Below are 72,089 nucleotides of genomic sequence, written 5' to 3' on the forward strand. Positions count from 1 at the left end.
AATCAGACTTGGTTCGTACCAAAAAAAAAATTCTGATACTCCATTCTTGTTCCTATCGTGAACTCAAATTTTTTTATACTAAATTCCAATTTCTGACTCCAACCAATTAACAATGTCGATAGAAACTTCCTCACCAACAGGTTCCAAAGAGAACTCTTCATCAGAGGTTATGGGTAACTCCTGATTTTCTCAATCACAAACTATCAGTTTAACACACAATCTGTCAGTCAACCTCACCCCCTCCAATTTTCTGTAATGGAAAAGTCACCTGACCAATATTCTGAAAGGGATCCATTTATTCTCTCATATTTCGGCTAGTGCTCTTCCAACAGGTATGAACATTGATGATTGAGAAGCTCAGAATTCCTAAGTCCTGGCAATTATCTATGGATCTGTCTCTGACAATATGCTCCCACAATTAGTGGGATCTGAAACTGCCAAAGAACCTTGGGACAAGCTTCATACAACCTTTGCTGCAGGTACTCGTCCTCAAATTTGATAGATACGGAATCAACTCCTCGCCCTTCAGAAAAATAATGATTCTGTCTCTGCCTATATGCAAAAGGCTAAACTTTTGTTTGATCAGTTGGCAGCTTTACAACATCTTATGGGTATGGATGACTTTGTTGACTACATAATGGCATGCCTTGGATCTACGTATTGACCATTTTTTCGTTCACTAGAAGCTCGACTTGAACCTATTTCTTATGATAATTTGCTTGGATTGTTGATCAGTGAAGAAATCCAACTTGGTCGTGATACGATAATGGATTTAAATAAATCACCATCTGCTAACTATGTTTCTCGTAGGGGATCTTACAATCATGGAGGAGGGCGTGGACGTGGATGGTAGTCCCGGGGTGGACGGTCCAAAGACTGAGGCGTCTCATATGGCAATAGACAATAATTTTAGCCCGGACGGGGAACTTTTAATTCAACAAACACTGATTATTCTACAATGATATGCTATAATTGTAATAGAAAGGGACACTATTCTCGTTATTGTTCTTCACCAAATTTTAGTCAGAGTCAGCAACAAAACAATCACCCTTTTGGTTATCTTGCAAACATATATCGAAATCAACCTTATTGGGTCATGGATACCAGTGGTACTCATCATCTCACATATGATTTGGAGAATATTGTTCTGCACTCTGAATATCACGGTCCTGAAGAAGTCACTGTAGGTAATGGTTTTAAACTCCCTATTCACTCTGTTGGTGCTTTCGATTGCCATAAAAATCTTAACTTCAAAGATGTGTTATTTGTTCCCTCCGCATCTCAGAACTTAATCTTTGTCCGATCTCTTACTTCTTGTAACAATATTTCTGTTGAATTTTTTGATAACTCTTTTTTGCCAAAGGATTTGGCAACGAAGCAAATCATCCTCAAGGGACATAGTAAAGATGCCTTATATTACCTTCATGTTAAAACATCAGCTCCAATAATCAACTTTGCTGCTTTATCCACATGGCATGCTCGTCTCGGCCATGCAGCAATTCCAATTATTAGAAAACTAGTTTCCTCCAATGTTATTTTTGCTTCAGATAATAAAACGCATTCCTTTTGTGAAACATATTCTCTAAGAAAAATTCATAAACTTCCGTTTGTTCAATCTACTTATGTTGCTAAACAACCATTAGAGTTAATTTGTTCAAATGTTTGGGATCCTGCCCGTATTAAATCTCATGATGGTTATTCATATTATGTTCTATTTTTTATCATTACACAAAATATTCATGGATTTATTTTCTCAAAAAGAAATCAGATGTGTATGACACCTTTGTTAAATTCCGCCTACTAGTGGAAAAATATTTTGGACTTCCCATCAAAACACTCCAGTCAGATGGGAGGGGAGGAGAGTTTCAAGCTCTCATAAACTATTTTTCTTCTAATGTGATAGTTCAGCGATCTTCATATCCTTACACTCTTGAAGAAAATGGTTGTGCTGAAAGAAAACATCATATCGTTGAAACTGGTTTAGCACTGTTAAATCATGCTCGATTACCACCTACTTTCTAGTCTTATGCCTTTGATACTACTGTTTACATTATTAATAGATTACCTTATTCATCCGTTAATTTCGCCATTCCATATGAATTATTGTTTGGAAATTGCCCTGATTATACTCAGATTCGTATTTTTGGATGTCTTTACCCTTGGCTAAGAACATATAGTCCTCATAAATTGGCTACTCGCTCCACTAAATGTTTTTTCTTGGGATATAGTCGTCTTCATAAAGGTTATCATTGCTATGTCTCACGCCATGTACTTTTTGATGAACATGATTTTCCATATGAGATTATCACAAAACAAGCTATTGATATCCATGACTCTTGGCCTCCCATCCTCAATAGCCATGTTGTTACAATTCAACTATTATTAAACAAATTACCAGGTAACAATCAGCAAGATCAATCCAGTCCAGCATCTCGGGCTGCTAGTCCAGCCTCGGATTGGCAAACCTCATCACGTGACAAGTCCAGTCCAAAAACAGGAACTGCCAGTCCATCTCCATCCATAATCCACATTACTCCTGAGTTATCTCCTAATACACAAAATAATGCCTCTTCTTCACCAATAATTCAAGCTCTTCAAGAACCACCTTATTGCATTAATAGGATGGTCACTAGAACTCAAATCGGGACTTTAAAACCAAGGATTCCCACTACCACAGTACAGAAAGAACCTACTACCTTCTTGTAAGCTTCAAAATCACCTGAATGGCGGGAGGCTATGGGTTCCGAATACAATGCATTGATGATGAATGGCACATGGAGCTTAGTCCTATTACATTCAAATGCTAATCAAATTGGTTGTCGATGGATTTTTAAAATTAAAACAAAGGCTGGTGGCGAGGTTGAGAGATACAAAGCATGGTTAGTGGCTAAAGGCTATCATCATTGCCTAGGAATAGACTACTCCGACACCTTCAGCCCTGTGGTTAAACCTACTACTATTTGTCTCATCCTTACACTGGTTATCTCATTTGGTTGGAAAATCACTAAGCTAGACGTTTCAAATGCTTTCTTACACGGTGATTTACGGGTAAATTACATATGTGGTGTACAACCTTTACCTGTTTTCACACTTTGGTGTACAACCTTTAATTTTGCACGCTAAAATGTACAAAATTTAGCCTTTGTTTGGGAGTTTGGAGGTTAATAGAGGTGAGACTTAAAGGAGGTAATGGAAAGGGAAGGGAAGTGATGGAAAGGAAAGTTAAAAATTAACCTTGTTTGGGAGTTTATATGATGTAAATGAGGTTAAATGTTTAACCTTGTTTGGGAGTTTAAATATGGAGGGGAAGGAATGTTAAATTTACTCTACAGAGACAAGAAATTTTTAAAAAGTTTACGTTACTCCCATTAACCCCCAATTTGGAGGTTAGAGTTTGGAGGTTAGAGGAAGTAAACATTTAACCCCATTAACCTCCATTTACTCTCAAAAAATAACTCCCAAACAAGGTTAACTTAATACTTAACCTTCCATTACTCCCATTTACTCTCATTAACCTCCTCCCAAACAAGGGCTTAGGTGACCTCCCACTAAAGTGTACAAACTTCAGGTGACCTCCCACTAAAGTGTATAGCCGGTAATTGTGACTGGTTAACCCAAAGTCAACGTGCCACATCATCATTTTCATCCTACCCATTATAAAAAGTGGGCCCCACTCCTTATGAAATTATAAAAATACCCTTTACCCTTATATAATTACTAAAATGCCATTGTCTTCTTCCTTCCTCCAATTTTTCTCAATCTTTCTCTTTCTCTAAATCTCTCTCTCACTCCTCTCTCCAAGTCTCTCACTGTCACCCCTCTCTCTCTCTAACTTTCTGCTTCTACATACTCCTCTTGATTAAGATACACCCGATAATAAATATTTGGATAAATAATAATTTACTAGATATTGTGTTTTTATTAGGTTCCGGCAAGTCAAAGCAGGAAAAGTCGAAAATGGCGATAATGAGAGGAGAGCCGTTGCTGGCGAAAGTGGTTGCGCTTGCTATGTATGTGGTTTTTTCGGGAGCAATGGTGGCGACTCTGATATATTCTCCGCCTCGATATAGTTCGTCTAAGGAAAACAAACCGCCCAAATAAGATCCAATTAGGTTTTGTTCTTCCTGGTTCGTGTTTCTTTATATGTATTCTTTTCATGCTTATGAGTTAGGCTTTCAATTTTTGATCATATATCGTTTGTGAGTTTCGATGATGATTTCGATACTTGCTTGAATAGATTCAGCTCTACATTTTATTGAATCGCAAACGTTATAGATTGGATTTATGCCTGTTTAAATTCCTAATTATAAAACTGTACCTTCATCAGGAGGAGTATGCAGAAGCAGAAAGTTAGAGAGAGAGAGAGGAGGAGTGAGAGTGAGAGACTTAGAGAGAGAGAGGAGTGAGAGAGAGAGGGAAAGAGAAAGATGGAGAAAAATTGGAGGAAGGAAGAAGACAATGGCATTTTGATAATTATACAAGGGTAAAGGGTATTTTTATAATTTTATAAGGAGTGGGCCCCACTTTTTACAATGGGTATGATGAAAATGATGATGTGGCACGTTGACTTTGGGTTGACCGGTCACAATTATCGGCTATACACTTTAGTGGGAGGTCACCTGAAGTTTATACACTTCAGTGTGCAAAATTAAAAGTTGTACACTAAAGTGTGAAAACAGGTAAAGGTTGTACACCACGTATGTAATTTACCCGGTGATTTACAAGAGGAGGTTTATATGACACAACCACTTGGGTTTGTGGATCCTATATGCCCCACACATGTTTGTAAGTTGCACAAATCTTTGTATGGTCTCAAGCTGTCACCACACATATGGCATGAAAAATTAACATCTAAACTTCTTCTATTTGGCTTTGAGGGGTCTAAAACAGACAGTTCCTTGTATTATTTTCACCGTGGTACTGTTCGGCTATTTTGTTTGATCTATGTCGATGATTTACTAGTCACTGGAAATGATCCAAATATGATTGCCAAACTCGTTCAGTTTTTGGAATCCCAATTTTCCATTCGGAACTTGGGACGTTTACATTACTTTTTGGGTGTGGAGGTTGACTTGAGCCCCAAAGGACTCTTTCTTCATCAGACCAAGTATTGTAAAGCCATTCTTGAGAAATCGAAGATGCAAAACAGCAAAGCTATCTCGAGCCCGGTAAATCCAACCAAAAAATTTAGCATCAAGAATGGTGTTTTGTTATCCGATCCAAGCATGTATAGAAGTATAGTGGGAAGTCTTCAATACCTCGCCTTCACCCAACCCGAAATTTCTTATGCAGTAGTATATGCATGCACCTCGTGAATCACACTAGTTAGCTATCAAACGCATCTTGCGCTATCTAAATGGAACTAGGTCGTTTGGTTTGACACTACATCGAGGTGGCCGGCTTGGCCAATTGCACTGTTTTTCGGATTTTGGGGTGGCGATCAAGATGATCGAAAATCCACTAGCGGATATGCAGTTTTTCTAGACAGATGCCTTCTCTCATGGTCATCACGTAAGCAACGGACAATTTCATGTTCCTCCACTGAGGCAGAATATCGTTCGATTGCATCTGCAACGTCAGAGCTTAGTTGGATACAAATGCTACTCCGAAAAGTCGGGTTTCCAGTAACCTCTCCTCCTATCTTATGGTGTGATAATATGAGTGCAGTTTATCTAATTGTGAATCATGTGTTCCATAACAACCGCAAACATTTGGAAATTGATTTTCATTTTTTTCAGGATAAAGTTTGTTCCAAAGCTCTCATCGTCCGGTACATTTCTACTGTTGATCAGACAGCAGATGTTTTTACCAAACCATTACATCGTGGAAGATTTCAAGTGCTTCGAGACAAGCTTACAGTGCAGTCCCGTCCAGTACAGCTTGAGGGAGAGTGATAAAGATGTCTTGTATAACTATCGGTTCTCTGAGATAGAGTTAGAATAGGTCTCTTTATATCTATCGATTCTCTGAGATAGAGTTATAATAAGTCTCTGTTATCCTAATTTGTATTAATCTAGAATCAAAAGTGGTCTAGGAATAGGTCTCTATTTGTATATATATATAGGACATCCCAACTGAGAAATATAAGAGAAAATTAATAGTTTTCAATACGTACTATTGTTGTTTGCATTGACGTTAGGCATACGCATATAGCGCTCGTTTCACTCCAATACTTTTGTTGTTTGCATTGCCATCCTACAACTAAAGACTTCCAAAAAGAACACAACAAAACTAAAACCTTATCGTATAATTCAAGCAATTAACTAGTCAAATGCTAGATTTGCATGATTATTTTTTGTTTGGGAGACATGATTTATTATTAATTGGTACCTAGAAGATCTAAAAATAAGAAAGTAAGAACAGGTGGTTGTGCTTATTTTGAAAGTAAGACATGATTCATTATTAATTGCTACATGATTTTTCATTAGATAGGTTAAATTATTTTTGTCCCTTATTCCAATATGTCAATTACAGATAATATTTATTCTACTAATTTTTTAATAATTTTGAAATAATTTTGTATTATTTCTGCTACAATTACATAATTCTTCTTTTTTTTTTTATTATCAAAAAAAGCATCACACCTTCCTATACCTAGCTGGAATTTAATTGAGTGGAGGTACATATACCTCATTTATATAGGACAAGACATCACTGTTATTTTTAAAATCTTAAAAATATATATAACTATTTATGTAAAAGTTTGAATTGAAATTCTTTTTATTTGTTAAAATTGAGGAAACAGGATTTAATATGTGTTTAACAAATTCATCTCTATAAACCTCTCTTGTTTTGTATGTTTTGATATTTCTTAATGATTTTCTGGCCTATAAACTATGACTTTAATTATTTCATAAAATAGAGTAATAACTTTGTTGTTTTTATGTTTCAAAAAAAAAAAAAAAAAAACTTTGTTGTCTTTATTTTTACCTAAACACTATTTCCTTGTATTTTAATAAATATATTATAAAGTGATTAACTTTTATTCTAATAAAAGTAAGAAAATAAACCCTATGGTTGAGATTATTTTTAAATATAAACTACGTGGTTTAAAAGTTTGTAAACTGGTAATTTGTGGTTCATTCCGTTAGCAAAGTCAAATGGTAAAGTTTGCTAATAGAATGAACCACAAGGTACCCGTTTGCAAACTTTTAAAACACATAGTTTATATTTGAAAACGAACTAAACCACAGAGTTTGTTTCTGTACTTTTCCTTTTATTATATTCAACAATTTAATCACTCAAATATTTGAATTATTGAACAGTTTATTCGCTCTATAAAGGACTAGACTGTTGAATAAATCAAAACTTAAGGATTTTATAATGTATTATTAAAATATAAAAACTAAACTACGTATTAGTTAAAATATAAAAACCAATAAATTATTTACCCATAAAAATAATTGAAATTACAAAAGAAAAAAATTTATCCTCCAACAAGTTTAATCCTAATAGAAAGAACTTCTAATCATATAAAAGGGCGGCCCGGTGCATTACGCGTCGCCGCTAAGCGAGGGTCCGGGGAGGGGTCCCACCACAAGGGTGTACTGGGGGTAAGCCTTGCCTTGCCAATTTTTTTGACAAGAGGCTGCTCCTAAGACTCGAACCCGTGGTCACACGACAACAACGTTTTACCGTTGCGCCAAGGCTCGCCCTCAACTTCTAATCACATGCAATAAAAAATATATATTTTTTAAAACAAACGAAAACAAAGAACAAAAGCAGAACAACAAAATAGACAACTATTGTAAAATCATTCGAGGAAACGAGGCTCCAAAGAAATTGTCCATCATGAGATGATGAATCTGATCTCGAAGAGAAGCTAAGCGAGTAACAAAGAAGGAACTATGAGTGAATTCGTTAAACCATATGCAACTCTATTTTATTTCAATATAATGCTATTGTCAAAAATTTATATTCAGACTTTGGAGGTGTATTTCAAAAATTAACCTCATTTCTTCAAAATAATAGCATCATACACAAACGTGCATGTGTCCAATCACATGAACAAAATGGTGAACAACAGATTCATCGCATTATTGATACTTCTCCCACGTTACAGTATCTTTACCTTTAAAATTTTAGAACTTTGAATAACTCATAGTGTAAAATTGATAAATATGCTTCCCACAAAAACTATGGCAAATGACTCCCCCTTCCAACGCCTACTTAAATCTTCCTCCAACTATAAATCACTTCGCGTTTTTTGTTGTGGTATCTCTCCCTACCTACGTCCAGACAACTGAAAAAATACACGTTGTGGGTTTCAGTCCCTTCAATCTCACCTCATCGTACATTCTCGCCATCGACTTTTTTAAAAGTGGTGCGCAATGCATTAACATTAAACAAATGAAAATTACATTAAAGACAAAGAAAAACCCTCAATCCACTCCATATGATTCGAACTTATGACCTCTACAGTCATAGATAAACTCTCATTATACATTCTTACCATCGTCGGCTTGAAGGAGCGTTAAAGATAATTAATTTCAAAATTATCTTGCTTATATTTTCCTTTATTTTCTCTACATCTTTTACTTATTTGACTTAGTAAGTCATTCTAAATCTTTTGGTTATACTTTCTCTCAACTTCTCTACATCCTAAGTGTATTTAATAAGTTCATCATACTTCGCAATATACAGAGAAATCATACAACTTCAATCTCAAAGCTTATTCACTCCCTTATTATCTCCAAATTTATCTTCAACGCCTTTAATAATAGGAATAACCCGAATTTGATGTGAATAGTGCGGGCTGGCTGGACTGAATTTAGGTAAAACTATTAAATATCAAACCCGGTTAGATTTAGTCTACCCCGAAAACAAAGTCTACCAGAATTCAATCACCTTATTCTCCTAATTATATAGATATTAAGTTAAAGGGAAAATTATAAAACTAGGTCAAATGGGAAGCCCATTTACATATTTAACCTATTTACTCAACCTACTACATATCTAGACTGTTTTTGTGTGACTTTCCCATAATACCCTCAATATTTATGCGCGTCTCGCCCCCTCCCGTCAGACTTCGCAGATTCCATATTATGCGTAGCCTGCGAAGCTAATGTTTGGGTTATATGCGAAGCATGCGAATCTGGATATGTTGTGAAGCTAATTCGCGAAGTGGTATATAACAAAAAATGGCAAACAACAACGGATTCTAACATTAAAATCATAACATTATCAAAATTTACAACAAGATTGCCACAATAACAACATTAAAATCACAACAACATCAAAATTTACAACAAGATTGCCACAATAAACTCCTAACAAAGCACATTCTCTCCTAAAGTGGTTGGTTAGTAGAGATTGTGCCAATAATCCGGTACCAATTTTGAAGCAGATGAGTAATCTTGGTGTGCGCCGTGAGAGACGTCCATCCCAAAAGATCTGGACTTCCATTTCTCATCCCAAAAGGTCTGGACTTCCATTTCTGTTTAGGATGAGAAATGGAAGTCCAGCCCTTTTGGGATGGACGTGTCCCATTGTGCACACCAAGATTAATCATCCGCTTCGAAATTGGTACCGGATTATTGGCACAATCTCTCCTAACTAACCATTTCAGGAGTGAATGTGTCAATCTTGAGGGAAGTCCATCCCTATACAGGAAGGAAAGTTATCTCCCCTGCAGCCTAGTACGCCGCCTTCCAGAAAGGGATGTTACGTCACTACAAGAATTCAAGCTTGTTGCGACAATTTAATTTGTCAAAATAAGTTATATTTTTGTCATAAGAAACTTCTTGTTACAAAGTGTGTTGTCACCATCCTAGTCACAATAAGCAACACAGACCCAACCCGCCATGTGTTTTTAATTCTACAAATTTATGAGGTTGCTAGGACTCGAACCCTCGACCGTTTGGTCCAAGCAACTCTAATACCATGTCATGGAACCGTTTGAACTAAAAGCTCAAGATGATTAAGGCTTAATCGTATATCTTATATTAATCTCTGACACATTCTAATCCCCAAATAAATATGAAAATTTGTAAATTGATTTTCGAAACAATATATTAGTCTAATTTGATAAATATTACTGTCATAATTTGGTTTTGTTTTTTCATTTTTTTACTAATTGTAATTTTGTCATAATAAGTATATTAATTGCGAAAACAGTTATTTTATCGTATGAATGTTTCGTTACATCTTTATATATTTATGAAAAAAATGATGTGGCAATTTGTTTTTATCATAATACGTATTAAGTTCTACTTTCTTGTGATAAATATTTCGACAAAATATTTTTTCTCACGATTTCTTTTGCTTTTTTTACCTTTTCTTACTAATTATTATTTGATCACAATAAATACATTAGTTGTGATAAAAAATTATTTTTACGTATGAATTTTTGTCACAACCTTATGTATTTATGACAAAAATGTGTGATAATTTTTTTTGTCATAATATCGATTGACTGGTGATTTATTGTGATAAATATTTGGACGAAATATTATTTTGTCATAATTTTGTTTGGAATTTTCACATGTTTTTACTAATTATTTTTTGTCACAATAAGTACATTAATTGTAACAAAATTTATTTTGTCAGACGAATTTTCGTCACAATATTAGATATTTGTTGTAGTGCGTATTCAACCACGTTCAGAAAAAATTAATCGTGTTAGGCATCGAAAATACGATTTTGGCTTCGCGAAATGAGGATTAGCGAAGCATGCAAATGTAAATGTGCAAGGAAATAGGTGATTTTACTTCGCTAATCGATGTTTTCGCGAGGTATGCGAGGTCTGAAACGTGACGATCTACGTCGCATATCGATGCTTTCGCGAAGTTTGCGAGGTCTGAAACGTGACGATCTATTCGCAAACTTCGCGAACTAATCGATTCGCGAAGTAGATCCACACGTTTCAGACTCTTTCTCTTCGCAGATCTTCGCGAAATCATCGATTCACGAAGTAGATTGTCACTTTCCAGGTTCTTTCTATTCGCAAATCTTCGCGAAACCATCGATTCACGAAGTGTATTCATGAAAAAACTCAGAAAAAACAACAGATACTTACATTTTTCGCCCCTTTCACCCTTAAAAGCGACAATAACAATATGATAACATGGGAAAAACGAAGGAAATAACGTAGAATAACCATTTCTAACATGGTAACAAGAAGAAAGAAACCAAGTAACGAACAGGAAGATGAAGAACCATGGCTTCGTTTTCTAGGGTTAGGAAGTTGCAGAATCAAGAGATGAAGAGAGAAAATAGAGAAATTCATTGTGATTTGGCGAAATGGTGCAGATTTCGTGCAATTTAAAAGAAGAAAGGAAGATAAAAAGTCTTGAAATCATTAATGGAGGAGCCAACTTTTTGCGTAACCAAGGAGATAGGGGGAGCGGCCGTTCGCGATGTGGTGGGAAGTGGGAAGGTTATGGGTATTATGGGAAAGTCACACAAAATCAGTCTAGATATGTAGTATGTTGAGTAAATGAGTTAAATATGTAAATGAGCTTCCCATTTCAAAATTTTTTTTTTTTTTTTTTTTTTGTAATTTTCCCTAAGTTAAATATTGAAGAGTCCCTAATGATGCAATTTTCTTATTTCGCATGTTAAAACCAGCTAAAATGTCAGCTTCATTGGGTTATATACAAAATTAAATAGAGTAAATCTTGAGTATGTAGTTTGTGATGGTATATTAGTTTAGTTAGGTTGTTTTCATTTTATTTGTTACCTTGCAAAAGATTCTAAATATTTTAATCTCCACAAGAACGTTGGGATTGGAATTCAATTAATTTCTAATCTGAATTACTAAATTATACTTTGGCTTTTGAAACCTCAAGAGTAATGCTTTTGTGGGTAATCATCTAATAATTTGTTTGATCTATATCTCTTAGTAGTTTGCGCTAATTGCAGGACATTTAATTAAAACAATGAAGTTGAGATGGGTGATTTGATTTCCAAGATAAGCACTACAAAAGTTGTATGCTACTTTTAATATTTTAATACTTCAGATTTAGATGTAGTTATAGATTGCTTTCTTGACATGCAAAATCAGAATCATTCAGGGTCACCTGCTAGTAAACTAAGTTACAAACTTGTCCATATTTTTAATTTAATATATTAAAACTCTTTTTATTTATTTATTTTTACCATATTAAACTCATGTTTACTAATTAGTTAGTTATGAAAGTTTAATTAACAAAATGTCTTTATCAAAAAAAAAATAACAAAATGTGACTTAGAAATTGTTTTTTTTTTACAGTTAAAAATGAAAATTTTAAATTTTCACTATATCACATAGGACACACACAAAAAAAAAAATATATATATATATATATATATATATATATATATATATATATATATGGGGTTGGTTTTAATGGTGAACACTAAATTATCTCCATCCATAAGTACTATTTAATAGCCATTAGATCAAAATTTAATGGTCTAAATTTAAAGTTATTAATTAATGTTAAATTTGACTTTTTTAAATTGTAGAATGACTACCTGATGACATGGCAGTCACATAATAGTTTAATTAAATAATAAAAAAACTAACATTAACTCCAACTTAATCCATCTCTCCAAACTACCGCCTAAACTAACGAGCAAAGCAATTAACTAGTATTTTTTTTTTTATGAAAACCAAAGCAATAACACCTTGTTTGTTGTGTCTTTTTTTTTCTTAAAGTACCCAATAACTAAGCTTTTTAAATGCATTAAATTTCCAATAAAATACAAACAATTAATATTTATTATTATGAAAGTAGTTTATTTAAATTTCATATGTAACTAAAGGTTCCATAATTTATTTTTTTATTCAAATTTCTTCCTACCGGAAGTCTTTTATCATTAAATTTATGATAGATTAATAAAATTATAATTAATATAACAAAAATATATCATAACTTATAGAAATCGTACATTTTAGATTAGAGATGTAAAATTTTAGGTATATGAATTAGGTTTAAATGTGTTAGTATTTTGTTAGAATTACACTTAATCCATTGATTCATTATTTTTTACTGGGATAAGGTGTAAAATTATCTCTTTCGTTTATAGGGGTAATTAGCGTCGATGGTCATAAAAATTTGAACAATGTCTTCAAAAGGTCACAAAAGTTTAATTTATCTCAATAAAATCACTTTAAACGTTTTTCATTCGTTTTTTCATTGAAATTGCTGACCTGGCCGGAATCCTCTTTTTGTATCGGAGAAAAATTCAAACTCACGAAGAAGACGAAGAAAAAGGATCAGAAAAAGAAGAACAATAATACATAGACCAGATGGAATATTTTCAGCAAATCTTCTCAATGCGTATTTTCAGTGGCGGAACCAGGCCGAGACTGGAGCCCCGGATGGCCGCCGAAAAATGGTGGTAGAAATTTGTTGAAGCCCTGTATTTATTCTGGCGTGGGAGCAAGAATCTGCTCTGTATGTACAATACAATTAGGTCAAGGTTGAAGAAGGGTGACTTCGTAATTTTGTTTTCTAAAAGCTAAGATAAAAACAGCGTCGTTTTGGTTTAATGAAGCAAAATGAAACTAAACGGTGCTGTTTGAAATTATAAGAACTTTTAAATGGTAAACTACACCCATGATAATTGAACTTTGTTTTTTTAACAGTATAGCTATTAAACATTAAAATTTAACATAAAATTCATTCAACTTTACACTTTTTAAAAACCTGTGTCCAGTGAACTTTAACTAACTCCTCAAAATGACTATTAACGATCTCAAAATGAAAATATTAAAGTTGTTCAGAATGACATTAACCGTGAAACCACATTATTTATTTTTCAAAATCATCATTTTTTATAGCTTTCTCTCTCTAAAATTTCACTATTTCTCCTAACTAAACAACACTTAAATGATCTCAAAATGAAAAATTTCAAAAACCAAAGTTTCTTTGAGTATCATTAACTCTTGTAATGTTTTAATTTGAGGCCGTTAACAGTCGTTTTGAGACGTTGAGTTGCTATAAGTGTTAAAAATTGAAAATTAAGTGTCGTTTATGTTCAGTGGTTAAGCATAACATAACGTAACGTAACTTAGATTAATGTAACATTATCTAATGTGACGTAAAGTAAGCATTAGGATTGTAAGCTCAATATGTAAATCCTTATGTTTTTTATATTTCTTTAAACTTTCATTTATTTATAAACAATCGTTGAGCTTACAATCCCTAATGTAATGTAAGGTAACATAACGTAACATAATGTAACATAATAAATATAAGCTCAATTTATAAATCTTTAGAATTCTAACCTTAATTTGTAAATCCTTTGGGTTTTTTTATTTCTTTAATCTTTCATTCATTTATAACCAATCATTAAGCTTATAATCGCTAACGTAACATTAGTGAACTGAAACATCATTGAACTGAAATATTACTAAACTGAAACATTAATGAACTGAAACATCACCGAACTGAAATATTACTAAACTGAAAATCACTCAACCGAAACACCACTGAATCGAATCATCACTGAACTGAAACATCACTCAACTGAAACATTATTGAACTGGAACATTACTAAACTGAAACATCAATGAACTGAAATATCACTAAACTGAAACATCAATGAACTGAAAATCATTCAACTAAAACATTACTAAACTGAAACATTACTAAACTAAAACATCACTAAACTGAAATCTTACTGAACTGAAACATACTAAACTAAAACATCATTAGACTTAAACATTATGAACTGATAATCACTAAACTGAAACATTACTACACTAAAACATCACTGAACTGAAACATTACTACACTAAAACATCACTGAACTGAAACATTATTGAACAAAAACGTTACGTTACGTTACGTTACGTTACGTTACGTTACGTTACGTTACGTTACGTTACGTTACGTTACGTTACGTTACGTTACATGATGTTATGTTACATTGCATTGTGTTATGTTACATGATGTTATGTCACGTCATATTATGTTATATTATGTTATGTCCGGTTGGGGATCGTAAGATCAATAATTGTTTATAAATAAAAAAAGCTTAGTAATGTTTTGGTTTAATATTGTTTTAGTTTAGTAATGTTCTTAAGATCAGTGATGTTTCGGTTTAGTAATGTTTTAGTTTAGTAATGTTTCAGTTTAGTAATGTTTCAATTTAGCAATGTTTCAGTTTATTAATGTTTCAGTTCATTAATATTTCAGTTCAGTGATGTTTCAGTTCAGTAATATTTCGGTTGAGTGATTTTTAGTTTTTTAGGTATTTTAATTCAGTGATGTTTTAGTTCAGTAATGTTTCAGTTTAGCAATATTTCAGCTCAATGATGTTTCAGTTCAGTAATTTTCAAGTTTAGTAATGTTTCAGTTGAGTGATGTTTCAGCTCAGTGATGTTTCGGTTTAGTGACTTTTCAGTTCAGTAATGTTTAAGTTTATTGATGTTTCAGTTTAGTATGATTCAGTTCAGTAATGTTTCAGTTTAGTAATATTTCAGTTCAGTAATGTTTCAGTATAGTAATGTTTTGGTTTAGTAATGTTTCAGTTCAGGGATGTTTCAGTTCAGTGATTTTTCGGTTCAGTGATATTTTAGTTCACTGATGTTTCAGTTCAGTGATGTTTCAATTTAATAATGTTTCAGTTTAGTGATGTTTCAGTTCAGTAATGTTTTAGTTTAATAATGTTTCGGTTTAGTAATATTTTAGTTCAGTGATGTTTCAATTCAGTGATGTTTCAGTTTATCGATGTTTCAGTTGAATACTGTTTTAGGTCAGTGATGTTTTAGTTTAGTAATGTTTCAATTCAGTTTCAGTCATATTTTAGTTTAGTAATGTTTCAGTTTAGTGATGTTTCAGTTTAGTGATGTTTCAGTTCAGTAATGTTTCAGTTCAGCGATGTTTCGGTTGAGTGATTTTCATTTTTTTAATATTTCAGTTCAATGATGTTTCAATTTAGTAATGTTCAAGTTTAGTAATGTTTCAGTTGATTGATGTTTTAGTTTAGTAATGTTTCAGTTCAGTGATATTTCGATTGAGTGATTTTCAGTTTTTTAATATTTCAGTTCAATGATGTTTCAGTTCAGTAATGTTTCAGTTCAATGATATTTTAGTTCAGTGATGTTTTAGTTCAGTAATAGTTCAGTTTAGTCATGTTTCAGTTGAGCGATGTTTCAGTTTAGTAATATTTCAGAACAGTGATATTTCAGTTCAGTAATATTTTAGTTTAGTAATATTTCAGTTAAGTAATGTTTCAGTTCAGTAATGTTTCAGTTCAGTGATGTTTCAGGTTAGTAATATTTCAGTTTAGTAATGTTTCAGTTGAGTGATGTTTCAGTTTAGTAATATTTCAGTTTAGTGATATTTTAGTTCAGTGATATTTCAGTTCGCTGATGTTTCAGATGTTTCAGTTCAGTGTTGTTTCAGTTTAGTGATGTTGCAGTTAAATGATGTTTAAGTTCAGTAATATTTTAGTTTAGTGATGTTTCAGTTGAGTGTTGTTTCAGTTTTGTAATATTTCAGTTTAATTATGTTTCAATTAAGTGATGTTTCAGTTTAATGATGTTTCAGTTTAGTAATATTTCAGTTGATTGATGTTTCAGTTTATTAATGTTTCAGTTTAGTAATGTTTGAGTTCAGTGATGTTTCAGTTCAGTGATGTTTCAATTGAGTGTTGTTTCAGTTTAGTGATGTTGCAGTTCAGTGATGTTTAAGTTCAGTAATATTTTAGTTTAGTGATGTTTCAGTTTAGTAATATTTAAGTTCAGTTGTGTTTCAGTTAAGTGATGTTTCAGTTTAGTAATGTTTTAGTTCAATGATGTTTCAGTTCAATAATGTTTCAGTTGATTGATGTTTCAGTTAAATAATTTTGCAGTTTAGTAATGTTTAAGTTCGGTAATGTCTCAGTTCAGTGATGTTTCAGTTCAGTGATGTTTTTGTTCAATGATGTTTTTGTTCAGTGATGTTTCGTTTTAGTAATGTTCCAGTTTAGTGATATTTCAGTTGAGTGATGTTTTCAGTTGAGTGATTTTTTCAATTGAGTGATGTTTCAGTTCAATAATATTTCAGTTTATTGATGTTTCAGTTCAGTAATGTTTCAGTTCAACAATGTTTTAATTCAGTAATGTTTCATTTCAGTGATGCTTCAATGCAGTAATATTTCAGTTTAGTGATGTTTCAATTTAGTGATATTTCAGTTCAGTAATGTTTCAGCTCAACGACTGTTTATAAATAAATGAATGCTTAAAGAAATAGAAAAAGCCGAAGGATTCTTAAATTGAGCTTACAATCCTAAGAATTTATAGATTGAGCTTAAATTTATTATGTTACATTAGGGGTTGTAAGCTAAATGATTGTTTGTAAATAAATAAAAACTTAAAGAAAAAAAAAACTAAAGATTTACAAATTGAGCTTACAATCCTAAGAATTTATAAATTGAGCTTATAATTCTAAAGATTTATAGATTGAGCTTACAAGAACTGAAACATTACTTAACTGAAATATCACTAAACTGAAAAATCACTGAATCGAAACATTACCGAACTAAAATATCAATAACTGAAATATTGCTAAACTGAAACATTATTAAACTGAAACATTACTGAATTGAAATATTGCTGAACTGAAACCTCACTAAACTGAAAATATTACTCAATTGAATAATCACTGAACTGAAACATTGCTGAAACGAAACATCACTGAACTGAAACATTACTAAATTTAAACATTACTGAACTAAACATTACTGAATGCAAATATCACTGAACTAAAACATCACTGAACTGAAACATCATTGAATTAAAACATTACTGAACTAAACATTACCAAACTGAGACATTACTGAACTGAAATATCACTAAGCTAAAACATCACTGAACTGAAATATCACTGAACTGAAATATTACTGAACTAAAACATTGATGAACTGAAAGATTACCAAACTGAAATATTACTGAATGGAAACATCACTGACCTGAAACATCACTCAACTGAAATATCACTGAACCAAAACATTACTAAATCGAAACATTACTCAACTAAAACATCAATGAACTGAAACATCATTGAACTGAAATATCACTGAACTGAATCATCACTGAACTGAAACATTACTCAACTGAAAGATCACTGAACTGAAATATTACTAAAATGAAATATTATTGAACTGAAATATGACAGAAATGAAACATTACTCAACTGAAACATCACTGAACTAGAATATTACTGAACTGAAACATCACTGAACTGTAATATTGTCGAATTGAAAGATTACCAAACTGAAACATTACTGAACGAAAAAACCACTGACCTGACACATCACTCAACTGAAATATCACTGAACCAAAACATTACTGAATCGAAACATTACTCAACCGAAACATCACTGAACTGAAACATCATCGAACTGAAATATCACTGAACTGAAACATCACTAAACTGAAACATCACCGAACTGAAATATTACTAAACTAAAATATCACTAAACTGAAACATTACTCAACTGAAACCTCACTGAACTGAAATATTACTAAACTAAGATATTATTGAACTGAAATATCACAGAACTGAAACATTACTCAACTGAAACATCAATGAACTAGAATATTACTAAACTGAAACATCACTGAATTGTAATATTACTGAACTGAAATATCACTAAACTAAAACATCAATGAACTGAATAAAGCTGAAATATTACTAAACTGAAACATAACTGAACTGAAACATTACTGAACTGAAACATCATTAAACCAAATTTATATAATTAAAGAAAAAGTGACAATGTTTTAGTATTACTAGGGAGATTTATGTATTCAATAAACCTTAAAACAACTTTATAAATTTGCGGGCACATCACAATAATCTATTTCAAATATTTAACCCAACTCTAATTAATAGTTAACAATTCATTCACCACTTTCTCAATTTTTTTTTTGAAAAGACCACTTTCTCATTTAATTGTGCTTTTTCCAGCCTAATTTAAACATTTTAATAATTTATGGTTTTCCAGCCTAATTCTTTTTTCCAGCTTAATTGGATTATAAACAGTATACAATTTGGCCCACATTTAATAATACTCCAATATATAAGTGTTTATTAGAATTAAAAAAAGAATTATTTATACTTCAAAAAAAAAAAGAATTATTTATAACTATTAAAAAAAACCAATTAAATTTCTAATGTATGAAAAAAAATCTTAATTGAAAAATGAACTATATACTTATAAAGACATAACGTATATATTTAAGCATAAAATTATTGTTGGAGAATAGATTTAGCTTTTACGTATAAAACAAATCATTTAAACCTTAATATTTATCAAACGATACAATTTCAAATCTTGTTAACGAAAGATGAACAAATTTCACGTGTTATTTCATGTTCTAATCTATTGCATTCTAGCCATCTAATAAAACTTGAATTTACATATATTTTTGTCACTGAAAAAAACTCATAATATAATTCGTTAATAACAAACATTCATGTAAATATTGAGTTTAAAATTATATTATTTTATTACGGGATAAGTTGCAAAAATACCCCTAATATTTATGGCCAGGAGCAATTTTACCCTTGACGTCTAAAATGGTGCAATTTTACCCCCAACTCGTAAACTAGACAGTATATTTTTTAATTTTATTTTCACGTCTAATCATAGGTTTATGACCTGTCACTAATGAGTGATAAAATGACTCACATGTGAAGTGTAGATGGCAAGATTCATAACCGACAAAACAGTTTGATGAATTATTTCTAAAATTGATCCAACTTGACAACGTTAGAAGTAAAATTGTTCTTAATTGCCAATGGTAGGAATAAAATTACACCATTTTAAACGTTAAAGGTAAAATTGATTCTAACTCTAAATGGTAGAGGTATTTTTACACCTAATCCCACCTATAAAAGTTATCAAACTTCATCCAATAAAAAAATAGTTAGGAACAACTATTTAGATTGAAAAGTCAATCGTTAAAAAAAATTAAAAAGTCAATCGGTAGAGGTATTTTTACACCTAATCCCACCGTCGCCGATTTATAACGGTTTTGATATATGCAGCCCTTAGGGCTGCATATAAGCATTAAATACAAACAGAATATTCTTTTGTATTTTCAAGATGTTTATTTATTATGCATTGAACTTTTAAATACACCAAAATTCATTTAATGCAATCATAAATTCTTTTATATTTTCTATATTTGCATTAATTTTTTATTTTTTAAAAATATGTCTGCATTTATTATTTCAACAGGTTATTTGTAACTGTGTTATTTCGACAGATTATTTGTAATTTCGACAGGTTATTTGTAATAGTAACAGAATAAAAGTTACAAATAACCTGTCGAAATAACACAGTTATAAATAACCTGTCAAAATGATAATGTTTGTATCTGCATACAGTTAATTGTATTTTGACGGGTTATATACAGTTTTTTGTGTGTAACTTTTATCTGTCAGACTTAAACATTATCATTTCGACAGATTATTTGTAACTGTGTTATTTCGACAGGTTATTTGTAACTTTTATTCTGTTAATAACACAGTTACAAATAACCTGTTGAAATAATAAATGCAGACATCTTTTTAAAAAATAAAAAATTAATACAAATATAGAAAACATAAAAGAATTTATGATTGCATTAAATGAATTTTGGTGTATTTAAAAGTTCAATGCATAATAAATAAACATCTTGAAAATACAAAAGAATATTCTATTTTGATGTATTTAATGCTTAATGCTGCATATATCAAAACCGTATTTATAATTAGAGTTGTTAAACAAGAGAATGATTTTCCATATATCAAACAAAAACCCAACCGACCCACCACATAAACTAAAAATAAAAAAAAAATTAGAAATACTAGTACTTATAATAATAATTAATGACTTACCAAAAAAAAAAAAAAAAATTAATGAATCCTTAATCAAATACTCAAACATGCTTTTTACTTTCTTTCTCCTCTGTCACTTTGGTCATCTATTTCACTCTCTCCTACTTACTCCCTATTCATCGTTGTTCATCCTCGTTCACCCTTCTCTCTCTAATTTCTCTCTAAAATGTCCACTAATTCAATCCCATTCTTCTGGAATCTTTCTTTCCCTAAAAAGTTTCAATCTTTTTCTTCAAAACACCATTTGTTTCGCTTCTTCATCTGCAACAACATAAATTGAAAAAATCAATACTTTTCAAGAATCAGTCGAATTTAACGGAGAAATAAATATATTTTTGAACAATCAAACCGTGGCAACCGTTCAACATTTGTGATTAAAATCAAACGTCTAATAAAACCTTCTAAAACTATATTAAATAACAATTGTGACCAGCTTCATCAAAATTAATGACAGAAAACCGGACATGAAAAGAACAAGAAGAGTAATCAGTTTTTGCTTGATAATAAGCAAAAGCTTGAAGAGTTATATTCTGTCTCAGCTTTCTTCCCTGTTTGCCGATATGATTGTGCTAATCGGCGACGGTGGGTGGCGGCGGGAGAATTCCAAACTGGAAAAAGAAGAGGAAATGAAGCAGAGGTCGGAAGAGGAGGAGGATTGATTTACCGTTAATGGAGAAAAAAGAGATAGATGATAATATGGCATGGATTTTGTCCTGTTTTTATGTTAGTTTCCAAGCTAAATCATGGATTCTTGTTGGTAGAGACTGAGTAAGAATTCTAGAAGAGATAAAAGAAAAAAAAAACCAACGGAAACAAAGAAAGAAAGAGAAAAGAGAAAGGGTAACTTGTTGACCAACTGCTCTACAATACCCATGGATGGAGACTGACCATTGAGAACTCTTCCATATATATATATATTTCCAAACTATTAAAAATTATAAATACAAGTGAAATAGGTAATGTTATGTTAATCAAATTTTATATTCAAAACGTTTTTTTTTTCCAATATGCTCAATACTAAAGTTAGGAAAGGGTCCTCCAGGACTGGATGGAAAAATTATCCCTAGAATAGAGAGAGAAATGCTATTTTATACTTCTCCAGTAATACATCATCATACAAATTAACTAGTGTCAGATGTAAATTTTTATTCTTAATACTAATCATCCACTAATAAGTTGATATACTTCTTTTAATTGTTTGAGTGTCATAAATATAGTAGAAGGTCAGAAACATTTTAGTTTAAACGCTATGAAGAAATTTCCAATATATATAGATGTGTTTTAAGCCTGGGATGAGATTTGAAGCAAAACTGATAATATTTACATAATATAGACTGGACTCGAGAGTTACATAATATCTATCAGTTTCTCCTAGTTTCATTGGAAACCTAATCAAAAGAAACTAGTATCATTGGAAACCTAATCAAAAGAAACTCTATACACCACCAACAGAAATCTGTCAAGCTCGTATATAGCAAGTAATATTTTACGAGAAACACACACACTTGGCCATTATGCAAGACAAACAAGACCTTCAAGTTTACTACTTACTGTATCACATATTACACATGTTTTATGCAAGCAAGCTTAGATTCTTGAATTAAAAAACCAACCAGGCTTCAACAAACTTATTCACATAACTGTTTTCATAATAATCACTGATCAGACAATCTATGGCTTTTGATCAAACTCATCTGTGTGGTGTCTAGATTTAGATGCATAGTGATTAACCAATGCAAGTGCATTGCTAGTGACTCGAGCAACATCTGTAACCCTATGCTTGATAACAGCCTTGACATTTCCATCCATTCGACGGCCAGCAAAGCCATCAAGACAAGTATTTTCATCGGTTAAGGCAGCACTAACCCAGGTCTGCACATTACTCATATGCCTCACAAAGTCTTGACCAACATTTCGCCTCATACGACCAAGCTCCTTGATCGACTGACTAAGTCGATCCACAGTATCACCCATGTTTTCTATGCAGTCTTTAACTGCTAGGAACTCTCTAGGCTTTATCCCTCTTACTTCCCTCAGCTTACTAACAAAAGCTGCAGCAGATGTAGCCCTGGATAGACTCACAGACAAGGCAGTTAGAGCAAGATGGTGGTCGTTTTTCCGAATTTCACTAGCGTATCCTGCGAGGCATTCGATGCATAAAGCAGGATAGCGAGTGGTCTTGCACGAGACCTTGATGAAGTCTGTGGGGCTGGAGGCAGATGTTGCCATGTAGAGGGAAAAAGAGAGAACTAGGAGTAACAAGACAAACCTTGACATGGCTTTGGAGCATAGAAATGGTCCAAATGGAATGACTTTGATGCAAGTAACTAATTAATGCATAAGAGTTATTTATAGAGATTTCAAAAGGTTGATGTCTATCTTCTACAAGAATTAAATAAAAAAAAGTTGTCACATGTCCACATCTTCTTTTCTAGGTTCCCATTATTCTTTGCCCCTTTCATATGATATCTTCTCTTTTACTGTTGTGCTCTTTTTCTCTATTTCCGACAAAGAATTAAAGTACTTCTTTTTGCTTTTTCTTTTCCTTTTCCTTTGAGAACTTTAGACCTCCTAATCAATACAATATTTACCATCTAAAAAATTGCACACAACAGGCTGAAGTTCAACATGAAACAAATTTGGAAAAATAATATAATAAACAAAATTCAGCTTTAGGCAACCAAGCAAAATATAAGATGAAAAATCTAGTCATTAGTCTGATAAAGCATCATATTATGATGTTCTAATATGATCAAGTTATGAATCTTAGGTAAAATCTTTGGCAAGTTCAACATTTAACACTTCGATTCGCCGATCCAGTCCAAGAAGAATAGGAGGCTTTTTTTTTCTTCTGCGTGTGTGTTTGGCTAGAATAACTGTTTTGATGGTTGTTAGATCAAATAAGCAGATATAATGTAGCAAGCTTTTGTCCAGTACTTCAAAATTAAACCATAAAAACTAATATCCTTGTTTTATATTCGTTCAAAAGTCACTCAACGAAAGCCATGACAACATTACATAGAAAACACCACATTTTCCATGTTTGCAATGTAGATGATATGAACACATTAACTATCAAGGGAAGTTGCAATATCTAAACTATCAAAAGTTGTAATCCCAAGTAATATATGTAAATTGAGTTCTCTTTAATGTTCATATAGCAATGTTTAGAATAACTTTAGCAGTGTCTTCATTGTCTATTATTGTTGCAGCTTGGTAGGGGGACACACTAATCTTTCTCTTTTTTCATCTGTAAGAGATGAATCAATGTGCGGAAACATAGATGGACATGATTTTTGAAGGTTAGATCAAGAGGTACATCTTAACTCAACGGTTTAGGAATTTATGGGCAAACACATGCACGGAATCATTATCCTTTATTATCATTCGGATGCCTTTAGATATGCAAGCAGCAGTAGTTGACACACACAGTTCATCTTGCAAATGAAATGTCCCACAAATTGTTCTATTTCTATCCATAGAATCACAAAATTTTAGTGTTTCTGACAGGCAGAGTCCATGTAAAAAGGCACCAACGGCCATAAAAAAGATTAATGTAAAGTGTGGAAATGAAATTTTTAATGTTTTTCAAGTTCGCTCTCATTTTTAAACATCCCTGTTACAAATCCATTGTTCATTTAAAAATGCCTGATTTCAATGTGCAGCACATCATAAGCTTGATGTTGTAGATCTATACTCCATCCACAGTAAGAATTCCGATTGCAGTGTATTTCTCATACAGGGTGAGCTACAATGTGTAAGCATGTTTATAACTTCAAACTATTTCATTAAAGCAAGAGTCCATACTATAGTCCATCTGCTCCCTTTAAACATTTGGGAATTTTATCCAAAACTGAAAACTAGAAGCACAACTATCCTCAATCATGTCCATAAAGAATGCATTAAACTCAACAGGGAACCGATATTTACCGTCTGAGTGCTAAACAGTCATGTACTTGAGTACAGCTGTACGAAGCTTTTCCATGAATGCTGAAGCTTCTTTCTGCAGGAAACATACCAAACTTGAAGTGAAAAGTCCAGGCATTCAATTAATTTGAGGCAGCTTTGAGATCATTGATAAACTAATAAAAAAAGTGAATGCATTTTCCTCATTTAAAGTTAAACTCAACTAGGAATCTAATTGGGGAACAGTGTCTATACAGAATGTGACGTCGGAAGTTAATAAAACACTGATATGTGCAAGAATTCAGTTTTCTTCTGCCCAGTTGTTTTCTCTAGCCACACAGGGAAACTCTTAAAGGAGCTCTTCATCAATTAAAGAAAAAAGCTCCATACATACATTATCTAGTGGCATCTTCTTCATGTTTCTATCCTTCTTTTCAATTTTTCCATTTTGTTCAATGCTCGTTAGTTTGATGATGAGCAATCTATTTGATCCAGGAATTTATAATGCACTTCATGTGATCATAGGTAATCGAGCCTTGGCGCAACGGTAAACGTTGTTGTCGTGTGACCAAGAGGTCACGGGTTCGAGTCTTAGGAGCGGCCTCTTGCCAAATAAATTGGCAGGGGAAGGCTTGCCCCCAGTACACCCTTGTGGTGGGACCCCTCCCCGGATCCTCGCTCAGCGGGGACGCGTAGTACACCGGGCCGCCCTTTTATGTGATCATAGGTAAATTAGAAAGAAAATTTGGTCCTCCCACAATAACATGCATCCAATGCAAAGCACAAAATGCAGCGACTTGATTCCGCATTCAGTAGTGTAGACATGAAAAACTTCAAATTCAAGTTAAGCTTGTAAGTTACAAGTAATAATAGATTATGGCATCTTCAGAAAGCTGAGATTATAAAAAGTTCTCTCCAATGCATGTACTCCACCAAAGACACGTTCTATTTATTGTCATAACAATTTGTACTAAATTCCATATCTTGTTTTCTCTCCAGTAGATTTTTCAGTTAAATTTGTAAGTATGGTTAGCTCTATGTGCTTTATGGTATCAATGGGTATGTTCTCTCTGCCACAGGCACAACGTGACCAAGAAAGCGGCACCTGTTACTGAAAGAAAAAATCATCCAAGAAAAGTTACCTGATTACTTTGATTGGCACTTGCTATATTTTCATCAAGAAGGGTCAAGAAGGATCTGTTTAGTTCATTCTGCTCAACCATCTCCAACAACTGGCATGGTAAGACAAGGGCACACACAATTAAGAATGTCAATGTAAGAGACAATGTATTATAAGTAAGAGGTCGGACCAATGAAAAGGGCAATGCATACCGTTGCTTTTACATCCTTTGATGACAAGATTTTGGTTAAGCTATTCTTTGCCTTTAGAAGATCAGTTTGCATTTTATCATAGGCTTCTGTAATGGGACATGGAACCAAGATTCATCAATTTTTGAGAAAAAAAAAAAAAGTCAAGAAATCATCAGGGAAACACTTAAGGAGATGAATAACCTGATCCTTCTTGAAGAGCTTTCTGTAATGTTTCCAGCTCAATTACTCTATCCTCCATAGCCTACAAAAACCAATATAGTGGCTTACTTTGGTTATGCAAAAAGGACTCAATACTCATATGTAAATGTATAGTAGACCTCTGTTTTTGCAACAGCAAAACGAAGCTGCCCAAGTTCAAATTTTAGCTGGGCGAAAAATTCCTCATTTAACCTGCAAATTAAGTCGTATAAGTCACAAGCAAAGATATGAATAACACTAACGGAGAAGCACTTGTAACCATTAAATACTACATATCTAGTCCGAATTGGTGATGATGTTAGTATTGTATGCCTAACAACACACAGCATAAAATGAAGTCAAAATGAGTGGAAATCAATAGAAGTAATTCAATTGACTTCAAATATGCAATTTAACTTGGAAGAAGCAAACTATCAAACACATGCACTGCACTACATTGGAAGTTGAAGACACTAACCGAGGTCTCAGCCTTGCAATTTCAAACTCAATATCCTGAGCTTCAGTGTCGAGAAAGTATTCTATCAGCTCACCCGGAGTATCTGGTATAACCCGAGACTAATCCAATAGGAGAAAAAAATTATAACAATATCAAACTCATCAAAATCAGAATTCAAGAAGGCTATGGATGAAAGGTTATAGTCTGTACCATGCGAAGAGTTTGGCGACGCTCTTTTTCTTCTCGGACCTGTTTCTCAAAGGCATCGCGAGCGTCGGAGTCATGCTCCAACCGGCGTTGGAACTCGCGTCTGGCGATGTGTCCTGACTGCGGCGGACCAAGTATGCCTTCTGGATCCTTCCTTCGCATAAGAAAATCTAAAAATCAGCACAAAAAGAAGAAAACCGAAAAGAAAGTATAAAATAGCATAACTGTTAGGATATGTACCCATCCAACGCAGGAGATTCTGGTGCTACTACTAGTTCTCGGTACTGTTCTTAGACGGAAAGTTACGGTGGCGCAGGTGGCGATACCAAGAGTGAGAGCGGCCATTTCGTGGCCGTTTTGGGCTGCGGAATTATGATGAGGAGAGCTGAAACTAGCTTCTGTTATCCATGTGAGTGTTATGTTATCTACTGGGAATTTGATCTTCAGTTTCAGTTATTTTGTTTTGGATGATGGCGGGAATTATAACCGTCCGATTATAATGGAGCCCGTGCTCAGGCCTCATCTATACCGTTGAAATGCGAAAGCAATAATGATTTAAGAGAGAATGGTAAAATTTAATCCAAATTGTATGTTACCTTAATATTATAAATTTCACCTTAATATTTTCAAACAATATATGAAATTTCTTTTCAAAAAAAATACAATATGCAATTGAAATTTTATAAATATTAGTCTAATTCTGATTTTATTTAACTGTTGTTATATATGTTTTAAATATAAATTGTATCTAAGATATATTTAGTGTTACTAACACAATTAAGAAAAAACATATTAAAATGTTAAAACTAAGTCAATGGACTGAGAAGTCCGCCGAAAAGAAAACGGTGGATAAGTTTATATGCGAGCTGAAGAGCAGCCTTCTACAATGACTGCAGCGAAGATTTAGTCATTTCTTAAAGATTATCCTGACCTATGAAGGATGGATGTGCATGCTCCCACCGACTTATCGGGTAGGCATCGGGCATCGAGGTTTCTTAGATATTTATATCCAACATGTGGAGATGAGGCTGCGATTTCCTCTAATGAGCAGTGTTGAGGATATTTTGGGAGAATTCGCTCTTATCGTTCCCAAATTTCATCTAACTCCTGGGTGGAGCTGCTTCCTTTTGCCAAGATTGCCCATGACCTAGGTATTGAACTAAATGGACCGTATTTTATCGTCTCTAGAGGCCTAGATTGAGGGTCATGGACAACCTCATTATCTAGGAAATGAATAGGGGTCGGGCCATCTTTCTAACCAAGAAAAAAAAAATTTAAGGGTTTTAAGATGAAATGATAAAAGATGACACAGATATCCCTTATTATGGTTGTTTTCCATTTTTGCGTTGATTGGAATCTGGTTCCTAGAGAAGGAAGGAGAGGACGCTGACTGAAGCTGAGAAAAAGTTTGTGGATCAAATCATAGAATTTAATCTTACATAAGATTATATGGATATGATCTAGATGCTGAGAATTGACATGTCATGTGTTTTGAGAGGCCAAAATGGAGTATTTTATACTACTGGCACGGATGGGTATGATGATCTTCTCAGAGGTGAAATTTCGAGCTTTTTTTAATTCTTTTATTTTACGTTGCATGTCTTTCTCATGTCTAACTCAAATATTTGTGCTCACATGTTAGCAAAGAGTGTGAGAGAATCTGCTGCAAGTGCTCCTACTAAAGCTGCCGATGACCTGGGGGCGTTCCTCTAAGGGAGAATGAGGCATCAGGGGATGCGCCCACTCCTTCTGCGGTGCTATCGGGTTCCTTGGGGAATTTTTCTTCTCATGGTTATGCTACTGAGACTGGGTCTACTATTACGGGTAAGTGTGACAGGGCTAGGTTGAAACTTGACGTGCCCTCTTCCAGTTATGAGGTAGCTTCTCTAATTGTTGAATCGTTGACCCCGAGCCTTTTCTCCCTTGAACCTCCTGCTGTGATTTGCATTTTAATTGAAGAAAAATTAGAGAGGAGAAAGCAGGAGCACAAATTAAAAAGGATACGCTAACTAGAAGAGAACTTTAAATGTGTGTAGTTAAAAGTTTGTTTTGTTTCATATGACTGCTAGCTATCTGTATCTTAAGATATATTTAATTCGATATAAAACCTTTATGATAACTAATTTTTACCATTGACATAGTGTTCAAAGTTGTAATTGTATTTTCTTACATATTTCCTACTTGAATTTTGGTGGCTATGTTAATGACCAAATTTTGGGAGTATTGATGGTCATATAATTATTTGTTTTAGGAAGTCAAATGTTATATAACATTTGACTTATAGATTAAATGAGGATTTAAGAAGAATGAAATAATTTAAATCTGAAATATGATTTAATTGATATTATAAATTATTGTAGCACATTATATTATTAACATACAAATACAAGATTAAACAATTTGTTTTAAAATGTTTTTAATTAAATGTTACCTCCATCGAATCCAGGTTTTCGAATCCATAGACTAAGGTCCGTGATAGGGAATGCCGCTTATCGGCTTTACAAACTGAATACATACTCATATCACCTCTCCTTCTTTCCCTTGAATGGATAGATCATTATTTGTCTTTTTTTTTGGTAGAAACAGGAAAGAAAACAAACCAACACCGAGACAAAAGCTAACCTGGGATCAACCTAGGAAAGCTAACCCCAACTATGTCCTCTAAAAGAAGAGAAGAAAGATAGATAGGAGGATCAGAAAGGGTGGAAACACCTAACATCCCCTCGTGCCCAGCCGCCACCAAGCGATCCGCAATTCGATTTTGTTCTCTGTAGATGTGGCTGAACTCTAAGGACTCAAAGGAGGAGCCAAGACTTCTTATTGCTTTGATAAGGTTCTGGCTACTAAGACAAAAAGTATGATTATTAGAGATCATACTAATAGCCTCCATATTATCAGACTCCACAGCAAGCCTTTTAATACCCAGCTTTCTGGCAAGCTTGATTCCAGAAAGAATACCCCAAAGTTCCGCTGAAAAGGATGAGCCCAAACCCAGGTTATGGGGAATCCAGACAACCAAGCACCTCCCGCGTCCCTGAGCACGCCTCCAGCCGCGATCTTTCCATTGTTGAGACAGGAGCCATCCGTGTTCAACTTAACCACCCCATCCTTCGGCCTACACCACCCAACGAGTTGAACCTCTTTATTCTGGGTAGAATTGGCAAGGGGGTCCCCTTTGAAGCTCCTCGTAATGGTAATGAGCTTTTTAGAGAAGAACTCGTGTAAGTTCTGAATAAAAACAGTCTTCTCACCAAAGATCTCCTCGTTTCTCCACTTCCAAAGGTGGTGGCAGATAATAGCAAATAAAATGTCTCCATGCTCCATGCTAGCCATTAACCTACTTTTAACCTCATTGGAGAACCAGTCATTCTCAGGGTAGGCAAAGAAGGAGGGGAGAATGTGGTGCGGAAGAACTTTCTGTCAAACCTCCTTACTCTTAGGGCAGTCCCTAAGGGCATGGCACAAAGATTCAACTTGGCCTCTGCATCTACTGTAATCATTATTTGTCTTAATAGCAAGTTAACTTTATTATTGACTTTTATAATTATTATTTGTATTCACATGTGTAAAATTACTATTGGTCGTATTTGTCATAACCCATTCCAACTTAATTCTATTTCAATTAGGATTCCTAATTTTTCTTTTCTTAAATACCCATACAACCAACGTAAACTTCTCATTGTCGCTTCTCTTTTACAGTTCAAGGCAAGGGATTAGGCTCTGTTCTTTATCGCTGAAAAAAACTGAACTGAACTGAACTGAATTGAACTGAATTAAACTGAACTGAACTGAATGCTACTGAATACTGAACTGAATTTAATTGAACTGAACTGAATTTAACTGAATGTTACTGAACTTAACCGAACTTAACAATAACGATGATATTAGACTTTAAAATAATTTTCATGATAATATTGGACATTAATGAACTTATAATAATAATAATAATAATGGTTCTAATAAATTTAATAATATCAATAATAAATAAATATATTATTAAAGATAAAACTAAATTGAATATCAAATAAAAGCCCGGGTTGATAAAATCTTGGCTCGATAAAAGCCTATGAAATTAAATAAAAATAAGTCTAATTTAAATTAAAAATACAAATTACATACAAACACAAATTTACATATAATTTAAAGCCTATGAAATTAAATACAAACTCTTTAACTTTTTATTTTAATTAAGGGTTAAAGTGCAAAAATAACGTTTTGGGTCAGGAGTAATTTTACCTCTAACGTCTAAAATGGTGCAATTTTATCCCTAACATTGATAAATTCGGTAAATTTGAAAAATAATTCATAATATGGATGCAATTCCTAATTTTTAAATATGGATGCATACTTTAGTTTTAATTTTTTTATTAAACAATATATATTTTAATAAACTATCATTTCTTGACTTTTATCTAATTTATAGATAATGATAAACTATAAATAATAATTATTATTATTATAATAAATTATATATAAATAATGATAATATAATAAATAACGATAACTTACTGAATACTGAATTGAATTGAACTGAAGTGATTGTTACTAAAATTAAGTGATAAAGAACATGCCTTACTCGTTACTCATCTTTTTCCAGCTTTTATCTTTTCCTCTTCCTCTAATCTAATCCAATTTTGTTTTCTAATTTGATCCTTCTGATGAATTGAATTGTTTTCATCAGTGCAAGTTTTTTCAACCGTTATGCAGGTAAGAAGTAGCCATGGCAGATGGTTCCTTGTTCCCAATTTTCATTCTGACAATAGTGGCACTGCCTCTAGTACCCTACACAATAATTAAGTTATGGTTTGCTGCTTCCCCAAAGAGTAAGAGAATCAATTGTAGGTGCTCTGACTGCTCCCATTCTCGGAAGCATTGCAAATCTATTTTTAAGCGGGTGAGCATTTTCCTATGGAAATTTCAATCTCTTGTCTGTGTAGTGATATTGATGAGTCGTCTAGTGGAATACCTCTACCCTTGATAGTCCTTGATTTCATTCTCATGCCTTTGCTTGTTGCCGCCATCGTTTATCTTTTAAGATCATCAAAGTATACAGAAAATTTTGTCACGCATCAAACTCTTTTAGCATACCATGACTTAATGAAACCTTCTTTAGTTCCAAGGTATTTGTTTTATTCTGTATATATTGTCAAGTGATTTTTCTTCTTTTTGGTCTGATGTGTTGGGGAATCTGGGGAGCCTTTTTACGATTGGGTAGAAACTTTGAGCCTTGTGAATGGATATAGTAATGGGCTTGACACCATACTTAACTCAAAACTCTAAGGTAGTGGGTTAATGGATCCTTCCCAATTATATATCATTCACCAATCTCACAATCTTCCAATGTGGGACTTTTTAACACCAACTAACTCACACTTGCATCTCAACATGACGTTGGTTCAACTTTCTTTTCTGTATGCAATATCAGAAAGGTTATGGAGGTCTTCACTAAGGCTGCTGAATATATGGAAATTCCAGTTCGTAGGACTGATGATGAACCTCTTCGGAAGCTGTTTATGTCAGTTAGAAGTGAGTTGAGTCTAGACCTTAAGAATATTGAGCAAGAACAGGCTAACTTTTGGAAGCAGAATCCTGCTGCTGTTAAGGTAGTTATTTAACCAATTAGTGCTTTTCTTGAACAACCAGAACATATTGTCATAATCATAGATGTATTTCATAGACTTAATTCTCTGCCATTCTTTTTTTCTTCAGACAGAGTTGTTAATTCAAGCTCAATTAACTCGTGAATCAGTAGCCCTGTCACCGGCTTTGCTAGGTGATTTCAGACATGTGCTAGAACTTGCACCTTGTCTTCTTGAAGAATTAATGAAGGTAAGTCGTGACACATCTATATATTGCTCTTTGAGCATTTATTTCTCCGTAGCACTAAAAGTAGTTTACTCTGTTTACAGATTGCAGTCATACCACTCACTGCACAAGGCCTTGGAACTGCGATTGATGTTGTTGAGCTCACTCAATGCATAATTCAGGTGCTGATTTAGTGTTGGGAGTTTTCAGTTATAATTACAATCAAATGATGTCACATGTATTGGTTCATATTATTAAATTAATTCAGTTTTAGGATTTAATTGTTGACTTGGGTAGAATAGAAATATTGTATATAATTAGGGTCTATTTTGTAATTATGTAATTAGTAAGCCTATAAAGTTTATTCTCTTCTCTGTAATCGTATCAATTTTTGATTCTCCAAACTCTTCATCTTCCCTTCTCTGCTCTTCATCTTCTTTTCTCTGTAATGTTCTTGAATCTTCATTAATGAAATTCTTCCTTGATTCTCTTATTTCTTTGCTTCTCTAATTTTGATATGGTATCAGAGCAATAGCTTCCGCTTGGATTTCATTGGATCTTGAGATTCATTTTTCATATTTCTTATTCTTGATCTTCTTGTTAGATCGTAATATTAGATCACTTTTTCTGATCTATTTGTTGATTTTTTTATAAGATCTTCCTGTTAGATCTTTCTATTGTTCATTTCTTTTGATCTACGATTTAGGTCAAAATCTCTTTTCCTGGTTCATCTTATTCGATTAATTTCAAGATGGCTAACAATAACACAAATAATACCACAATTCTTGATCAATCGTCGAATCCTACCAGCGTCTACTATATACATCCCAGTGAAAATACTAATCAGTCTTTGGTTTCACTCAAGTTAACTGGTAACAAGGATTACCATTCCTGGGCACGAGCTTTCAAACGATCTTTAATGGCCAAGAACAAGATGAAGTTTGTGGATGGATCTCTGAAGCAAGATGATGTTGAAGAAGCAAATAGATTGGCATGGAATCGATGCAACCAACTCGTCTTATCTTGGTTGAATCAATCTGTATCTACGTCAATTTCACAAAGCATCACATGGTTTGAGAATGCTTATCAGGTTTGGCAAAACTTACAAAATCGTTTTTCGCAATCTGATTATTTGCGTATTGCTGAATTGCATGATGAACTTGCATCTTTAAGTCAAGGGGATCTATCTGTTACTGATTATTTCACCAAATTGCAAGTTATATGGGAGGATTTAGTCAATTTTAGACCTATCTTGAATTGTGATTGTGTTCCAACTGGTGCTGCAACATGTACTGCTATCAAGAATGTGAGAACTCAGCAGGGGCAAGATCATGTTATCAAATTTCTTAGGGGATTGAATAGCAATTTTAGTATGATTAAAACTCAAGTGCTTATGATGGAACCATTGCCTAGTATAGAGAAAACCTTCAATCTGGTCATTCAACATGAAAGACAAGTTTATGAAGGTATTGATTTGAGTCTGCTAGGTTCTCTAGGCGTTACAAATGCAAATGCAGGAAATCAGTCTTTGAATAGTGTTAATTTTGCACAAGGAAATAACTCTGGTTTTAAGAAGGGGGCTATTAAAAAGTGTAGCTACTGTGGTAAGGATTGGCACACTGTGGACCAGTGCTATAAGAAGCATGGCTTTCCACCGAATTTTAAAGGAAAAAAGAAGTTTGTGGCAAATACTGTTGCTGAAGAGGATGATTCTGAAGCAGGATTGCAGGACATTGTTTCCATTCCTTCTGAGAAGTTAGGAACTCTTATGAATATGTTGCATCTTTTTGAGACTGGACAGATGCAAGCCAAGTCTGCAAATTCTCATGCCACAACTACTGCTCACATGCTGCCACAGCCTAGTGTTAATGCTTTTTCAGCAGCTCCGATGGTACAGAGAAATAAAAAAACTGATGGGCCAACTTTACAGACAGATTTTGGTAATGCAAACTACACAGGTATTCCTAAATTCCCTTACAATTCTTATGTTAATATTGCCAAACATGATGCCATGATATGGATTGTTGATTCGGGAGCAACAGATCATGTTGCAACTGATATTGGTTTATTGTTTAATGTTAAACATGTCTCTGGTATTAAAGTGTCTTTGCCTAATGGTAATTCTGTGTTAGTTCATAAAATAGGATCAGTTCAATTGAATGATCAAATCTGTTTGCATCATGTTCTGTTCATACCTGAGTTTCATTTCAACCTTATCTCTGTCAGTAAATTGTTACAGGACAAGAGTTGTGTGGTATCGTTTACCCATGATAATTGTCATTTTCAGGACATTATGACATTGAAGAAGATTGGTATAGCTGATATGGCAGATGGCTTATATGTCTTCACTCAGAAGCATAAAGTTGATTCTCTGCATAGTTCTTTAAATACTGTAAAGAGTGATAATAAACTTAGCAATTTCCCTTTATGGCATTATAGGTTAGGACATCTTGCACATTCTAGGTTGAAATTCTTGTCAACATACTTAGATAATTTTGAAGCGTGTGATACTCTAGCTTGTACAATTTGTCCCCTTGCTAAGCAAAAGAGGTTACCCTTTCCTATTAGTGAAACTGTAACAGAAAGTTGTTTTGATCTTATACATGTTGATGTCTGGGGACCTATTAAAACTGTTTCAATTGCTGGTTATAAATATTTTCTCACTATAGTGGATGACTACACTAGATATACTTGGGTGTACATGCTTAAGAATAAATCAGAAGCTTCTAATGCAATTAAAAGCTTTTGCAATTATGTTTTTAATCATTTTAGCTGTTGTATTAAAACTTTGAGGTCTGATAATGCTTATGAACTCCATTTGCATGATTTTTATCAAGAAAAGGGCATAGTTCATCAAACTAGTTGCCCTTATACCCCACAGCAAAACAGTATAGTTGAGAGAAAACATCAACACATTTTAAATGTTGCACGAAGTTTAAGATTACAAGCTGGCATTCCTTTACATTTCTGGTCTGATTGTGTTGTGCATGCAGTTCATCTTATTAATATTACTCCAACACCTCTATTAGACAATATTTCACCATATTTTGCATTATATCAGCAGCAACCTACATATAATGACTTAAGAGTCTTTGGGTGTCTTAGTTTCATGACCATTCTTAGTCCTAAATTTACTAAATTTGATGCCAAAGCTCATCCTTGTATATTCTTAGGTTTCCCTTTGAATACAAAAGGATATAGATTATATGATTTGGTTGATAAAAAGTATGTTATTTCTAGGGAAGTTTCATTTTATGAAACCTCTTTTCCATATCTTGATAAGAGGCAAAATTCTCAATCTGCCATTGTTCCCAATATTGATTTTCAAGCACAATTGTTTTATCCTAACATATCAAGGCATGTTAACAGTCCTGCTTCTACTCTAAATAACTCTAATGATACTCAAACACTTGGTTTGCATGCTACCAGTGATGATGATTTTGTTGTTGATATGCCTCATAATGTTGTGCCTAGTGATATTGTGGATAATGTTGAGCAGCAAGTTGTTGATGATGTTTGTCCTATTCAAGGAACTAGAAAGTCTGATAGAGTTAGGAAAGCACCTGAATATCTTAAAGAGTTTCATTGTAATAATGTCCAGTCTAAGCTAATTACCAAGCAGTCTAAGGTTAGATATCCATTATCTTCTGTTCTTTCTTATAGTCATTTGTCTAATTCTCATAGAGCTTTTGCAATGAATATTGTTGTGACCACTGAACCTAAGACTTACGCTGAAGCAATTCAACATCAGTGTTGGCGAGATGCCATGGATGCTGAATTGAAAGCTTTACAGCAAACTAATACTTGGCAATTGACTGAGTTGCCACCTGGAAAACCAACTGTAGGATGTAAATGGTTGTTTAAAATTAAATATAAGGCAGATGGGACTATAGAGAGGTATAAGGCCCGTTTAGTTGCGAAAGGATACACACAAACTGAGGGCATTGATTACTTAGATACTTTCTCCCCTGTTGTGAAAATGACCACTGTCAGATTAATTTTAGCATTAGCTAGTATGTACAATTGGGGGTTGTTTCAATTAGATGTCAATAATGCATTCTTGCATGGGGACTTAAAAGAAGAAGTCTATATGCAGTTGCCTTTAGGCATTGAGAAAACTGGACCAAATTTAGTTTGTAAACTTACTAAGTCCCTTTATGGCTTGAAACAAGCCAGTAGACAATGGGCATCCAAACTGTCTGATACTTTATTAGCTCATCAATATCAAAAGTGTCCTTTTGATCATTCATTATACATAAAAAGGCAGCAGAATAAAATTACGTTGTTACTTGTTTATGTTGATGACATCATTATGACAGGTAATGATACTAAAGAGATAGATTATATTAAGACTGTTTTGGACAACAAATTTAAGATTAAAGACCTAGGCAATCTTAAATTTTTCTTAGGCTTAGAAATTGCTAGGAATAGGGAGGGATTATACATCTGTCAACGCAAATATGTGTTGGATTTACTTTCTGAAACAGGATTCCTAGCATGCAAGCCAGCAGATACACCAATGGATTCTACTCTCAAATTGTCCAAGAAAAATGGAACTCCCTTGGAAGATAAACAACAATACAGGAGGTTAATTGGCAAGCTAATATATTTAGCTAACACACGACCAGACATATCCTTTTGTGTTAGTTCTCTGAGTCAATTCCTTGACTGTCCTACAGACATCCACTTGCAAGAAGCACATAGGATCTTGAGATACCTCAAGAAAACACCTGCTCAAGGTCTCTTCTACCCCAGTAAAGGCAGCATTCACTTGAAGGCATTCAGTGATTCTGATTGGGCAAGTTGTGTCGACACTAGGAGATCAGTTACTGCTTTTGCTGTATTTTTTGGAGATTCTCTTGTCTCTTGGAAAAGTAAAAAGCAGCCAACTGTGGCCAGAAGCTCTAGCGAAGTAGAATATAGAGCATTAGCACTCACAACATGTGAACTACAATGGTTTCTCTATATGCTTGATTATCTTGGGGTCCAACATCAGCAAGCAGCCACCATATATTGCGACAACCTCTCAGCCGTCTACATCGCCAATAATCCAACATTTCATGAACGCACCAAGCACATAGAGCTTGATTGCCACTTCATTAGGGAGAAGATACAAGCTCAGGTAATCCACCTTCTACATGTTTCAACTTCAACTCAACTTGCTGACCTCATGACAAAACCTCTTGGAAGGCCTCAATTTGAAGATCTTGTAAACAAGCTAGGACTGAAATCAATATACAGTCCAGCTTAAGGGGGGATATTAAATTAATTCAGTTTTAGGATTTAATTGTTGACTTGGGTAGAATAGAAATATTGTATATAATTAGGGTCTATTTTGTAATTATGTAATTAGTAAGCCTATAAAGCTTATTCTCTTCTCTGTAATCGTATCAATTTTTGATTCTCCAAACTCTTCCTCTTCCCTTCTCTGCTCTTCATCTTCTTTTCTCTGTAATGTTCTTGAATCTTCATTAATGAAATTCTTCCTTGATTCTCTTATTTCTTTGCTTCTCTAATTTTGATACATATACTGTGGTATTGTATGTATTGTTAGATATTAATATGAAGTTGACCTTTAACTATCAGCTTGAGCTTTTAGTTGAATCGGTTCTATGACATGGTATCAGAGCTGGTTTGACCAAGTGGTCCAGGATTCTATTCCTGACAGCCCCCATTTGTTGGGGTTACTTGAGCAGCCACTGGTCACTAGAAAACACTAAAACTTCTATAGAAATTTTATACGGGGTTTTAAGTTTTTATGTAAGAACACCAAAAACATCAATTTAGCACCCATAAATCAAAAGAGATAGCGAATCCTGGATCCGTACATGGCCTTTATAGTACTAGTGCCTCTATATACCATTTTTCTATGGGCTTTCATGCTCGCCACTTGCTCCTTGTTTGTTAAACATATTTGCAAAGAGTTTATTATGCTTCTGTTCACATGTTTGTGTTTATTAATGTGATGCAGGCTGTCCCTATGAGTGCAAGGAAGGTTACAGGGGAATCTACAGAAGGGATTGCACCCTTTCTGCAGCTGCCACATTTCAGCGAGTCTGTTGTCAATAAGATAGCACAGAAGGTGATTAGAAATAAATATTATTTTAAATTTCATTTTAAATCCTCATCGAGATCTGTGGTTTGCCCTGACCTTGGGAGTGGTAGATCTACTTTTTACCTAAACTTTTTGTTAACAGACAAAAAATCTTATGCTTGGATTTATGTTGTCATTTCTAAAGTAACTCACTTGGATTGTTGCAAATCATTGTTTTTGCAAACTTCCACCCCTTCTGGTCATATAAATAGTCAATTTGGTTGATATGCTATGTTCATAAATGCAGAAAGTGAGGGCTTTTCAGGATTTCTATGATATGACTCTGCAAGAACGCTGTGAGCTGCTTGGGCAGGTTGCTGAATTCTCCTCGTCTGAAGTAGAAGATATTGAAATGGTACTGGAAATGATGCCTTCTATAACAATTGAAGTTAAATGTAAAACTGAAGGTGAAGAAGATATACAAGAGGGTGATATTGTTACAGTTCAAGCTTGGCTAACTCTCAAACGTGCTAATGGTCTTGTTGACGGTGCACTTCCGCATTGTCCTTGTTTCCCATTTCATAAGGAAGAGACTTTCTGGTTTGTACTTGCGGATCCCGTATCAAATAATGTGTGGTTTTCACAGAAGGTAACTTTCATGGATGAAGCTGCAGCAATAACTGCTGCTTCTACGGCAATTGAGGAGACAATGGAGGGTTCTGGGGCAAGTGCTAAGGAGACGAGTGCAGCTGTCCGAGAAGCAGTTGAGAGGGTGCGGGGTGGCTCGAGACTTGTGATGGGCAAGTTCCCAGCAATGGCAGAGGGGAAGTACAATTTAAGTTGTTACTGCTTGTGTGACTCTTGGATAGGCTGTGATAAAAAGACTAACTTGAACATTACAATTCTGAAGAGGGAAAATGAAGAATAGGAATGGATGATAGTATAGTGAAGATCAAATGACATAGTTAAACAACGCTCAAGTTTTCGGAGGGTTCAGGCACATATGAACAATGTATTAGTTCAGTGGATGAATAATTTTCATTATTTTTTATTCAGTAGATCAGTCCAACTAAGGGTTTTAGTTTTTTTAGGAGTAATGAAATGAAAAATACAAATTTTGAATTCAAAGTTCTTTTTTTCATCATAAAAGCAACTTAATATGTTCAAATAAAATGTTAAAGACTTAAAAGAACCAAAACTGAAATATCAAGGACCTATTACTTTTATTCAATTAAAGTTAGCATGCTATTTTGTGCCTAACGGTTTCTGGTCTCTGGGTGCATATTTTAATTTCAAGCTTTGCCAATGGTCAGAACCGTGGTTATGTTGGAAATCATTATGATTTTTAGCATGCTATATTTTGGGTTTTTTTTTTTACAAGAATAGATTAGGCACATCTATTTAAACTCATTGCTTCAAACTAGACTATTAGACTTCCGGAATATCCATAACACCTCTATTATGTTCAAATCTCTCTAATTCTCATTCCTATTTTACCTTTTCGAAAGTAATAGTGCGAAGTGCGGATCATAAAACGAACAGTGAAAATGGTAAAATCTGAAAAAAAAGCAACAAGTGGATAAAACTAAATCAAATGTAAGTTTCTTCCATCTCTTTTATTTTTGTATTGTTTATTTCGAATAGGTTATAGGGTTTTGTATGGATTGAATGTGTTATGTTTGGTTAGAATTAGTGTTAATAGGTATAAAGATGATTTTCGAACTCATTTGGGATGTATATATGTATTTTATTGGTTTAGAACTTCTCATCTTGGCTATAACATAGTTCTGCAATACTTGGCAATTTATGATTTTGCTTCGTGATAAACCAATAAACCCAGGCTTCACAATTTAGCCGAATGCGAAGACTACGATGAATTGCAAAGCCGTTTTCAGCAAAAGGAATCCGCATATAGCCAAATGCGAAGATTATGACGAATTGTGAAGCCCGTTTCAGCAAAAAGAGATTCGCATATAGCCAATTACGAACATGTAACATGGATTACGAATCGCATTCTAACTGTAAGTAAAATATATTTTTATTACAATTCCTACGTACACAATCTATATATACAATTCAAACATCTATTGAAATAAGTAAAATTCATTGTCAAATTCCTACAATAATCATATCATATATATTAAACAACGACATAGAATAGATAGTTCGAAATTGAGTGAAAAATCAGCTTCGCATTTTGACTATCAGTTCGCACTTGTTTTCAAAGTTGCTACGATATCTGCCTTCGGTTGCACTGGGATTTCCGCAAAATTTCCCTTTTGCCAACCATACCATATCCAAAGCATCCACAAGTTTCACTCTTTCTCTTTCTTTCTCTTTCTTTCTCTACATCATCTTGTAAGGGCTTCATATTCAATTATGCAATATAAGTTTCCTGAGTCACCACTTGATTGCCTTGAGCCATTACCATACCTCTTTTCATTGGTATTTGCCAAGCCAAATGATGAATGGATAAACCACATACGGAATCAGACAAAATTAGACACCCAATGATTATGTTATAAGGTAAAACAAAGTCAATTACCAAAAATTTAGTCGTTGTATGCCACTTCACATGACCATCTCCAATGGAGACCCTCATTTGTGAGACAAAATTAGACACCCAATGATTATGTTATAAGGTAAAACAAAGTCAATTACCAAAAATTTAGTCGTTGTATGCCACTTCACATGACCATCTCCAATGGAGACCCACATTTGTGTACTACCAAGTAAGGGTACAGAATGTCCCAATATCCCCACTAAAGGTGACAAAGTGGGAATGAACTTCTCTAGGTTGAGACGTAAGGCTTTATAGGCTTTGCGAGTAATAATATTCACTGAACTTCTAGTGTCAATGAAAAATCTATGTACCTTGTACTATTCCAACAATATTTCAATGACTAAAGCATCATTATGTGCCTGTTGCGAAAAACTGCCGAAAGAAAATTCAGGTCTTAGATCAGATATTCTCTCTTGATCTCTATGTATTACCGAACGATCCTCCTTCGACCCCTCGCCTATTACATTAATAACACCTCTAGAAGCCCTTTCCATATGATGTTTGTCTTTGGATTCTCTGGGTTTGATGGCATTTTTAAAGGATTTGTCCATCTTTCCTGCCTCAGACATTTTGTTCAATTCTGCAGCCAGCTGTCTACAATCTTCTGTGTCATGCCTCTCACTTTTATAAAATTCACAAAATAAGTTGTTACGTCTACGGTCTGATGTTTTTAGCTTAGGGGGATATTGAATGTGTCATCTATTAGACTCCACCCAATAAAGAATCTCCTTCCGATGAGCATTTAAGGGTGCATAATGTCGATCTGTTTGCTCTTTAGATCGTTTATGCTCATCCCTGTTGAAACACCTTTCTATATTATTTTGATTTGACAAAATTATTTAACAATAATTAAATCTCCATGATAAAAATATTCTAACACATTAAATTTAAATGCTTTGATTTATTCATACTAATGTGTTTGTTTAATGTTGAGTTATTTAATTTATAAGACATTAAGTCGTAAGGCCCAAAGGCCCACAAGAGAAAGTCAAGCCCAAGTCAACGGATGAAAGCCTCACGGCCCAAGCAGATCAAAACGCAAATCAAGGTGAACAAAATGCAAGCCCAGCAATGAGAAGGATCGAGAAGCCTTCGACCAAAAGCTTCAAGACGAAGCAGCTGAGTTGAGCGACAAGGAAGTCAGGTCAGCGGCTGACCTGAATAAACTTGAAGACAAAGTATTTCTACTTTGGGTAAAGTTCAGAAGATGGAGAAAGCTGTTTGGAAGACTTTGCCATAAATGTGGAGACACTCTGTCTAGTCTGACGATAAGCTGCTGAGCACTGCCAAAGACAGGAGATACAAGAATGTGATTAGCCAAGGACGTTGAACACGTACTGAGTGAAAGCGACAGGAAGCCGTTTCCCTTCAAAGGTTATTTCGAAATTCGAAATTACCGGTGCCTCAAGTGTCACTATAAATAGGCCACTCAAACGCTTCATTCGATGCAGATCTTCAATCAAGTCGAAACGCTGACCAAATTGATATTCGAAGTTCTGTGAGAAAAGCAAAGCAAATCTTACACCAATTCCAAACTTGTGTAAAAGTCTAGAGTAATCTTATTCATCTAAGGTGTCTTAGCAATTGTTGTTTAGGACAAACAAACACTTATCATTTCTAGAAGTATAAAAAGGAGAAGCTGAGTACTCGGTCATAGTACTCAGCGGTAGAAATAGGAGTGAGTAGAGGAATAGAGGAAGGTACTCTTGTATACTCAGCTTTCTATTGTAAAAGGTTTGTGCTCTACCTTTAAAGAGCTCAGTAGAGGATTCTGAAAAGCTCGAAAAGAATTATGGGGACTGGACGTAGGCGGAGAGGGCGAACCAGGATACGTCTGCTAAGTAATATCTTTCTAACCCTTATCTCCTTAGCTGATTGCTTGCTATAATACTGCCTAGTTAAAACGCTGAAAAGAACATAAGCTGAGTTGAGTGAAGTGAGAAGCTGAGTTCAGGAATAGACTTAAGTGTTATCTCCTGACTCAATGACAGATTCAGACTTAGTCACCTATTGACTAAGCTTGTATCTAAAACTTACTCAGTATCACCGTGCTAAAAGACTTCGAGAAGTCTAAGTTAAAAATTAACAGTCAGCCTAACGTGAAAATTTTTAAATAGTTCCTAACCCCCCCTTGGAACTAATATTGTCACGTTACACGGGACCAACAATCCCTACTCCTGTCGTTTTTGGACTCCTTTGGCTAGTGCACCGAACTCAATCTCTCCTTTAGCAATGGGTTTAACCTATGGTCATCCCACTTAACAAAATCTCTAGCCCTTCTCATTAAATCAAAGAATGTCTTCAGTCTTCTTGTTGTCAACTTTTTTAAAAGATTTTTGCTGCAATTACTTGTCATTGCCTCAATAGCTCCATCAATATCCAGATATTTAATTTGAATGGTTGTTCACTAGAATCTTTCCACCCATTCTTTTAATGACTCACTAGGCTTATGAACTAAATAGTTCAAATCCTACATTGTTTTTCTCTCTAGAATAGATGTAATGAAGTGATCGACAAATTCCTTAGACATTTGCTTGAAGGATCTGATGGAGCCAGACAATAATTAATCATACCAATAGGATACCAAATCTTGTAGAGTTGTTGAGAATATTATGTACATGAGGGTGCCTGTTGTCATCGTAGTCTGAAGAGCCCTAAGAAATTTTTTGACATGAAGAGTGGAGTCAGTCATACCATTGTAATCCTTAAGGAATGGATACTTGAATCATCTAAGCATAGACTAACACATTATTTCAGCACTGGGTTGAGTATCTACCTCCATAGTTTTTGGCATTATGAACTCCAACCATTCATCTTTCATAGAGTGTTTAAGCTCCTTCCTGATAAGGTTATAGACTTCCTCCTTAAGGGAACTCTCCTCCTCTTTCAGCTTCGGCCTCTGCCTTTGGTTTCTTTGATTTGGAGATCTAGAAACTTCCGGTCTCTTATTTGCTTCATAGCGACAGATCAAGGATTCAGTGGAATCATGATGAACGCCTCAATAATGTTTTGGGGATCTTGAACCCTCAGGCTTAGGAATCTTGTTGATAGTTGAAGTCGAGCGATAGCGTCTTCAGTATGGAGGATTGGCATGCTTCTCTTTGGATCTTCCACAAATTATTTATGGTTAAGACTCCTCTGAAAATCCTCTTTTCTTTGGACATGTTCGAACGCCATGATGTCATGCAGAACAAGCTATTGAGTCGTGCCGATCTCCATACCTTCCAACTTCTCTTGCTTCCTTTAGCTCTTTCCGCATAACATCCATTTGAGTTGCATGCTCCGCTCGAAGGATATTCATAGACCCTTGAACAAGTTCAATATTGTATATCAACTGCTTCGCCAAACCATCCATAAAACGGCTTTGCTTTTGGTCTAACGACCCCAAACAAGCATATATCCTTTGATCTAGAGTCGGATAGATGTGTAACGGTTCCAATGGATTATTACTGGAATCCACTAGGTCGTGATTAGATGCGGTCGATGTGCTTGGGAGATCAACAGCCTAGAGACCTGGCTAAACTATGAAAATATAAATGTGAATCATTATTACGACAATCGATCCATGTTCACTGCACCAAATGATATCTTCGATACTGAATACGATCTTTGAGCTGCTTTTCGATGACCTGAATCACAACAAACAGGCTAGGAGATGCTGAAATTCCGGCGTCCCCTTTCTAATGCTTAAGTCAAATGTGTTCTTAGAAGTAAAAAACAACTTGAAAGCAATTAGTAAATAAATGAATAATGAATGTACCTGGTGCATAGTTACTGGAGCTATGTATAGATAATTACATACCTAAGTGGGATGTACTTTACATATGCTAGTTCTTGATTGGTCTGTATAACACATTTCCACGTGTAGATTGTTGGTTGGCTTCGGACCTTAATCTCCTTATGTGGCTTCGCAATTTCTGGCGTGATCTAAAAATTAGGAGCGTGGTGTTAGAATCCGGAGCTCCCATTGGTCACGTGTACAATTAGATACCTTCTTACTAAAGCTTTCCAATTAAGCATGATAATTCTTTTCTTCAGCTCTTTGTGACATGGATTCTTAGTTTGAACCCAATAATAATGATTCAAGTTTGGTTCCGGTCTTACTCTATCACATTATAAGACAGTAATAATGGATTATATTAAAATGAAAAAAGAAATTAAATAAGAAAAATAATTATTATGTTTGAGACTTAGATTATAATATAGTATCATTGTTTTTTTCCTTAACTTCCAGAATTGTCATTTTCTTCTTGGGCATATTCATAATTAAATGTGTGATATTATGGATTTTTGATTTAAATATGAACATGCATGAAATATTCAACATGTCTGTCTGAACACATGTATAATTTTATATTTATTGAGTGTCACATTAGGCCAAATATTATTTGGAATTGCAACAAATTGAGACACATATTTACATTAGTATATATGAAACCTATAACTCTTTTTTGACTATAATTACTTCATTGACCAAATAACCAAAATTAATTTTCAACACGCTATGTTGTCTTTTCAATTTGTTTTTGTTTGTGGAGCTTTGAGTTCAACAAGGTGTGTGGATATAACTTTATTAAATTGGTCCAGCAGGTCTGATCCGAGCGAAATTGATTAGATTTGAAATTTATCTTAAAAATCTTATTTTATATATATATATATAGTGTTCTTTTTCTTATATAGATTCAATTTTTTTTTTTTGTTAAATGTTTAATTATTATTTAAATTTATATTGATTGAACTTTGTTGAATTAATTAATTCAATTAAGTTTATTGGATTTTTATGTGTTCTTTTACTATAAATATATATTTAATTAGACAGGCTGGAGTGAGATTTTTAACATGGTTCAGTTCTACCTAAACATTTTTTTTAATAATGTGAATATACTATAAATTAAACTGGATTGAAATTTACGCCCAATTATATCTAAAGCATAAATACATGGCTTAAAGTACTTTTCAGCCCCTGACCTATCCAAAATTTGTGCATTTGGCCTCTGACCTATTATTTGATCATATTTAGCCCCTAACCTATCAAATTAGATAAAATTCAACCCATATTGAATAAAAAATTAACTCTGTTGAAAAATTAATGGAAGTAACCAATACAAAAATGACACATGACACATAAATAAAATTAATTTTCACTCTATCGGAACAATAGAAAAAGTTTTTAGGATTTTTTTACTATGTAAAATAGTTACTATTGCCATCTCTAGTTGAAAATTAATTTTATTTATGTGTCATGTGTCGTTTTTGTATTGGTGATTGCTGTTAATTTTCCAACAAAGTTAATTTTCCATTCAATGTGGGTTGAATTTTATCTATTTTGATAGGTCATGGGCCAAATATGATCAAATAATAGGTCAGGGGTCAAATGCACAAATTTTGGATAGGTCAGGGGTCAAATGCACAAATTTTGGATAGGTCATGAGCCAAAAAGTGCTTTAAGCCTAAATACATCTATAATGATGTATTAGCTAGGCATTCTGAAAGTGTGAATTTGTTTCCATGTTTCAGAACTGTTTTTTTTTTTAACTTTTAAAGTCAAAACATGAAATAAAAAATGTTTGGTAAAAAATCGAAACAAACAAATTTTTTTTAACTAATATCTGCTATCTATCCGTAACAGCAAACAACAAATGACAAACAGCAAACAGCAAACAGGAGCAACTGAAACAAACGGATCCATAAAAACTATTTTTGTTGTTGTTAAATGAAAGTAAGACTTGGACATACGTATTTTTAACTAGAGGTGGCAAAAGTACACACGATCCGATTACATAACACGAAATCGACACGCAATTTTAGTGTTTGAGTTTAGCTTAATAGGTAATGTGTCATTTTTGGGTTGATACGAAACTGACACGCAAATTTTTGTATTGGGTTAGGGTTGATATGCTAACCCGAAAATGACACGAATATTTAAAATTATTTTTATATTCTCTCGTGTTTTTATGTGTCACTTTATCAATAAAGATAATAAAATTATAATTACTAGTCGAAAACCCGTCAGATGCACGAGATATGAAACTTTTATATAATTTAGATAAATAAATAAATTGACATATTTACCTTTAAGTAATTTTATATCATGCTATGAAATTTTTTTATATTATGTATATTTAAAATTAATATATTTTTTATTAATAATTTAAATTAAATTAAATTAATTTTAAAAATACTTGATTATTTTTTTTATAGAATTTTAATTAAAGGTGAATGATTTATTTATTTTTACAAAATTCAATGATTTGTATTTTTAGTAATTTTAATGAATTTTCATATTCTTTTATAACTGGAATTTTATGAAACAATAATAATAAAATAGGAGATTAATTAAGAAATATATTAAAATATAATGAAAAACAAAAAACTGAATTAAACTACAATTAAAATGAAATATTATATCTACAATACAAAAGAATTATAATCTATGTTAAATAAAAATTGAATTAAACTACAATTAAAATTAAATATTATATCTACGATACAAAAGAATTACAATCTATGTTAAAATGGAAGCAATATCAATCTATTATGCTATAAACTATTACAATCAATACTTTTATAATGTTGCACATGAAGAAACTTTATCAATTCAATACGTTACATATAAAAAAAATAAAATTCATAAAAATTAATCACAAATTCATATTGATGATAATCATTATGCTTGATGGAATTTCATGATCACCAAGTATTCGAATTCAATTATTCATTATGCTACAATAACTCAATATATCCAATCAAATCAGCTTAAGGTAATGACTTCTCCTATTTTCATCTCGTAATATCTCATCAAGACATTCAATCAATTTATTCTTCATTCTTTCACTATATAGAATATCAGTCACGCTCGCAGATATCACTTATTTGACTTCATTAATATTTTCTAATAATTATATATTCTTGAATTTCGTAAGCAAGAAAAACAAACAAAAGAATAGAAAATAAAAATGAAAGGACAAAAAAGATAATTAGGAGAGAACTATCTTCCTCTCGTTTTTTTTTCAAAAATAAGAGAGAATGTTAAGATATAAACATATAAAGAGGAGAGTGGAAATAAGATTTTTAAGTCAAATAGAACAACATGTCTCTCTCAACTCCTTTAGAGAGAGGCAATCTCCAGCAATTCTGGATGATGAACTACGATCTACAAAGCGAGTTAAAAACAAGGATGATACTGGTGGAGAGCAGAAGACGTCCTCCTCCTTTAAGGACATTTTGTTAGCTCAAACAAACTCGAAGGAGAAGAGAAGTCATGAGAAGGAGGATGAGTTTAATGTTGACAAAGAAGATGTGTCGTTGGAGACCAAAGACGACCTCCCCTCAATTGTCTTCTCCGACAGGGTACACAATCTGATGGAGAGGGCGATGCAAATAATGGTTATTGTCAAACTTCTGGGCAAAGGAATTGGTTATAAGATCTTGTACAGCAGACTGATGACGCTATGGAAACTAGCAAACGATATCAATGTAGTGGACCTTGATGATGGATATTATCTGGTAAAGCTTGCGACTGTAGACGACTACTCGGCGGCGCTTCTGAATGGACCCTGGATAATAATGGGACATTACTTAATTGTGCAACCATGGAGTCCATCCTTTAATACGAAGGAGGGCAACATCTCTGATGTAGCTACGTGGCTCCGATTTCCAGGGTTACCAATCCAATATTATCAGAAGGGAGTGTTAAGGGAAATTGCTAGGACCTTAGGCAAATTCATCAAGGCCGACTATAACACGGTGTCGTCGGAGCGAGGAAGGTTTGCACGGATGGCAGTTGAGCTGGACCTCACGAAGCCCCTGGTGTCTCAAATCTCCATCGATGGCAGACTACAACCGATAGAGTATGGAGATTTTCCATTCATCTGCTACAAGTACGGCCGGTACGGACACATCAGTGATACCTGCAAAGAAGCGGTGAGTGAGGCTATGGATATCCCTAAGCAATCAGAGTTACAAAAACAGGCCGATAGCGAACCGTAAGCACACAGCAACGGAGCCCCGATAATAGTGAACGACACCAACGAGACTGCAACATCATCGACGTCGGGGAATAAACTCGGTCCTTGGATCCACGCAACCAAGAAATGCAGACACGTCAAGCTAAGGGGCCCCACTCCTTTGAAACCTGCAAAAGATGATAAGGCTATTAATGAAGGGGTGGACTCAAGATTTCAAATACTTTCTAATCTAGAGGATAACGCTAGAGAACAAATAATTCCCAATACCAAGAGTCAAGTGGGACCAAGCTTAGAAGAGACAAATGCAAATGCAAATAATGCAAAAAAGATAAGTCAAAAGAGACAAATCCCACAGGCCAAAGACAAGGAACCCATCAAAGCCACTCAAAAAACCAATCTCAATAATTCGACCCAAAACATAAGCCCATCACAAACAGACTTTCCCACTGAAAATGTTGACCCCAATTGTTTAATGAATGCTTCATCCGTCAAATCCTTCACCTCCCCCACCGTTCCAATTCTTCCGTCCAGTAGCACCTTAAAGAACCATACCACATTTTGGATCGTGCGTTTCACTTAGTAGCAGTGGTACTCTCTGACCAACCCCAAGGAATGATTGAGGATCCTCAGATGGCCCTGTTCAACAGCTCTTCCTCTCGTAGATACGCTAAAAGCGATGGCAGATCACCGGATCAGACAAAAGCTGTCAAAATGCGAGTAAAATTCAAAGCCAAAGCATCACTGGTAAAGAGCTCAACAAGGGGCAAGGGTGTCTGTCGCCTCATTGAAGGAGGAGAGTTTCTAGAGCTTGAAGAAGCTACTGAAGAGGTACTCAGCGGGAATCGGATAGCAGAGAACCAACAGGGTTGCTAGACCACTGTCGGTAACCATCTCAAATCTAATTAATGGATCTCCCTATGCTAATTTGGAACTGTCAAGGTGCTGCTAGTAGTAAGTTTGTTCAGACGCTACTCACCTTTACTAAAATTCATCATGTCAAAATTTTGGTACTGGTTGAAACTAGGATCAGCGGTTCAAGAGCTGAGAAAACTATTGCAAAACTTCGTTTCTGGAAATCCCACAGAGTTGAAGCAGCAGGCTTCTCTGGAGGCATTTGGCTGCTATGGACCTCAGAGGTAGAAATCTCCATTCTAAGAAATAACGGTCAATTTATCCACTCTAAAATCAGTATGAACAATGGCGACTGTTTCTTCTTTACTGCTATTTACGTAGTCCTAATCCGTTAATCCACCGGAAGCTATGGTCTAACCTCTCCACCATGGCATTATCTATAAATGGTCCTTGGATGGCAGCGGGGGATTTCAACGCCTTTCTCTGTGTCGAGGAAAATACTGGCACCACCATTCACAAGAGTAAGGGCTGCAAATTCTTTAAAGAATGGATGAGAAACAGTGATATGGTTGATCTAGGCTTCTCAGGCTCAAAGTTTACATGGGTCAGAGGCCTTTGTCAGGAGCGAATTGATCGGGCAGTTTGTAATTGGGACTGGTTTGAACAGTTTCCATCATCCACTGTCACCCACCTGCCGAGAGTGAAGTCTGACCACTGTCCTTTACTTGTATATATTCGCACAGGCTCCAGACAGGTGGTGCAACAACCGTGCTTCAGGTTTATAAATGCTTGGGCGATGCATTAGAACTGGAATGATTTTGTCTCTGGTAATTGGAAATATGATGGCTCTTGGACTGAGTGTTTGCTTCATTTCACGTCTCGTCTGAGAGAATGGAAAAAGGACATCTTTGGAAACGTTTTTTAGAGGAGAAAAAGGGTTTTGGCTCAGATTGCGGGGGTTCAAAAAGCCATGGAAACTAATTCAACCAGACGCCTATGCAATTTGGAAATTGAACTTCAAGAGGAATTAGAACGAATTCTCACCCAGGAAGACCTCCTCTGGCAACAAAAGGCGTCAGTCAATTTCAATATTCACAGTGATCGCAACACAGCGTTCTTCCATGCGAGAGGTAAATTCAATTAAAAAACGGAACTCAATTGACTGTATCAAGCTAGACTCCAACCAGTGGTGCTCAGATTCAAATATCCTTAAGGAGGAAGCTTCTAATGTCTTTCAAAAGGTTTATACAGAGGAATCGACAACAGTCTCAAGAGTACCCACCTCTTTCACTTTGGAGAACTCTCATGGAGATTTTAAAGATTTAAATATGTACCTCTAGATTTAAAGATTTGATAAAGGAATCCATTTGATGAAACTATGTGAGATGATCATAAAGAGGTTCCTTAATTAATCCGATGGCGGACATCATGGAGATTAGTGATTATTCTTTGCACCTTCAATGCTACCACAAATTGAGCTACAAATAGATCTTTCAATTGTCGAAATGAATTTATAGATCAACCAACCAATTTTCTATATAATTCATATGTCACTCCAATCAGAGTGGTAGGAAATATACTGCACTTTATAATCATCTTGAGTGTAGATGTACATCATGCTTATAAATGTTGCAAAATGTTCATTTGGATACTCCACACCTGAATAGTGAGGCAGATAGAGCCGTTTTCCAATGTTGTGGAAAAGGAATGTCAATAATTAAATGTAAAGTGGGAGTGTGAGAAGGTATATGATAGCCTATCATTCGATCGAACACTCATTTATTCAGGAAAGTTGGAAGAGGACCTCCCAAGATTCCCCGATGGAAGCATTTTCAACATTATCATGAGAACTAGCATGATCTGAGACTTGTTTAACTTTAAGGTTATCTTTTAGCCCTGTTTTCTCATGCTCGGGATAAGGTGTCATGTCTTTGGTTAAATAAGCTCATAATTGTTGATTTTTCTATTCTAATTATAGTTGAGTTTTAGCTATTTGAGCTTGAGCTTACTGCAAAATCTATAGCGTATCAAGGAGCGCCATGTTATGTTCGATGGTAGAATTTTGGAGCTGTATTTATTTTCTCTGAGGTTTTGTCTTCACGATTTTGGATTTCGACATTGTGTTTGCTATTATGTGAGATTCTTTCTTCCTCTCCTATATAGGAGTCATGGATTTCTTTCAAACTCTCTAGGAGAGTTAAGCCCATTTCGACTAGAGTCTTTAGGCAATTTTCCATTCATACTGTGGGAAAAGTGTTTCAAGCTGGAAAATCGGAATAAGAAGGTATTCAAGTAGGATCCACGTTCACTGCACCAAATATTTCGTCTGATTCGAGTTCCATGTTGACTTCAATAACTGTCTATTGACTTTCTAGGACGAGACCCTTGGGTACACTTTGATGTCAAAATTAGTAGCAAATCGGAGTGAAAAATTGGAAGAATGTAATATTGAAGAGGAAAGTAATGATTACCTATTTATAAGCTATCAATCGTGTGAAAGTACCATTTTATCCCTGGTTGTATCGGTGGGGCGATTTCAATTTTAGGTCTCCATTTTATAATGGGTTTTAAGAAGCGAGATGAACTTTCAATTGGGTTTAGCCCAAAAGACTAACTATTTAATTTTCAATCAAAACTATTGTATAAATAACTATTTTTAAATTTAAACAAGAATGTGCTTTTAAAAAAGATAATAGTTTCATTCATAGAAAATATAGTGCATCTCAACATAAGTAATTAAAAAAAATTACAATCTAAAAGTATATTAGAGAAGCTTGAATCCGCGTCTCCAATATCATATATCGTGATAGAGCAATAATATCAATCATTTACTTTTATTTTATATGAATTGAGACCTAATGTTTCGATTTTAATAGTTTGTTTTAATTTAAATGATTAAGATTATTTTAAAATGGCTTACAAAATAAAATATATATTTTTTGGGATAAGGTGTAACAAATATCTCTAACGTTGACAACCAGGAACAATTTTACTTTTAACCTCTAAAATGGTGCAATTTTACTCATAACGTTGGCAGTGTGGAGCAATTTCATAGTGGTCAATTTCAGAGAGGCAGATATGTGGCCACCAATGTAGCTATTTTCCCGTAACAGAGCGCTTAGAACAGTATGATAGTTTGCGTTAGAACAGTAACACAGATCATTAAAAACGCACAAATGTTTTGTTCCTGTATTCTGCATCACTTGCATATTAGTTGGTTCTAAATTTTTTTTGCGTTATTTGTAATTTTATAATAAAATCGGAAATTAATATTTTCAAATTCAACGAAATATTTTGATTTTTTTTTGTTCAACTCGCACATAACACATTATAAATTTTAATTTTTTTTCACTTGTATACATTGTTTCCATCTCGGTTGGACCTGGTTTCTCCGCTAAACAATATGCTTCCATCCAAACCGGACATGTGCCTTCAACGGAACAACATTCCTCTGCTTTTGCCGAATAGGCCACCATTGTTGAACAACAGACTACCATTCATGTCGAACAAGGTACCCTTGGTGAACAACAAACCTCCCATCTGACTGGAAACGAGGTTGTTGAGCAAGTATAGGTGGAGCCATCCATTACCATGGATCCGAATGTGCTTAGGATCGTCTAGGTTCGAATGGTTCTCCTAACACGATAGTTGAAGGGATTAAAGACCATATTCCCAAAAAAGGGAGCTAGAAAATTTTTCAAGAGGAAAAATACTTTGGTGAGGGTTCCTTTACCAGAGATTCCTTTAGGGTTTGAGGGGTCGAAGAGGCAGCCCATTTGATAGAGGATTCTAAAGAAAAATGTTTTTGATCTGTTATTGATAAGTAATAAAATGATACACATATACAGTGAAATGATAAGATTTATGACTAAGAAAACAATTTAATAAATTGGTTCTCAAATTGATCAAACTTCTTAACGTTAGAACTAAAATTACTCTTGGTTATCAATGTTACGGATAAAATTCCATCAATTTTAAAATGGAATTTACAAATTAACTACTGATAAGATTAAATTTTGACGGAATGAAAAATCGAACTTCAAACCCAACTAATAAAAATTAATTCTGTAGCCCGTGCAATGGATTTACCTGGACTAATACACGATTTTCTTTTAGTCTTTCTGGGATTAGGTCTTCCTTTGCACTTTTTCCGGTCGAAGTAGGTCGACCATTTCCTCGATGCGAACCATACATAGAAGGAAAGCGAATCCAAAGCTTGAACAGATAATAAATAGGCTTAACCGCTAAGGTATTTCTAAAATTTTGGATTGAAAAAATATACATAGATATCTTTTTAGGTATCGGCACTGATGACGACTTAAAAGTCCTTTCTGCTTTGACAGAGGTCCCATAGTAATTTCAAGAGAAGTATATCCTTGTTTACTAACTCGGGTAAGCTCTATCTGAGAAAATAGACATAGAATGGAGTGATTAAAAAAAGAGATTCTTTCGAGAAAGATGGAGCGATTTCCATTTCAATCGGTTTTATTCAATTCAATGATTGACTAATAAAAAATATTAATAAATAAAAATAATAAGAAAAAAACCTAAAGAAAAATCCCCGGTTTTGTGCGAAAAATAGCTCACTTTTCGAGGAATCCTTCATCAGTGGTTGTGAATGACCGATTTTTCTCAATCTTTTCGACCTCTTGGTTCCGTAGGAGCAAGTCAGAAAGCACCAAGGCATAATTAAAAGTAGAGGAAGCAAGAAAAGAGAAAAATGAGGACTTTCCCGCTCTGGACTGACTTCAAGGAAAGATAGGATTGGGCAATTCCGCCGGTTCCGCGCCAGTAGTTGTAGCTGTGGAGAGGGCTTTCGTTCTTATCGCTCCGGGTTTCGATCTATATGACCTCCGGGCCCCCACCTAGGATAGAAGAAATAGGGGGTAAAAAAAATCGGGGGGGGGCGGGACACTGATTTGAAAAGCATCCTTTTTCTTGGCTCCGATTTTGTCTAATCTCATTCAAATTTCAAATTGCGCACTAAAGTTTTAATATATTCTATGCATTTCATTACCAATGAAAGAGGCTATTATATTAAATATTAAATAAAAAAAGAAAGATCAAATAAAAATAAGGATCCTACTTCCATTCTAATTATATAGAGAATTTTTTTTAAGCATTTTTTTTGAAGAAAAAACAAACCCTAAACAACTGAATTTGGTAGAATATTCGATTTATATATTCTAGTTTTTTTTTAATATATTGCGACTTGTCTTCTTTAATCCCAATCCCATTTTTTGGTTTTCCAATAAGATTCGATCATTAAAAAAGGAGTTTCGAAATTAACTCCCCTTTCGCTTCTATTATTTTGTTTATTTTTTTGGGGTTTGGTTATAACCAATGTAAGCGGGAAGGAAAGGTGGTTACATGATACGTCTCAGATGATTGTACAAAGAAGTCAAAAATTTGTTAGTTTTTATAGAAAAGAAAGAATATGATAAGATAAATTTAAAAAAGTCAAGTCAAGAAATTTTCAATTGAATCAAGAATCCGTTTTTAAATTCGGTATGGATAAACGATCTTTCTATGTTATACTATTGAATTCTCGACAATGAGTCGATTTGCTAGCTCAGATATTGTTATTCATGATATTGATCCGATTCAATATCATCGAGATGGAATTCATCCCATTGAATTTAGAGGCGAAAGATTTAGTATCTCTATGGGATTAAATCCCGAGTTTTTGCGAAGTAAAGAAAAATTAAACGATGATCTTATGGAAGTAAATATTCTTGCATTTATTGCTACCGCACTGTTCATTCTAGTTCCTACTGCTTTTTTACTTATAATATACGTAAAAACGGTTAGTCAAGGTGATTAATTTGAATGAAACTTGACTTCTTAGTCTTGACTTCTTAGTTCTTAGCAATATCAATGATTGAAGAAATAAAATGAAAAGGATTACTAGCTTTGCGTCTTAAATGAAATAAGTGGACTAGTAACCAAGTCGGCTTTCGCGACTCCATGGGCAGTTACCTTTTGAATCAAAGTAGCGACAAGCCGAGTACTACGGGCTCTGGAAAGTCTCGAAGGCATCATTAGATCAAGGTATACCGGGCGAGGCCCCGGAGCCCAGGTGAGAAGGTACTTCATTCCTCAGTAGGAGGGCCAGCTCTCCCTTCCTCCGCTTTCCCAGTAACTGATGTATTCATCGTCTGGGTCTTCCTCTTTTAAGCGCTCTAACCAGTCTCATTCCTTTACCCAAAATGCACTTTCGATCCAAAATTTTAGAAAAAAGTAAAATTTACGCGCTAATCGAGCGCAGCTGCGAAGATTAAGTTAAGAAAGAGATTTTCTAAAATTCCGTTTGATTCAAGACAAGAAAGGGCAGGAACGCTTCAAATAGCCTATCTACCATGGTTGCAGCCGCGAGCTTGCTGAGCATAGGAATCCACCTAATCCATGAGATGGCGGTTTCGTGGAATTAGTACTCGCCTTTTGGGAATTGGAGTGCCGGGCGAGGGCAAAAAAAAGATAGACCAAGCCCGGTCTATGGATATATCCATTTTATGTCAAAATGGATCCTTTTTTTTTCATCGGATCCTTTAGAGTGTTCTCGCTTAGAAAGATTATCCTTGTCCTTCTTTGGCTGTGATTCACCTAGATTGCCATTTTCGGTTGAAACTTTCGCTTCTGGCAGAGACCTTGACGGGCTGAGCACTTTTCCAGTTGGACTACTCTAACTAATAGAACAAGTAAAGGGCAGCCCCTACTCTATTCAACCCTCATCTTTCTCAACCCCATACCACCTCTGTTCTTGGGCTGACATAAAGACTTACAACAAAATAAACTAATCTTGCTAGAAGTTCCAGAAGCACCCCAGACGAAACGACGCGCCTTTCTTTCTTTCAAACTAACCTGAGGAAACGGCTTTCGCGCGTGCGGCTGCAGAGTAGCCTGAAAGAATTGATAAGTCCAAGGTTAATTATTTCGCATAAAATCAGGTAAAGTTCCCCCTAAAAACCGTACGTGCGGGTCTCCCCGCATGCGGCTCACCTTCCAGCGTAACCATTGGATTCCCAGGAAGAGACGAAAGATATTCGCGAAGGGCCTGCCGGAACCCTTTCTTGACCTTCTCCCGGAACCCATCCTTTTAGTTTTAGTAAAAGATTGGGCCGAGTTAAATTTCAATTATATTTTATATTCCTTTTTTTGCTATTTTTTATAATAGAATTTTAGAATATAACATAGAAAATATAGAATATTATAGGCCCTTAATTTGAAGTCCGATGGGTAGAAGAGTTTGCTTCAGGCTGTAAGAGTAGGTAAGAGTTTAATTACAGGATAAACTATATATAAATATTGGGGCATGTCTAAGTCATGAGTGAAGTTCCTTTCAGCAGGGGAGACTCTTAGTTGGTGGGGGGTCAATGGCCATCCGCCGGGAGTTTCGGGTTTAATACCGATATTTTCGCAACAAATCCAATAAATCTAAGCGTAGTCCTTGGTGTATTGATTTTTTTTGGAAAGGGGGTGTGTGCGAGTTGTTTATTTCAAGATATAGGCTGAATTGAACCAGCTGCGTTTATGAAAGGTGGAGAATCCCAATCCCACTTGGAAGCACCCGCTTCGCTTAGATTTATTGGATTTGTTGCGAAAATATCGGTATTAAACCCGAAACTCCCGGCGGATGCCGTATCAAGAATTCTGATTTTACGTATGGACAATTCCTCAATATCTTGTTCATTCGCAACAAAATATTTTCTTTGTGCGGCGGTAAAAAAAAACATGCTTTTTTGGAGAGAGATACTATTTCACCGAACTGACTATCCGGAACGAAATAATCCTTTCCTTTTTTTAACCCCATTTCATATGATGGGAGTTGCTGGCGTATTGGGTACAAAATAAAATATAAAAGCATATAAATGTAAAAAAAACAAAAGCCTCCATACCGATTTCTAATAAACTTGCCCGTGAACATCTAGGGGTGACTTGACTTTGTTTGTTGTCTTGTCCTTCCTTTTTTATTTTCCTTTTCTTTTGCTCATAACTATATTAGCTATATTAGACATTTAAGCAAAGCTCCATTCAAAAATTTGAGTTTACTTCCAAAGATGCATTCATAAAATAAAAGGGTTTTGAGACGCATAATAATTTCATCATGAATAGAAAGATCATAAATAAAAAAATTGCCAAATACCCATATTATCATCTTAGTATAAAGAGTATGATGCATGAAAATAGAAAACAATTTATTTAAGAAGTTAATAATTACATCTTTTTTAGAAAAATTAGTTATCATCCGTGACTTATAAAAATATATTTAACAATATATCTTTATACTTTAGGAAAAAAAAAACATCTCCTTTCAATTTTAATGAATTGAACCCTTAATATTTTTTTAATATATTAAATTTCTAATTATTTATTTTTATCATATTAAACCATATTTTATGAAATTAATTAGTTATAAAAATCTAATTTAATAAAAAAAATGTTTTGTGCAGTTAATTAAAATATTACTGGAAATAAAATGGTGGAGTATCTAGATGTTTTCTACTTTTTCCTATATTTTAGTACGACTTTTCAATTATATATTCTTGCAAGAAAAGATCATGAATTCAACGTCCACGGCAGCCACGTGGGACCCCATATGTTTCTCTATTTCTTTTTCTCATACGAAATCAGACGATATTTATTTATTATATATGGTAAGAAATTATACAGGCACAACTTCAACGACCTCCCTTTCTTCCTACCCAACTGGAAAATCACGGCAAAGGGCAAAATAATAATATGACTTTCTCAACCATGTCGACGGCGGTGATAATGGCGGCGATCCTCTTTTTCAGCTCCGTCGTGACTGTCACAGAAGCGCAGGCCACCGCAACTTGTGCACAGACGCTGATCCCTTGCGCTGAATACCTCAACACAACAACTACTCCTCCTGATACTTGCTGTGGCTCAATAAAAAAAGCCGTGGCCAACGACCTTACCTGCCTCTGCAACCTTTATAATACTCCTGGATTACTTGAGAGCTTTGGCGTTAATGTCACTCAGGCCCTCGCCCTTACCGGCCGATGCAGTGTTACCACCGATCTCAGTGCTTGCGGCAAATGTAAGTTGTATTTTGAATTCAATTTTATTTCTGTTTGGATCTGGTTTCTAGGTTTGATCTTAATTGAAATTGAAATTGATCTGGTTCTGCTGTTTCTTTTTTGCCTCTTTGTTTGAAATTTGGACTTGAGTTGTTTGGCTGTGGGGTTAGTTTTGGTAAAGTTAATCTGCGTCTCCAAGTTTTAGGTAGGGGGAAAAAGGAGGATATGTGGAAAATCGGATCTCGAACTTGATTTCCTTTTTGATTTTTTATGAATTGATAGAAAGTAGTTCCATCAAACGATTTAAACAATTTTTTATTCATTCTAAATTTGTCTGTTCTGTTTCTTTAATTTAAAAAGGAAACTGTTCATGATCGGTGAGATTTTCATATATACATGTTGAATCAAAACTGATTGTGTATATGCTTGATCTTGTGCAGCTACAGCTGAAGGACCTACTAGCACCATGACTCCTCCTGGTAAATTTCTGGTCTTAATTATGCCATTTATATTTTTTCCTTTTGAAGTTCTTAATCAGAGAGGTCTTAATTCCCAAATAATGCATTTAAATCATCAAGCTGTGGTCTCTAATGATATGCTTTCCTTATTAGACGAAGTAATAATTTAGCCAGAAATTAAGAGGGTGGGTCGAAATAAGAAAAACATTAAATTGCTCTGAAACTAGCTCAGTTATTGCCACGTGTCAGGCGACCAATCGAAATGAATTATATTGATACTCTTTCCCTATTTCAAGGGAAAGCTAAATAGTTTATCAAAAGAAAAAAAAGGAAAGCTAAGTAAATTATAAATGGACGAACGAGTTCTGAATTAATCTGAATCTGATATCCTTTCTAAATCAGGTCTCATACTCTTAATTATAAGGGTTAATTTTTAGAGTCAAATATATGATATTATAATTAAATATAAAATTACAACCAAATCATATTATCAAATTTAATTCTTAATATGTTATTATTTTTTTTATGTATTATAATTTTATATCATAATTTAAAAATTTTAGACTCCAATTCATAAATCATAGACTCTAGAAAATATATTTTAAACTTCTAATTTATAAATTATAATTCTTAAAATATATTAAAAGTATTGATTTTATTAATTTGATATAATCTAAAATTATGACTCTACATAATTGTAGATAGTTTTTAAAAGATGAATTTCTGTATAATTTTCCCTAAATTTTATATAATCTATTGTTATTAGGCAAAATAAGCCTTTATGAACTTTGAACATTTTGATTTCTTACAATCAGTTTAATTTTTTTGGTTCACTTTTATTATGTGACGTGGTATCAGACCAAAAAATTTAGTTCAGATATTTTTTTGAAGTTCAGATCTTTAGAATGCAATTTTTAATTAAATTTTAACATAAGATACAATGGACATGTGCAAGAGCATGATTAGAAATAATATAGGGTAAATTACATCCATGGCCACTGAACTTTATTCATTTTAACATTGTGGCCACTGAACTTCAATTCTTAATGGTATGGTCACTGAATTTTATTCCTTTTAACATCGATAGCCATTGAACTTTAATTAATTCCTCAAAATGACCGGTAATGATCTCAAAATGAAAATATTCAAGAATTAAAGTTGTTCAGAATGACATTTACCATAAAACTATATTTTTTATTTTCCAAAATCACATTTTTTTTTTGGAGCTTTCTCTCTACAAATTCACTATCTCTTTCCTAACTAAAAAACACCTAAATGACCTCAAAACGAAAATTTTCAAAAATTAAAGTTCCTTAAAATATCATTAACTTTTCGAATTTTTTATTTTGAAACCGTTAACGGTCGTTTTGAGACGTTAAGTGGCCGCCGGTGTTAAAAAGTGTAATGCTCTCAATGACTATACTGTTAAGAATTGAAGTTGAATGACCATAATATTAAATGGATAATCAGTGGCCATGAATGTAATTTACCCAAATAATACAGCACGGGTTAAGGTTAAGTTTAATGTGAGACCCACTTTGAATTGACATAATTGGAGGCTTTGAATTGATAAATTAGATTAGGTAGGATGAGGTGTTGGCCTGCTGCTTCTTTTATTGCTTTTGCGCCACATATCTTGACTTTTCATAACTCGGCTACCAAATGCAAACACACTTCACATGATGTATTCCCCATGTGAATGCCAATAATTCGTTATATCTAAATACGTGGCCTTCATACGTGAAGATATTTCCTACTTGATCGAATATAATCCGATTGTTTTTTGAAATTTTAGTTGGACAAGTATAAAAAGCCCATGTTAAGCCCATGTTATTAAGCCTATTAGGGAAAGAAAATCTTTTATCTTCAATTCTCTTTCCTTTTACTCGTTCCCACTCAATTTAGAATGTGTCATGCTTATCTTACTTTAATTTAAAGTTTTAATTGTGACATACTTCAGTATAAAATTCATTTCCAAACAAATGGATGAATTACAAAATTCCTTTGGTTGATCATATATTCTACTTGTTCCACTTCACAGGAGTTCCTGGAAATGATGGGAGCAGGGTGGCATGGACTGGATTTTCAGGGTTGGTCTTACTATGGGGTGCATCTCTATTTTATTAGGCTATTATGTACATTATGCATTTTAACTTGGGAGATGTTATATTAATTAGAGTAATATGATTTGGCGAGATCATTCCTGTTTTCACTTTTGTATTGTTTACTTTTAATTGGAATCCATTGATTCCAACATTATTCCATTGTATGTCTTCTATTGTTTATTGCTATTTATTTGATATCTGAGTTATGATGGGCTTATTATTGTTATTTTTGATAAATTATTTTGATTAATTGGTTTGAGACTTATTAAATACTTTTATAAGCAGATTCTTTTTCTTTTATTTCTAAAAGAAAAATAAATTCTTCTTCAATTGAAATGGAAGTGTATAAGTGTAGCTTGAGAAATTCCAAATTTTTAATTTAAGCAGCCAGTACAAGAATTCAAGCTTGTTGCGACAATTTAATTTGTCAAAATAAATTATATTTTTGTCATAAGAAACTTCTTGTTACAAAGTGTTTTGTCACCATCCTAGTCACAATAAGCCCGTCTTAATAAGTTTTTAGTGACAAAATTGTATTATCTCATAAATAGTTTTTAATTATTGTTACAACTATAATTTGTCATTAATCTAGCTATTATGACAAACTTTAAATAACCGTGAAATATGATTTATTGTGACTACATAATGTAGTAAGAAAAATGTTACATACATCCCCCCATATGCAAATGCCCATTGGGCTTGCAGCTTGTACAATACAGGCCCAACCCGTTAAATCGTATATCTTATATTAATCTCTTACACACCTCCACATGCAAATGCTCATTGGGCTTGCAGCGTGTACAACACATGCCCAACCCGACATGTGTTTTTAATCCTACAAATTTATGAGGCTGCCAGGACTCGAACCCTCGACCGTTTGGTCCAAGCAACTCTAATACCATGTCATGGAACCGTTTGAACCAAAAGCTCAAGATGATTAAGGCTTAATCGTATATCTTATATTAATCTCTGACACATTCTAATCCCCAAATAAATATGAAAATTTGTAAATTGATTTCCGAAACAATAGATTAGTCTAATTTGATAAATATTACTGTCATAATTTGGTTTTGTTTTTTCATTATTTTTACTAATTATAATTTTATCATAATAAGTACATTAATTGCGAAAACAGTTATTTTTATCGTATTAATGTTTCGTTACATCTTTATATATTTATGACAAAAATGACGTGGCAATTTGTTTTTATCATAATACGTATTAAGTTCTACTTTCTTGTGATAAATATTTCAACAAAATATTTTTTTCTCACGATTTCTTTTGGTTTTTTTACCTTTTCTTACTAATTATTATTTGATCACAATAAATACATTAGTTGTGATAAAAAAAATTATTTTTACGTATGAATTTTTGTCACAACCTTATGTATTTATGACAAAAATGTGTGATAATTTTTTTTGTCATAATATTGATTAACTGGTGCTTTATTGTGATAAATATTTGGACGAAACATTATTTTGTCATAATTTTGTATGGAATTTTCACATTTTTTTACTAATTATTTTTTTGTCACAATAAGTACATTAATTGTGACAAAAATTATTTTGTCAGACGAATTTTCATCACAATATTAGATATTTGTTGTAGTGAGCTTAAAGTTGTCAAATAAAACTTAAGGGGTGAGTTACAATGGTTATTAGTAGTTTTCAAAGATCTATTATGGATTAAGCTAGATGTGATTAGTTTGACCTTTGAAAAGGGTTAATCTTAAGTTGAACTTATTTACCTTGTTACTATATTTGTATGTTATGAGACTTCTAAACAGTAACAATCAACGAGAATACATTATATATTATTTGTGGATCTTGTTTATGTGGATCCTTCAATGCAATTTAAAAACAAATGTGGCTCCAGTTATTATTATTATTATTTTTTCCAACAGAAACGATATGTTTATTAAAAGCAAAATAGTGCCAAAAGTTACAGATCAATGTTGGCTAATAGCCAATTTGTATAAAGATACATAAGGAATAAAAAATTTGGGCTTGCTTAGCTACTTTATGAGCTGCCCAATTACATTCTCTTTTGATAAAGACAAAACGACAATTCGGGATAAAATCCGTCAGCCGGATTATATCAGCCACAAGAGTTAGAATGGAGCATATTGTGGGACTGTTGCCGTTGTTAATGGAAGTAATCAATTGTGATGAATCTGCTTCCAAAATAACTTGACTGAAGCCGTAGTCTATGCAGAAACGAACAGCTTCCCTCATTGCAAGGGCTTCGATCATTAACGGACACTTGTAGCCATGGAACCTTCGAGCTCGACATGCCAGAATATTTCCGCAGTGATCCCTCGCTACAATACCTGCACTTCCTTTTGAAGAGCTGTTATTGAAACCACCATCCACGTTAATTTTCACCCAATCCCTGGGTGGTGTGGACCAACAAAGAACTTGCTGACTCATAGATGGGATATTAGCACTAATGGATGAGTTTTTTGTATTTTAGTGCAGAGAGGCAACTGAATCAAACCATTCCCGCGATTGAATAATAACTTTGTCGATAAGTTCTTTGTTGTTCCATACCTTCTGGTTGAAAATCATTTCATTTCTCCCTTTCCACAGTTGCTAGAGAAGGAAGCAGGCACGTGGAAGATCGTCTGTCAGCCTATTCTCTTGCTTATAAATGTTAATCATCAGCCTCCAAATTTCCACAATATTGCAATTGATAAGACCTTCTGATCTCACTGAGAAAGGAGGAGAGAACCAGATGATTTTTGCTCGTTCACAACCAAAAAATAGATGGACTGTATCTTCAATAACATCACAGAATGGACATGTTGGTGTTACTGAGATACCTCTTCTTACCAAGCTTGCATTGGTAGGAAGTCTATTTAAGATTAAACGCTAAAGAAAAACCTTGATCTTATTAGAAACATTAACCTTCCAAACTTGCTGCCATGTCCGCGGATCCATTTAAGAATTGGTTGATGAATCTTAATTCAATGAGGCTGCCACTCTGTAACCGGATTTAACTAGTTATTCTCCCATTTTGGAAAAATTCCAAATAAGAGTATCAGAGCGATCAGTGATACTTATGGGGATAGCGAGAATCTGCTCCAGTTATTATGGGTCTATATAAATGGTGTATTCTGATTGATGGTTAGTTTCAAATAGAATGCATATTTTGAACTCTAATAGCATAATGTTATATTTCATTTCCCTGGTCTCTTGTATTTATTGAGTTTATGTCAATTGTAAAAATAATATTTTGTTAAAATATATTTTTAATTATTATATATATAAAAATTAGAATAATGGTGGAGTTAAATTTGAATGTCTCTAGAATCACTAATGATGATCCAAGAAAACAATTTCTACTTAATTTATTATTTGTTGTATAGTTGATTTCACGATAAACATGCATAGCTTAACTTCCACCCTGAATATGGTGGCATAACTTTATTCCCTTACTACTACCACCATGATTATTTTTCATGCATCCTGAATCTAGTGGTTTTCCCGACACAAACACCTCCTTAACACTCTGAAAATTAAGATCACCATTCAAAAGAAAAACATGTTGAAAATCTGAAGCATGCATACAAGAAAGTTCAATTTATTAAAAAGAACTACATCATTCTCATAGACAACTAATAGTGTTGAAATTGTAATTATAAATATAATAGATGGTAGTTAAGTACATTATCAAAAGTCTAAGAATATATTAGCATTTAGTACAATATATATCTATATATATATATATATATATATATATATATATATATATATATATAGATGTTAGCTGTTAGGATTTAGACATTTCATATTCTCTTTTCTCTCTTTCCTTTTTTTTGTAACAATTATCTTCTTCAATAACAAAGTACTTTCATTCTTCTTCTTGATTCTTCATCTTGTTATGGTATCAGAGCAGCTTTTGTGCGTCAATCTCTTCATTGTCTTCAATTTTACAAAAGAGTTTTCATTTTTTGTTTCGATTGTTATTGGAATTTCATCTTTCCATTGCTGATCTTAATTTGTGTGATTTCAATCATTTTTTGTGTTTTTTCGGATCTTTATCTTGTTTTTGTTTCTCTGATAAAAAAAATGATAGAATCAAACGCATACATAGTAGTCAATACCACTGCGAGAGCAATAGATCTTTCACAAAATCCTTCTGGTGCTATTATTTGCATGCTGGAGAGAATCATGGTCTTGTTCTTGTTGCGCAATTACTCATAAGGAATAACTATCATTCTTGGAGTCGCGAATTCAAACGAGCATTGCGTGCAAAAAAGTAATCTAACTTTCATTGATATATCTCTTTCGATGCTTGCGGAAGGAGATGTTAATTGCGCTGCCTGAGATCGATGTAACGCCATGATTTTCTCATGGATTAGTAGATTTGTGGTTCCATCCATTGCTAAAAGCATTCATTGGTTTGAGAATTGTAGTGATGCTTGGAGTAATCTAGAGAAACTCTTTGCATAGAGAAATTCAATCAAAATTTCAAAATTGCAAGAATAGTTATATACTTTTACCTAAGGATCTTTGTTTGTCATTGATTATTATACACAACAGATGGGATTACAGAAGGAATTGATTAATTACCGTCTTGTCGCTTTGTAAGTGTTCACCTGCTTGCGAATGTTCTGGTTTATTAGCTACTGCGAAGGCATGTCAGGAACAAGATTTGGTGATTCGATTTCTCAAAGGCTTGAATCCAAAGTATTTAGGCACAAGATCACAAATCTTTCTTATCAAACCTTTGCAAGAGATGCAGAATCAACCTTTAGGCTTATAGATGGAATCTTCAATCAATTTTGTTAAAGGACATATGTCACGTCCGTTTCTAAATTTCTAGAATTGATATATTGATATTAATATATATTATAATTATTGGGTGTGTGAAATTAATTTGGTGCTATAGGAAAAGTTTGGAGTTATTTTGATGAGTTCATGTGTAAATTAAAAATTTAGGGTAATTTTTAAAAGATTATATAAAGATGAAGGACCAAAATGGATGTTTGCCAAATTTGAGTCATATGTCTCAAATGTTCCAGAGGCTTATACGATCATCACCATCTTTCTTTTCTTTCTTTCTTTTTTTCTCTGTTTCTTTTTCTTTTATCCTTAATTATCAAATCGTTCTTCGACCGTTTCTCCACCGTTTCTTTGATTTACGGAGATTCGACCATCCAAATCACTCGAAATTTAAACTATAGCATCCTTATGCATAGATCTAAGTCCTAACCGAAGAGTTTTTTAGTTTTGGAAGTGTTTGGAGGGGAAACGTCTTAGACAGAGTTTAGAGGAGAATTGAACGGGTGTATTTTCTTCAATTAGTGACCAAGGTAAGTAACTATCAACTATATTTTGAGTTTTATATATATATATATATATATAATCAAAGAATTTTCAGAAATTGATATTTTAGGGTTATGCAGAAATTTTGTAAAATTCGGGTTTTTCACGATTTTGCTTTTTATTGTGAAATTATGGTTCAAATGAAGCTATTGACTATGCTGCTATGTGAATTTCAGATTTTACTTGATTATGTTGATTTAAAGCTTAATTTGATCAATTAACTTTGAAATTTTTATTAATTAAGGATTGATATTTTGAATAACTGTGGTTATTTTTACAAAAGAGCTAACTGAAGCCAAATGATTTATGGTTATGAAATAGTTTGGAATTTGATTGTGAAAGGAAATTTGAGTACGTTATGATTTTATGATTTTATATCCATCGAGATTTATCCGGATCGGTGGTTTTATATTTGAAGACCATGTTCAGTGAGGGACATGGCCTGTGTACACAGTCTGAAGACCTATCGGGTATGGCAGTGAAGTGTCGGGTAAGACCATATGGGATAGGCAATGTTAAGAGACGTCTCGACTATATATGTGGTTATGGATTGATACTTAAGGGGAGAAACTCGAGGATGGATACAATGTTTTAAGTTCATTTGGATTATGTTTTCGGTTATGATTGATTTTGATATAAGGTTTTACATTTGATTGAATACGAGTTGGTTTGATAAAATATTTATTTGATTACAAGTTGGTTTGATAAAACATTCATTTGATTATGAATTGGTTTGATGAAACGTTTATTTGTTTTGATTCGTTTTGACAAGATGCATTATATATATAAAGTTGGTTTTTATAGCTGATAGTTTCTTATTGAGATTTTTGTCTCACGTTTTTAAATGTTTTAATGTTTTTAGGTGAGAAAGTACAGGATATAGAGAAGGTTACCGACCGTTTAGGCGAGATTTGGAAGTTGGCTACTTATTATTAGAATTATGATTAGAACGTTGGTATTTCAATTGTAATATAATAGAGTTGGTAAATATATGTTGAGGTCCTCGAATGACTAATGTAGTAGGAATATGAATTATTTTAGAATACATATTAAAGAGGAAGGCCAAAATAAATAAATAAATATGATATTATGGTATTTGGATAAATTGGAGACTCCTAAGTATTGATTATGATCTTTCTATTTCACGCCCGATGCCGATTGAGGTCGTTTAGGGTCGGGTGTGACAACAGAATTATGAGAAGAAGAAATCTAAGTGTAGTCATTGTGAAAAACTTGGACATTCTACATATCTACATGGTATTGGACCAAAATATTACAATTGGTATCAGAGCTGACTCTTCACGTACGATGTATTGTTCGGGGATTAATCAGGCAGAAGCTAGTGGACCTGTAACAACCCGGTCAGAAGTGGGTGTTACTGGGGTAGAAGACCTGAGCAAGGAGCGACCTTAAGGGATGACGATAGGGGACATGAATGAACTGAATCCCACATCGAAAGTGGAGAAGATGTATCTGATGTTTATTAGTAAGATGAGAATCTAATATATGCAGACGTATTTTAAAACCGTAAGACCCAAAGTATTGGATTTGGCTATATGCGAAGATGTTACAATTAAATAGATACTAATAAAATAAAAAATAAACTTAAATAGAAAATAAAAAATGAATCAATTTATATATTTTTTGAGAAAAAATTTTAATTCATATGATATCATTGTAGTATGAATTAGATAAAAACATATTCTAACAACTTTGATCATTATGCTTTTAATGTATTAATTTCCTATTTTTTATTTGAATATATTAAACTATTGATTTTTTACCGTATTAAATCTTGATAAATTAATTAACTGTTATTTAGTGCAGTTAACAAATCATTGTTAAAAAAAAAAAAAACCGACACTCGAAGAAAGGCAAGCTAGCAAGACAAAAGCTACATACCAGAATTCGACTATCATCCCATACCTTAATTATATTCTTTATTAAATAGGCCTGTTAGGGCGAATGCCTAAGGACGAAGAGGATTGCTCGGGCTTGAACAATAGGTTTATTCACCGACTAGGCCAGCTAGGAGCGTTGAGGCGGGGAAAAGGTCCTCAAAATCGAGCAAGCATTGAACCTGCCCAATAGTTTCGCTATAGCTCAATTACATCGATCCGCCGACATTCTTTGATTTGGCATTCTCGCAGTCCTATTGAGTAAACTCTTGCTTGCACAAATTCCATCAGACTTTGCCAAGCATGAGCTACTCTCTTCTAGCCTTCATTTCTTTTCATTTACACTCCTTTGTTACTGCACATTAACATACAAACAATAGTGAAGTTAGGGCTTGCTCTCTTAAAAGAGCATTTTTTCCATTTCAGGGGCGATTTAGTGTGAAGTTGCCTCCATTATTTCTTCTCTTCTATTCTCTTTTCTTATTATTTTCTCTAAAAATCTTTAAGCCTTCATCTTTTTTTGTGGATCTACTTTGAGGAGAAAGAAGAAAATTTCTTCTTCTTCTTTCTCTCATTGGGTTAAGTTTACTGTATTTTTCTTTACTGTATTTTCTTTTTAGTCAGTGTTTATATATTTTATTGGATTTTTTTATCCGTTTGAATTGTATATGCTCTCTATTATACTACTATTTATATATTTTTCGGAATTAGTAAGAGGATAATCGATTTATTTTATCTGTGGATTAATATATCTACGTGGTTACAACAAAAGAAAGCACTCAGATCCGAATGTTATGAAAAGCCTAAACAATGAAGATACGATTATCGTTATTTTTCTGCGTGTTTTGTAGCTTCATGACTTTTTATGCTATTTGTAGTCATTTTTCTTGCATTGTGAATTTTGTAAGGTTTTTTATTTTTTCTGTTTATTGTTATACTTGTTCTTTTCATATCTAACGGAGATCTAAATATTTCCATAAAAAAAAAACAAATCATTGTTGATTTCATTTGTTTTGGTTCTAATATTTTTATAGTTTTTATACATCACACATAATTATTTCATTCCATTTTATAAGTGTTAAAATTGTAAAATTGGAACACAAATTAATTAAATGAAGAATGCTTGTAAATTCTATATTTAAAACTGAGTTTCTAATTATTAACGTCTTAATGACCAAACTAATAGTACATCAAACATTTAACATTTAATATGCTGAAATAAAAGGTTAGATCAGGGTTTTAATTCAATACATCAAAATCAGATGCTTTTTATCAAGCCATTTACGATCATATCCAAATCAAATAGAAAGAAGCTGCTAGAAGAATCCAGTCATATATATATTAACTATATATCCTATCGTGCTCGTCTACTGTTTTTCCTTCTAACTAAGAAAAGCTAAAGAAAGTGGGAAACTACCCTAAATCAGAAAACAAACAAATCCCTATTTCTTCAAATGGACGCTGCTAAGCTCACTGAGCTCAAGGATTTCATCGACCGCTGTAAATCCGATCCTTCCCTGCTCAGCGATCCTTCCCTTTCCTTCTTCCGCGACTATATCACCAGGTGCTTATCCATATTATTCATTGTTTTATTAGTATTTTGTTTTTTGGTTTCACCTTTCACTCAATTCGAGTTCGTTTCAGTCTCGGCGCTAAGCTCCCTCCCGCTGCATACAGCTCCCAATCGGTACTGTTATTTCTCATTCTTCAGTTCTTTCCTGTTTTCAATTGATTTGCAAATGAATTTTTTAATTTGTGTGATTGATTTGTTGCTTTCGAATTTATATTTACGTTGGGTGGCAGAAGAGCTATGTAGTGGAGGAGAGCGATGACGAAATGGAGGAAAAGGCTAGGTCACCAGAAGAGCCTGAAGAGGAAGAGGAGGATGAGATAGTCGAATCTGATATTGAGTTTGAAGGCGAGACTGTTGAGCCTGATAATGATCCTCCTCAGAAGGTATGTTTTAGGATTTGCAGTGTTTAGGTGTTTGGTTTGTTATTATTCCCCCCCCCCCCCCCCCCCCCCCCGCTGCGTATGATTATGGCATTGACTGTTTGTAGATGGGAGACTCTTCGGTAGAGGTCACCGAAGAGAAGCGTGACGCTTCACAAGAAGCAAAGGCCAAGGCAATGGAATCCATCTCTGAAGGTATTACATGAATGCTTGAATTGATGTATATTTCTACAATTGTGATATGGGTTGTTTTCATTTTTGTGAGGCACGATTATTTATTTATTTTCAGGTAAACCGGAGGAAGCGATTGAACATCTTACAGAAGCAATCTCACTTAATCCAACATCCGCAATCATGTATGCAACAAGAGGTAGATAATTGATTAGTATCTTGAATTATGTATTTTTCTCGGACTGAAATTTTCTTTTTTTGAGTATACATTTGTTGTTTATTCTGATTTATTGTATACATTTGTTGCTTTACAGCTACTGTTTACATCAAAATGAAGAAACCCAATGCTGCTATCAGGGATGCCAATGCAGCTCTTGAGGTTATTAGCTTCTCATTTGTCTGCAATATTTGCTTCTCTTTGAGTCCAGTTTCTTTCTTAGGCGCCCTTGTTTGGGAAGAGGTTAGAGGAGGTTAATGGAAGTAATGAAACTTAAAATATTAAGTTAACCTTGTTTGGGAGTGTCTTTTTTTGGAAAATAAATGAAAGTTAGTGGAAGTTAACATTTTACTTCCATTAACTCTAAACTTTAACCCCCAATATTGGGGTTAATGGGAGTAATGGAAACTTTTTAATGAGAGTTAACCGTTTAACCTTCATGTCCATCACTTTCCATTCCCTTCATTACGTCATTTAACTCTCACTTCCATTAACCTTCCAACTCCCAAACAATAACTTCCACCTCCCAACTCCCAAAAGCTAACCTGCTACTTTGTAGGTGGCAACATTTTAACTTGCTGCTTTGTAGGTGCAAGATTTTAATGTGCTTCTTCGTATGGAACTTTACATTTCCATAACATTTGTTCCAGATTAATCCAGATTCAGCCAAGGGCTACAAGTCTCGTGGCATGGCAAGAGCATTGCTTGGTCAGTGGGAAGAGGCTGCCAAGGATCTTCATGTGGCATCAAAGTTGGATTACGATGAAGAAATAAGTGCTGTTCTCAAAAAGGTTTCTTATCCCTGCCTGATT

At 33.9% G+C, this 72,089-nt stretch overlaps 5 protein-coding genes across 8 annotated transcripts in view; 3 read left to right on the top strand and 2 right to left on the bottom strand.

Moving 5' to 3' along the window:
- Window positions 1–20,744: 20,744 nt before the first annotated feature.
- On the bottom strand, window positions 20,745–27,320 carry LOC136210584 (uncharacterized). Of its 3 annotated transcripts, none has more exons than XM_066001917.1 (9): window positions 27,124–27,320; window positions 26,887–27,033; window positions 26,698–26,795; window positions 26,360–26,432; window positions 26,223–26,283; window positions 26,043–26,128; window positions 25,853–25,942; window positions 24,735–24,807; window positions 20,745–21,065 (listed from the first exon to the last, which is right to left on the bottom strand). In XM_066001917.1, the coding sequence occupies exons 1-8, from the start codon at window positions 27,226–27,228 to the stop codon at window positions 24,745–24,747; spliced, it is 723 nt and encodes a 240-aa protein (XP_065857989.1). In that variant the 5' UTR covers window positions 27,229–27,320; the 3' UTR covers window positions 20,745–21,065; window positions 24,735–24,744. The 3 variants fall into 3 exon arrangements, with proteins under 3 accessions (XP_065857989.1, XP_065857992.1, XP_065857991.1); XM_066001920.1 differs by lacking the exon at window positions 20,745–21,065 and adding an exon at window positions 23,357–23,375; XM_066001919.1 differs by lacking the exon at window positions 20,745–21,065 and adding an exon at window positions 24,362–24,552.
- LOC136210585 (21 kDa protein-like) lies at window positions 22,260–23,218 on the bottom strand. Its single transcript, XM_066001921.1, has one exon. The coding sequence runs from the start codon at window positions 23,079–23,081 to the stop codon at window positions 22,476–22,478; it is 606 nt and encodes a 201-aa protein (XP_065857993.1). The 5' UTR covers window positions 23,082–23,218; the 3' UTR covers window positions 22,260–22,475.
- A 4,283-nt stretch (window positions 27,321–31,603) lies between the features above and the next one.
- On the top strand, window positions 31,604–39,650 carry LOC136219074 (dnaJ protein ERDJ2A-like). Its single transcript, XM_066006304.1, has 7 exons — window positions 31,604–31,725; window positions 31,821–32,003; window positions 32,309–32,486; window positions 32,593–32,712; window positions 32,793–32,870; window positions 38,660–38,770; window positions 39,030–39,650. The coding sequence occupies exons 1-7, from the start codon at window positions 31,604–31,606 to the stop codon at window positions 39,648–39,650; spliced, it is 1,413 nt and encodes a 470-aa protein (XP_065862376.1).
- Window positions 39,651–58,751: 19,101 nt separating this feature from the next.
- Window positions 58,752–61,923, top strand: LOC136210586 (non-specific lipid transfer protein GPI-anchored 7). The gene is made up of 3 exons (XM_066001922.1): window positions 58,752–59,165; window positions 59,586–59,624; window positions 61,645–61,923. The coding sequence occupies exons 1-3, from the start codon at window positions 58,844–58,846 to the stop codon at window positions 61,728–61,730; spliced, it is 447 nt and encodes a 148-aa protein (XP_065857994.1). The 5' UTR covers window positions 58,752–58,843; the 3' UTR covers window positions 61,731–61,923.
- An 8,377-nt stretch (window positions 61,924–70,300) lies between these two features.
- Window positions 70,301–72,089, top strand: part of LOC136210587 (FAM10 family protein At4g22670) — a 4,215-nt gene continuing 2,426 nt past the window's right edge. Inside the window, exons 1-7 of one of the 2 annotated variants that reach the window (XM_066001923.1) lie at window positions 70,301–70,500; window positions 70,581–70,623; window positions 70,740–70,892; window positions 70,997–71,084; window positions 71,179–71,259; window positions 71,375–71,439; window positions 71,928–72,068. In XM_066001923.1, coding sequence (XP_065857995.1) covers window positions 70,391–70,500; window positions 70,581–70,623; window positions 70,740–70,892; window positions 70,997–71,084; window positions 71,179–71,259; window positions 71,375–71,439; window positions 71,928–72,068 — 681 coding nt within the window. In that variant the 5' untranslated portion in view covers window positions 70,301–70,390. The remainder of the gene's footprint in view (window positions 70,501–70,580; window positions 70,624–70,739; window positions 70,893–70,996; window positions 71,085–71,178; window positions 71,260–71,374; window positions 71,440–71,927; window positions 72,069–72,089) is intronic. The other variant, XM_066001924.1, reaches the window with a different exon arrangement.

This window comes from Euphorbia lathyris, chromosome 1 (genome assembly GCF_963576675.1).
Source record: "Euphorbia lathyris chromosome 1, ddEupLath1.1, whole genome shotgun sequence".
Classification (NCBI taxonomy): Eukaryota; Viridiplantae; Streptophyta; class Magnoliopsida; order Malpighiales; family Euphorbiaceae; genus Euphorbia; species Euphorbia lathyris.

Coding starts and splice junctions, on each gene's coding strand:
- LOC136210584 (XM_066001917.1), bottom strand. CDS start 27,228: ATGGCCGCTCTCACTCTTGGTATCGCCACCTGCGCCACCGTAACTTTC. Junction 27,034..27,123: donor GAATCTCCTGCGTTGGATGG/GTACATATCCTA, acceptor ATGCGAAGGAAG/GATCCAGAAGGCATACTTGG. Junction 26,284..26,359: donor TTGCTGTTGCAAAAACAGAG/GTCTACTATACA, acceptor TGGTTTTTGTAG/GCTATGGAGGATAGAGTAAT.
- LOC136219074 (XM_066006304.1), top strand. CDS start 31,604: ATGGCAGATGGTTCCTTGTTCCCAATTTTCATTCTGACAATAGTGGCA. Junction 32,004..32,308: donor AAACCTTCTTTAGTTCCAAG/GTATTTGTTTTA, acceptor ATGCAATATCAG/AAAGGTTATGGAGGTCTTCA. Junction 32,871..38,659: donor TCACTCAATGCATAATTCAG/GTGCTGATTTAG, acceptor AATGTGATGCAG/GCTGTCCCTATGAGTGCAAG.
- LOC136210585 (XM_066001921.1), bottom strand. CDS start 23,081: ATGTCAAGGTTTGTCTTGTTACTCCTAGTTCTCTCTTTTTCCCTCTAC.
- LOC136210586 (XM_066001922.1), top strand. CDS start 58,844: ATGACTTTCTCAACCATGTCGACGGCGGTGATAATGGCGGCGATCCTC. Junction 59,166..59,585: donor TCTCAGTGCTTGCGGCAAAT/GTAAGTTGTATT, acceptor GATCTTGTGCAG/CTACAGCTGAAGGACCTACT. Junction 59,625..61,644: donor TAGCACCATGACTCCTCCTG/GTAAATTTCTGG, acceptor TCCACTTCACAG/GAGTTCCTGGAAATGATGGG.